This window comes from Arvicola amphibius, chromosome 4 (genome assembly GCF_903992535.2).
Source record: "Arvicola amphibius chromosome 4, mArvAmp1.2, whole genome shotgun sequence".
Taxonomy (NCBI): domain Eukaryota; kingdom Metazoa; phylum Chordata; class Mammalia; order Rodentia; family Cricetidae; genus Arvicola; species Arvicola amphibius.
The window spans coordinates 148,885,571-148,957,659 of NC_052050.1; the positions used below are offsets into that span (position 1 = coordinate 148,885,571).

Here is a 72,089-nt window from a genome sequence, read left to right on the forward strand (position 1 = left end):
GGCTGAGCTGAGTCTGAGATCTGAATGTCAGAGGGCCACCATAGCAAGGAGTCAGGCTATTCCAAAAGGAGATCAAAAATGGTCCCTCACAAGCCAAACTGGAATCTGAAAAGATCGGAGGCCATCTGCTGGGTATTTCAAGTCTCCTTCAATGGAAAATCCACTGTAGTTTGGGATTAGTCATAATCTTAGTAGATATCTATGCTAAGGAAATAAGGACATCATACTTGTCAAGAAATAGTGAAAAGACTGTATCCATTTACTTCTGAAATTTGAATATCAGTATTTGCTTGCACTTAAATATATCATTTTATGACTAAAAACATATTACAGAATCCCAAATGACAGAAAAATACTAAAAATGAGAGGTTAAATAAAAACCCACTTTGCTTCCTACTTTGCAAATATAACCATTATTTATGTGACCAATGCGGTGGCATAAAACCATTGGAAAACACATATATTGACATTAAATTCCATAACAGTAGCAAAATTACAGTTATGACATAGCAATGAAAATAATTTTATAGTTGGGTGTCACCACAACATGAAGAACTGTATTAAAGAGTCACAGTGTTAGGAAGGTTGAGAATCACTGGTTCTGAATGTTTTCATTATTTTCCTTTGCTAATAAAGTCATGCAAATATTGTTTTAAACTTAGACTATATGATCAAACTTCATAGCCAGATCACTTATATGTTTTCATTAAGATGTTATCTTAAAAAACCTTTAATAGTTGTTTAAATGTTTTCATCATACATGTGTGCGTATTTTTACAAGTTTATGTGACTATGACCTTGAATAAATTCTTAGAAATGGGATATTGAAGCAAAACTTATTTCAAGATTTATTACATACTGTCAATTACTTATTTGGAAACTGACATATATCTTATTCTATTACTAATATGTATGAAAGAATTTTAACTACTAATATTATTGCTAAGACTGATTATTAGGAATTATTTTGATCTTTGTCAATGAGATGAGTAATAATATTTCTGTTTATATTAGTATACATTTTAAATCTTTTTTCTAAGATTGAATTGTTTTTTCATATTCATTGATTATTTTTGTTGCTTCAAACTCATTTTTCTGCTATGCCGCTCATCTTTCTTAGTGATTTAAGAACTCCATGTATATTTAAGGTCACTAATCTTTGCCATATGTATCAAGAAATGGTTTCTGTTTATCATCCAGTAGCTGATATTCATGGCTGTGTTCAGTACTCTCCTGACGTTCATGTTCACTTTCTCTTACAGATGTTCATTTTATTTGTGTTTTTATCTAACCGATCTGCATTTCTGGTCAAGGCCATCCTTAGTTCTCTCAGCCCTGGATTGGAGGCAGTTCTGAAAGTCTGTGGCAGGCTTTCATTCACGGTATGAAGAGGTTTTTTCTTTTCTTTTTTCTTTTTCTTTTTTTGCCCCATTCAGAGATACGGACTTCCCAAGCCCACAGAAATCCTGTTACTGAGCGTGAAATCTCAGATAAAAAGCACAGGTATGGCCGGGCGGTGGTGGCGCACGCCTTTAATCCCAGCACTCGGGAGGCAGAGGCAGGCGGATCTCTGAGTTCGAGGCCAGCCTGGTCTACAAGAGCTAGTTCCAGGACAGGCTCTAGAAACTACAGGGAAACCCTCTCTCGAAAAACAAAAAACAAACAAACAAACAAACAAGCACAGGTATGGCTTAATGCTAGTTTTCTGAGGAACTGAGTCTGACAGATTTGGACAAATAAATTACAGTATTGTGAGGAATGAAGATGCTGGGGATGCAAACAGGTGGGGTGCAGCAGGGCACAGTAGAAGGATTCCTCTCATTCGTTGGCTACAAAATTTCAGAGCTCTTAATGCCAACCTTGCCAGGTGTGTGGTGCTTGGGGGCTCCATTGCCCTTATCCTTCAGGTCATCTTGCCCGTGCCAGCCCTGCATAGTTTAACTCAGATAGGGTGTGATGGGGACTATTGGAATTCAAGATCGCTGTCCATGATTCACCCTTGTAAAATAGCTTCTAAATTACCCTACCAAGGCTGAAGCCACGTTATTGCTTTGTTGACATGTTAAGTTGAAATTGTAGGTTTTGTTGAGGAAAAACAAACAAGTGAATAACTTGGTTGGCCTTTAAAGCATTTGTCTTATTTATGCACGTCTCTTTGGCTCCACGTGATATGAGTTTCCTACAGATTCAGAACGTTTTCACAACATGGTTCACAGTTTCTGTGCCTAATTCTTTTGTATAGCTCCTCTGCATGTGATTCGCAAAGGGGTTTTTGTTTCGTCTTTGTTTTGTTTGGTTTTCCATAGAGAAAGCTGTTGGTTTTGCTTTCTGATTTCCTCACTGTCTCACAGATGAACTCTTCACGTTTGTGACCTTTTTGTGGTTATTTCCCACGTGTTACTTTCAGCATTTACTGCGAGAATTCCTGGCTAAAGCAACTTAGGAAAGGAAGGACTTATTCTGGCTTATTCTTTGATGGCTATAGCAGAGAAGACATGGTCTATGCCATTCTTTGGTGGACATAAGACATTATAGCAGATAGGAGGCTCCTAGCAGCAGGTGCCTGGGACTACTCACCTTCTAACAGTTCCGTGCAACAAGAAGCCAAGAATTCACCAGAAGCAGGTCTGCCGTCCAAACATGCTATCCACCGGGGCATTTAAGCACTGGGTCCTAGAGGAGCATTGCCACTATAATGCTGCTCAGCAGTTTTTCAAACACAAACACATAACTATGTAAAGAATTGTCATTTTGCTTCCTCATCTAATAGCACAGCCTAAAAATTCCCAAAACCTTCAGAGACCATCCTCTTAACCTTAACCATCTTACCCATGGGAAACTCCAGTCAGATGAGAAAAAAAATCAAACAACAACAACAAAAGCTTCACCTTACCAAGCAACTTGTGATAGACACCCCGTAGCTCTGAGGAACTTTCTCTCAGTTAGCAGAACATGGTAAATGGCCTTATTTTTTCCCCGTTTTCTTCCTTGTCCTTTCTTTCTTGACCTTTGATACTTCACAGGAGAGGTAGCAACTTATTATATCTAAAAGCCAAATGAGATCAGATCTTTAAAAATAGATGTTTTGGAAGTTTTGGGACATGTGTGATACCTTCCGTAAAAACCTTTGATTTTTCTTCCAGAACGTGATTAAGAATTTCAACTCATGCATTAAGCACAGGTTGCAGTTTTTGCTCAGATGTCCTTAGAGATCAGAAATGAGTCTGTGTCTGGTAAAGAAACTGAAAGAATTTTAATGACTATGCAAAAACCTAATGCATCTGTGATCCTTCACCAGAGTATGCTCCTTTCAGGGTCCAAAACTGGTAAGATTCTGTTCAACTCAAGAATTGAATAAGGTAGAGGCACAGGGTGTTCGTCTAGGCATACTGTGTTTTATCACTATTTGAAGCCCTGAAAACAGTCCTTGAGAAGATAAAAAAATTGAGAAAAAAATTAAGCATAATTTGGGATTTTTAAAGAAGGCAAAGTGAGGAGGAAGAGAAGAAGATGAGGTAGGTAAAGAGAGAGGGAGAAGTAGAAGGAGGAAGGGAAGGAGGAGGGTGTGAGGAAGGACTTCATGAGAGTCTTTTGAAATTCTTCCAAGACTCCTGGCAGTGCCCTCCAGGAAAGCCAGCCTCTGAGCAGACAACTCAGATGTTAGAACACTGTCTGTTTCATCTCTTTCAGAAAAGAAAACAAAAAGCCTTGCTCTTCTCTTTTCACCCCAGAGCTCTGGCCTCTAAAATCCCAACCTCCTGAATCATCTCTGTTGGGTTCACTGAACCAACTTCCTCTCTCACTAGGAAATAGAACTGTTTCCCTGTCAATCAGAGCCATCCAATGATAACTGGCTTCCATGCTAAGCCATCCTTCCGAGGCTAGCTCTTACTACTCTTTGTCTTCTTGGCTTTGAACTACTGGGTATGAAGCACGTGGAGAGTGCTGTCTTTCTGTAACAATGAGACCACTTTCATAAAGATGCAGAATCCTTCAGCTCACTCCTCTCTTTATGCTGATCTCACAGATCTGGACATCGGTAATGTGCCCCTCAACTCCCCCTTCAGCTAACAGCATCTTTATCTACATTGGGGTGGCTCTCATTTGCCAATGCCATCCTGAGATAATGGGAGCCATCTGAGGGTTGTCAAGAGACTTGACTCTAGAGTGGTTCCCGGGTTTCCAGGAAGATGCCCCCAGCTCGTTCCTTGGGCAACTGAGGAGAGGGAGCCTGAAAAGGCCAGTTCCTATAGCCATACTGATGAATTTCTTGCATATCACCATAGAACCTCCACCTGGCGATAGATGAAGAAAATGACTGAGCCCCACATTGGAGCACCGGACTGAGCTCCCAAGGTCCTGATGAGGAGCAGTAGGAGGGAGAACAAGAGAAAGAAAGTCAGGACCGTGAGGGGTGCATTCATCCATGGAAACGGTGGGACAGAACTAACGGGAGATCACCAACTCCAGTTGGAATGGGACTGATGGAACATGAGACCAAACCGGACTCTCTGAATGTGGCCGACGGTGGAGGCTGACTGAGAAGCCAAGGACAAAGGTGCTGGGCTTTGATTTTTCTGCATGGACGGGCTCTGTGGGAGCCTGCTCAGCTTGGTTGATCACCTTCCTGGACCTGGGGGGAGTTGGGAGGACTTTGGTCTTAACATAGAGTAGGCAACACCAATGGCTCCTTGGCCTGGAAAGGGAGGGAGGGGGGTTTGGGTGGAGAGGAGGGGAGGGAAGTGGGAGGAGGAGAGGAGGAGATGGAAATTTTTAAATATAAAAAAATAAACCATATTAAAAAAACGGACAGCACATAAACATAACATGGAAAAAAAGAAACAAGGTGTATTATACTTTGTTCCTTAAAATAAAGTACGGCTTCTTCTCTGTTTGTATAAAGAGTTTCTGTCTTTGGAATAGCTGTAATTTTGCTGTGCCCAGTGATAAGTTCCTGGTCTTGACTCTGAAGTTGTAGTAACCAATGCATGTCATCTTTTCAGTTAATCCATCTTTAGGGGCGCTTCGAAGAGGGTCTGTTCCAGAGAGGAGAAAATAGGACCAGACAATGGTCAAGTGGAAATTCAGCTTAAATTTAAGTCAAACTCATGCTCAACAGCACCATACAGCTTTTCTTTTCTGTGCATTCAATTCTTCTGTGAAAATAGGTCTACGAATTGTAAGAACATTGAGCAGAAAATGTAAATATGAATGCATAAAGGTTTGGAGTTTGTAGGTCCTGATTGTCTGATTGTAGCTCTGCTTTGGTTAAGAGCTATTGAGAGAGAGAGAGAGAGAGAGAGAGAGAGAGAGAGAGAGAGACAGAGAGACAGAGAGAGAGAGAGAGACAGAGACACAGACAGAGAGACAGACAGAGACACAGAGAGAGGTGAGAGCGAATAAACATGTTCTTTTGGTCTAATTGGATCTTCTGGAAAGATGTAGTAACTATTTAGCAACTAAAACTAAGTTATTGGACCATACAGCCCAATCCTGAGTCCTTCCAGGTCTGACCCTGCTCCTGTGGGCAGCAGAGTACTTTATTTAGTCTCTTCCCTCTGGAGTGGTTGTTGCTGTGGGTTACACCGATGCTCTGACTGTGTTCTGAGCACACTGGTGCTAATCAGCTGAGGGAATCTTTGAGTCAATGATTTCCAGGCCATTAGCCTAGGCTCTAAGAGTCTTTAAAGATGTATTTCTTCCTGAAGCAGAATTGGATACTGAGATACTGAATCTTCACCGTCAATTTGGCAGGATTTACGAATGACCTAGAAGATAACATTTTTGGGTGTGCTGTGAGGTGTTCCACAAAGGTTGAACTGAGTAGGAACAACTCACCCTGAATGTGGGCTGCAGTATCCATCTACTGGAGACTGAATACAAAGAGAAAAGGGAGACAGCAGAATGAGCATCACCATTAACTACTCCGTTTCCTGACTGCTGACCAAGTTTGGTCAGTCTAAAAGCTCCACAACCACGGACATGGAGGGATCCCCTTGCCTGCTTTCTCCCCAGCTTGAAGTCTGTCGAGTGCCGAGTGCCCGTCATCTTCTCTGTTTCTCTTATTTTATTTTTCTCCACTGTCCTTAACAGCTCCTAAACAATTTGTGTTGCTTAGTTAAGTCTCCCATCACAAAACAATGCCTACCATTTGGGTAGTTGAAACTTTTTTTTTTTGCACACAGTTATGGAGGTAGGAAACCCAAGACCAAGGAGGTGACTAGGGTGTTTCATACTCAGGCCTCCTCCTCAATGCCCAAGATGGCTAATGCTTGCTATTTTATCAGATAACTTTTCTTCTGTGAGCACAGCCCTCTGCTGTCACTCCTTATGAGAGGACTCGCTCTCTTGGTTAAGATGTTCATCAAGTCCAAAGGTGCCGCGCACCGCGGCCCCGGTCTGCGCTCTATGCGCTAGACCCCAGTTCGCGAGCTTCGGGAAAGGGGCTGGAGGTTGAGAATACACACGCAGAGACAGACTGACTCGCAGACCTTCAAACACTGATACCAAAAAGCCCCACTTCGATAGCACCATGGAGGCTTAAATATACTGCAGTCAATGGCTAACAGGTGAAATCCCATCCTCTGATCCCCTAAGCTAGGCACAGCTTGTAGTAACTTTAATTAGAAGGTTCTAGCAGGGTAGAGCAGCTGAAGGCCAGGACTCATTAGTCCCAACACAAAGGAAACTCCATAAAGCCACTATTCCTCAGGAACTTGTGAAGCCAGTTCCCCTCTAATCAAGAAGCTATTTTCCGTTTCACTGGCAGAATGGACAAATGGCTATCTGTGGTGCCTAGTAACATACCAAAGTGCCTGCTGGCCTCCAGGCTCCCTCTGCATCACAAGTACCTGTTACATATATCAGAGTCCAACGCTGGCAGCCTAGATCACCTCCTCCCCTACCCTAAACTTCTCCAGCTCATGCGCTTCCTTCCCTACAGCTACTCCTTTTCCTTATAACCCTGCTATTTTGGCTATGATTCCGCGTTTGCTCTCTGTTTTGCCTGCACTTTCTTGGTCTTCACATCTCACTCCCCACACCTCTTCTGCTCCTCTATCCCCCGTGCTGGGACATATTTCTGAGGGTGAGTCGCATGTAAAGAACAGTAGAGTTGATAGACAGGAGAAGGAGCTAGAGCAGAATCACTGAGATGTGACTTTGAACCTACCCTCTGCTCACCCTTGATGTGAGTAATAACCCATAGCTACATAAAAGACTTCTTTTATAAGGGATGCATTGAAGATTCTGCTATGAAGACTGGCAGAGTCCTGACTAAGTCACATAGAAAGCATCAAAGAAACAGATTTGTTTTCTGTGAGGAAATTTATTGGAGGACAACCATTGAGGCTAATGACAGATGATGAGGTCTCAGAGCACATGATGATCTTGTCTCTGGTTTCAGCGGCAGCAGAATATGTAGAGCACTGGACCTTTGTTGCAAATCCCAGAGACTTGTTCAAAAAGGGTGCAGAATTTTCTTCTACAGGTGCATTTCACCCTTCTTGAGGCTGAGGAAACAGAGAACACCAGGCATTTAGTATGGGAACCAGCAGTGTGCAATAGTGTACAACACTATGAAGATGCATGATACACGGTACAGAGGAGGTCTGTTTGCAGTGGTGACATCACACCCAGCACCGTGACCAACTCCAAACACTGGGAAAGAATTTAACAAGTGCTGATCACGTGTCTACTTGACATCCATTTCGCAGTCCTTCAACTTTTAATGTCTTCCTGACCCAACACACGCATGCACTGGCATTTGGTTCCTAAATCTACTCATTTAAACAAAGAAAATTTTTCTTTCAATAGCAAAATAATCAATTGGATAGACAAAGGGCTAATCAATATGTTCTATATTTTAAAACAATCCCACAGATACATTTTTGATGAAAATAAACATAAAGAAAATCAACTATACTTTTTTGACGCTCACTGTGACGTCTATGAATAAGACAGTGAAGATCCTAGAGGACCAACAGAGAACCTGACCTGAATCACTCAGCTCTCAGTGGGGTTCCAGGGCACAACTTCAACCCACTCAAGAGAATCCAGCCCCCTCTGAAAATGGGCACCACCACTCACTTGCATCTTGAAGAGCAGAGCCTTCTGGGTCCCCAAAGGAGATGGTCACATCCTGGTCCTCTGCCCCTGGCTGCTCATCAGTTTTAGTCTCCTCAGCTGCTGCTGGGAGAGGATCAGCCTGGGCCTGGAAGGCCAGCAGGGCAAGGAGAGAGAGGAGAACAAGTGTCTTCATGGCTGAGAGTCACCTGGGGGGGGGGTGAGCAGGAGCCCAGTGTATAGGGTGAGGAGCCGCCTGCATTTATAGGGCTGTCATGAGAAGGTGCTGAGACAGGCCCTGTAGATAGAGAGGGCACACACTGATGGGAACTGGGAGAGACTGTTGTCCTCAAGATGTTGTCCTTTGATGTCCCTGTGTTCTCACAGCTGCCATCATGGTGTTGATCTGTATGTTTAGTGACAGCCCTCCTGTCCAGCTGCTGCTGATGAAAGGGCCTTATTATCTTCTCCTGTTTCCCATCTGCTTGAGTATTTGCCTTTCTGTGGTCAAGAAAGAAAAGAGGCAGGCATTTTCCAAGTTTGCAACCTTGCAGAACAAGGGGTTTTGTGTCCTGAGCCTGCAGGTTTCCAAAAGAGCAGACCCGTGGACCAGACCTGAATACCTGTGGACCAGACATTTGGTTCTTTGAATGATTCTGGGGTGTTAGTACTTTCATGAAGGAAGATTTGGTGAATCCCTTCTTTTGGGACTATTTTGGAGAAAGAAAGATGGCCCCGGTGAATCGAGCTCAAGAGGAGATGAGGGACAGAGTTGGGCCCCTGTGACCTGAGCACATCTGTGAGTGCATCCCAGGTGCCTCTTCGCACTTGGGGAGCCATCAAATGATGGGCTGTGCGTCTTGTCTCAGATCTCGGACCTGTACTTTCAGGAGATGAGCATGAAAGCACAGTAAACAAAACCACACAAGAAAGCGCGTTACCAGATGTTCCTCATCCTCAGCCATGCTGGGAAATGCTCCATTCCTGCCCAGATGTTCCCCATCCTCAGCCATGCTGGGAAATGCTCCATTCCTGCTTCTCCACGAAACCACCAGTATTCACGAGAACACTTTTCTGTACTGACCTGTCCCAGTAAGAGTCTTTTTATTCATGTTTGCATGAAAAAAATAAGCATATCAAATTGCTCTCTTGCCTTAAAGTTTATTTATGGTATATATTATCTCTGAACTTATTTTTAAAACTTGAGATTACTTTCCAATTTGTATTTATTTCTGTGTTTTTCTAACAAGTAGGAAAACATCAATGTATACCATTATATGGATAGATGTATATAATAAAAATGTATATAATAAAAATACATATAAATATACCATAAAACAACAATTGTTTAGGCTCCATATCTAGAAGCAGAAATGCTGACTTTATTCCTACACGGCCCCAGTGATACATACAAATTATATATGGTCCACTGTTACCATCCATAGTACACTTGTGGGAGCTGATCATGCTGCTGGCCATCATGAAGCCAATATGACAAATATTATGGATACCTTAAGCGTCTTTCCAAGATTGTGTGTCACTCATTGATAATTTCATCCATCAGTGCCTTATACAATCTCTGAAACTGCGGGTCTAACCAAGAAGACTTGTCCTGCCATGATGTGAGTAGTCTACAGTTTACTTGACTGATTCTGAATCTTTTGAATAAGCTGCTCATTCATGTGTCAAGAATGGAGAAAATTTGAAGTAGTGCTCATTTTGAGACCTGAAAATTACATGGTACTTATCCATGATGATGTGAGGCTTAGTCCAAAGTCTTTGGAATGTGTCTAACTTTTAAATGAAACTGTTTTAAACAAAACCCTGACTCCAGTTAGCAGCAATTGAAAAGAGGAACACAGATTCCAGACACAAAATGAGGAAAAAAAAAAAAAAGGTCAAATGGTTCTGCTAGCCCAGTTATAGACCTCTTCTCTCTTACTTTTGTCTTATTTTATATTGGACTCAATACCAAAGGCATCTCTCGTGTAATAGGCTCATATACTCCTCTGAAACAATCTCATTCTGAGAGAATGAATACAAGACACCCCAAGAAGGAATATCAATGACTTCATGTAGTGAGAACTATTTTCCTTCTTCCCACCATCCATATTTCTACTACACTTCACTTCTCGGCTTGTCTTCATCTCGTCCACCCTGAGGCGAGACGTGATGACTCACTCTTCTGTAGCGACACTTAACCTTTTTACTTTAACCTATAAAACTGCTTATTTTGTGTGATTTCTCTTTAACAATGACATTACTGATGCCATAAAATTATTGAGGTATTTGAAACTGTAAAATATGATCCTTGCTTGTTCAACAAATATAAATTATTAACTATTGCATAAAACCTTAAAGTGCTCTTGAACTTAACAACTTATTAAGTAATGTGAGAACAGTAAATTTTCATTTATTGTAGAGTCAGGACAGCTTTGGTTGACTTCACAGAAGTCATGATAATTTGATACTCATGATGCCGATTAGCATTCTTACAGTATATAATATATGCAGTATATTTATATGAGCTTATATTTATTGATTGCAAGGAGCTTTTTGTCTATTGCAATAAGAGTTTTTTTTTTTACAACAACCCAATAAAGTTGCTGCTTTTATTGACCAATACTTTGTGGCTTTGTAAAGTAACTTGGAAGAGGTTAATTGCCTTACTCAGGAACACTAAAGTTTAGGCAACAGGGCTGTGGCCAAATCCCCTGTACTTTACCACTACCCTATGTCCAACCTTAACTTCTGCATTTTAGAGTGCTAACTTCCATCATTTATTGGGATTATTGTTTTCCTTGTTTAGAACCAGACAGTGGCTCTAGTTTGGAAGGTTGGCAGATGGTCTCTCAAGAGCTCCTTGGTCTCTCCCTCTGCAAATTCACTCCTCTGGGATTTGACATGAACCCACCAGTGAATAACCTACACTCCTGAGAAATACCCAAAGAAAAGGTTTTTTATTTTATTTTTTTATTTTTTGCCAGTTATCACAAAAAAAAAATTCCAAGTATGATCCCTGCTAAGGAAATAGAGTTGATTATCAAGGTAACTGTGAGTTCTGTTGACATTTTGCACACTGGTTTCTGACACAAAGCAAGTGCAGGAGCGGTCACACCCCTCCCATCTTAGAGTACAGGAGATCTTAAGAAGAAACAAGTCCTCAGGGCTGTGACCCATCTTACCCAGCACCTCCTGCAGGTCAGTAGAGTGTGAGTGCCTGTAAGGGGGAAGAGGAGTGGGCCTCCCATGAGCACAGGTGGACCGGCAGCAATCTGAGGTTTCAGAGGCCATTGGAGGTAACTTCCGTTCTCTAGAAGCAATCTTGGAATACGTGATGGTGTTTGGACAAGATCTATACAGTGGAGCGTAGGAGAAGCAGCAGAGAGCTATGTAGACTTTCTTCCTTTCTCCACCATCACGTCAAGATCTCTGACCCATCAGCCCCATCCGTATCTCTGCTTTCTAACTGCTTGTTGGGCATCCACATGCGATACTAGATGCCAGAACATTAGTGATCCTGAAAACACTCTCTGGGAAGGTGGCACTTCCTCAGCTCTGGCACTGGGTTAAAAAAAAAAGCAACTCTGTCTCAATCACAGGATATGAGTGCAATTTTGCTAATGCCACCAAATCACTAAAACACCCAATTTTGAGTTTTCTAAATTTAAGTTGAAAGAAATAAAACTCAGAAATAGTATTAAATAAAATTAAAAACCAGGTTGTTTGGTATAGCAAACAAAGCAGGACAAAGAAAAATGATAATCTTTAAGATTTGTTACACGTTACAAGGAGAAATTTTCCAGAATTTATGAACAACAGCCAAAGGTTAATTAGAGAAAATTTGGGTCTAAATGGATGGCTCAGTGGTTAGGAACATTTGGTGTTCTGGCATAGGACCCAGGTTTGGTTCCAGAACCCACATGGTGAGTCATAGCTTTCTGTAACACCAGTTCAAGGGGATTGGACTGTCTATTCCAGTCTCCATAGGCAACAGAAACACACACGCACACATACACACACACACACACACACACACACATACACACATGTACATGCAGGCAAATTACTTATAAAAGTAAGCAAATATTTTTCTTTTAAAAACTAAAATGAATCTCTGAGTTTGAGGCCAGCCTGGTCTACAAGAGCTAGTTCCAGGACAGGCTCTAGAAACTACAGGGAAACCCTGTCTCGAAAAACAAAACAAAACAAAACAAAAACTAAAATGAATGTGCCAACCCCTCCCTCAATGAGCGTTTGCCCACACACACATGCGCACACTACTTAGGCGTGTGCACTTCTGTTATCAGTTCATGTAAACTAGTATGATGCTGAAATATTGATTTTTTTTTACCTATTAGGTTGGGACAAGGAAATATGAGAAAAGCATATGTATCTTAGTGCATGTATGAACCTGCACAAAGACCATAAAAAGTCCAGTAGACTGAAAACTCATAAAGACCTGCTTATTCCCCAAAGCTCAACAAACCCAAAAGGCAAGTGGTCACATTGACTTCACAGATGGAGGATTCTGGTCCCTGCCTTCTCTGGTGTCCACATGAGCAGATGTCTTTCTTCAAGCGATTTGGGGAGTAACAGAGGACGGAATGTGAAATAATAAAACATGTGAACTACAAAGCAAATTAAAAACTTGATTGCCTAGCCGGGCGGTGGTGGCACACGCCTTTAATCCCAGCACTCGGGAGGCAGAGGCAGGCGGATCTCTGTGAGTTCGAGGCCAGCCTGGTCTACAAGAGCTAGTTCCAGGACAGGCTCCAAAGCCACAGAGAAACCCTGTCTCGAAAAACCAAAAAAAAAAAAAAAAAAAAAAAAAAAAAAAAAAAAAAAAAAAAAAAAAAAAAAAAAAAAAAAACCCCAACAACAAAAAAACTTGATTGCCTTCTTCTTAAAGGTTGCCTTTCAGTGGCTTGAGTTACCTTGGGTCTCGAATGACCAGTTCTGTGCTGAACACTGCTGGGAAGGATGGAAAGTAAAAACACAATAGCATTAATCATTAAAATGAGCACGGTGGTCAACTGGCAATGAAAGTTTACTGAGTGCTACTGAGGCCAACTCTGTGAGGATCAGGAAGACAGTGAAGGATGTGTCTGAAATTTAAGATGTGCTTTTTGACTGATAGATCTAAGTATACAAAGGTATTGAAGAAGTATTGTGCCATTAGGCAATATGACTCTGTGTGTGTGTGTGTGTGTGTGCATGTAAAATAGTATTCTTACCTCTTTGCTAGTTATTGCACACAGCTGTAATAAAGCCATTTTAATAATTGAACAGTATTTATCAACATGTGAATAGGAGCTAGCACTAATAAAACTGGGACACCATATGCTGACTGAAATTAGTATAATGTTATGTATCTTTTTGCATACACATAGTGAGGAGAAATGGGTAAAAACACGTACAGAACAGTGTTCATATATGATCCGCACTGGCTTCTTAGAGTAGAAGAATCTCGGGATTGGAAAGAAGTGTATCGGTCGGGCGGTGGTGGCGCACACCTTTAATCCCAGCACTGGGAAACAGAGGCAGGCGGGTCTCTGTGAGTTCGAGGCCAGCCTGGTCTACAAGAGCTAGTTCCAGGACAGGCACCAAAGCGACAGAGAAACCCTGTCTCAGAAGAAAAAAAATAAGGAAAGAAGCACTCAGCCTCCCTACATTTTGAGTGCTATTTCTTGTATGTAAGTTCACATTTTCTAAAAGTTAGAAAATGCAGACTCTGAGACATGAGCCCAGCACATCATCTGGTGACTCCCAGGTTGTGCGGAGGCACCTGGACTGCTCTCATGAGATGTGCTCAGGGCACACTGGGTCATTCAGAACAGTGCTCTAGCTTCACTCTGACCAACTCTGTCCCTCGTCTCCTCTTGAGCTCGATTCACCAGGGCCATGTTACTTTCTCCATAATGACCGAAAGAAGCGATTCACAAACCCTTCCTTCATGAAGGTGATTGTGCCCCAGAATCACTCAAAGAACTGACTGTCCAATCCACAGGTATTTAAGTCTGGCCCAGGGTCCATACCTTCTCAAAACAGCAGGCTCCAGCTTCAGAACTCAAAAACCCCTTGTTCCCCGAGCATACTAAGTTGGTATGTGCCTGCCTCATTTCTTTCCTGACCACAGAAAGGCAAATACTCAAGCAGATGGGAAACAGGAGAAGATAATAAGGCCCTGGAATCATCAGCTAGAAGGGAGGAGAGTTACTGAACACACAGATCGACATCATGGTGGCAGCTGTAAGAACACAGGGACATCAAAGGACAACATCTTGAGGACGACAGTCTCTCCCAGTTCCCATCAGTGGGTGCCCTCTCTACAGGGCGTGTCTCGGCACCTTCTCATGACAGCCCTATAAATGCAGGCGGGCTCCTCATTCCCTACACACTGGGCTCCTGCTCACCCATCATCCAGGTGACTCTCAGCCATGAAGACACTTCTTCTCCTCTCTGTCCTTGCCCTGCTGGCCTTCCTGGCCCAGGCTGATCCTCTTCCAGCAGCAGCTGAGGAGACGAAAAATGAGGAGCAGCCAGGGGCAGAGGACCAGGATGTGACCATTTCTTTTGGGGACCCAGAAGGCTCTGCTCTTCAAGATGCAGGTGAGTGGTGATGCCCAGAATGATATGGGTTGGAGTCTCCTGAGAGAGGGTGGAAGATAGGCCCTGGAATCCCATCAAGATCAATCTGGCTTCCGTGATAACTCCGTCTTACTTCCTTCTATTTCTTATTCATAACAGTAATAGTGAGAGTGAAGTAAGTCAATTGATTTTCTTTCTCATAAGGCTTTTGCTCTGAAAATACACGTAGGAATTTTACCAGAATGTAGAGCGATATATTGAGGAGATCCTCATAGACAAGAGCAGTTGTAGGTATTTCTAGGTTTTCTTTGTCTACGGGAACTCAAATCATTGTAAAAGTACACTCAAGTATATGAATGGTGGGGGGGGGGATAAAAATTAACCCTTGAGAACGGACCTCAAGTCCTGCACGTTACCAAAACTCCTTAAGTACGTTGTTTCTTTTTGCATTGAGTTGATCATCTGCTGGCTGTAATGATTCCAATGAAACATACCCATGCTGTATCCCACACCTTCATAGGACTGAATGCAATCCAATCCTGCCAACCCGCAAACTCAGTTATTCTTTCTGTGTGTCTCCAGCCTCAAGAAAGTTCCCGACATGCTACTGTAGAAGACGGCACTGCAGATTACTAGAACGCGTCAGGGGACTCTGCACCAATGGCCGCTTGTTATGCTGCCGCTAAATATGGAGACCAGAAACAAGAAGATGACCATGCTCTCTGAGGACCAAGACAAGTCTCTGATTACCACACATATGTGTCTCTCTTTTATCTCCAATAAAGTGCTTCTGATACGCTCCCTGTGTGTTTGCATTCTTTCAGAATTTGCTATAAGGCTTAGTCTGGATTCTGGATATGAAGTACCGGAATCTTCAAGGAAACCTTTGCCAATGAATAAATAATTTAGTATTTTAAATTTTATTTATTATTATTATTATTATTATTATTATTATTATTATTATTTACAAAATAGTGACTTCAAATACCAACAATATTTAGGATGATCGCAGGGTTCATACACAAACTGTAAAGAAAGTTCAGTGCTGATGATCCTGCTACATTTTATACTTGAATTTTGCCTCTGCATTCTTGTAGATTCAACTCTCAAAAACATTGCCTACATGTGAAGAAAGACTACCACTTTTGGCTTCATGTTTTATAGTACTAATATCTTAATTTTTCAGAGAGCCACCATCTCCTTAAAAAGTGTTGAAGTTTCAGTGAGCAGGCCTGGATTATGCCTCTGCCTTCTAAGCCCTGAGTTGCTTTTGGCTCCACCTCCACAGAGACAACCTTACAATTGCGAGAAAAAAATCTGTACAGAGGCAGAACGGGCAGGAAGAAAAGCAAGGCACCCCACTCTCTGATGTGCACATTGTCTGCAGCACCTGTGTCTGTGTATGACAGGATGTGTTCTCTGCACAGAAGACTGTTCTTCACATACCAACAGTGATGTGCCCAATGCCCCCAGTGTGCTCAGCAAGGTACACTCAAGTGAGTTACTTTCTAGCTTTGGTGGAATTAATGCAGCTGGAAGTGGTTCCAAGAAAAATAAAGAAATCAACAGGTAGTTCTCCCTCTAGCCTGGAGTCTCCAGGGGTGCTACAGGGTGCTAAGACTCAGTCTTGAGGACATTGCACACTCCCTAAGGGAGTTATGTGTGTTATCTGATGGAAATACAGCAGCAGTGACCTCTTAGAATGCAGACTCCAGCAGCACAGACAATGTGGGTTCACAGCAGACATTCTTGTGGGCATTCAATAAGGAAGGAGACGTGATAGGAGAATAGAACACCCCATCGCTCCTTGAGGAAGAAAGGATGCTAGAAGCATTTCACTTGGTAGCTGCTATAACTGTCTGTGTTGGGCCATGGCAGGTACCAGCTGCACCAACTGAACTCACAGTAGAGAAAGTGTAACTCTAGCCAGTACTAACTCTTCTCACCTCAAATATCACAGAATACTGATCAGTGGATTGCACACATAATACGCAGTTGCCAAAGTCACATAAGTCATCTGTCTTAAATAAGTCACTCGTGTCCTGGGCCAAGTAAATTTAAAAGATTTAACAAAATGTGGTGTCATATTTTGAAATGTAATTATCTAGGACATAGGTTTGTTTTCAGGTACAGTTAGCATAACTCCAGTAAGTGTCAATCAGCAAACACATTGACATAATCATTGTTGTGTGGACCAACCTCCCCACTAGAGTTCTTCCAACCTCTCTCCCTATTGCAAATTCTTGACCCTGGATGCACTAATCTCATGTATTCTTCCTTCACACTTTTGAAGTTTGGGGTGAAATCTTCTTGTAAAATGAAAGAACTCATTGTTTTTAAACTGACCTATTGTAATGGGGGAAATGTAAGGTGCATAATGGGAAGGGCTGACACACACACACACACACACACACACACACGCAGACTGAGAAATGAATAAATTGTGGATTTAGCGTGTCTGTCACCTCACACACTTATAATTTCTTTATCTACTGTCCTAGCTATTTTGAAATTCGCAGTCCGTTACTACTCATAGTCATGTTATTGTGTAATAGTTGGCCAGAACTCATTGCTTCTCCCTAAAATGTAATTCTGTACCCATTGATCAACCTCTCCTCAGCATCTCCTGACCTTACCAGTCACCAATAGCAAGTATTCTATTCTCACTTTGCATGATGTTGGTTTTTATCTTGTATGTGAGAACACGTTGACTTTCTCTTTGTGCATCTGTAGTTCACACAGTAAGTGTCCTCCAGGATCATCTCAGTTATTGAAAATTCCACCTTTTTATGATTGAAGAGTGTTCCATGTGTACACATGTAAACACAAACAATACACTCATGCAATGTTTATGCAAACCACATTCTGTTTATCAATTCATTCGCTGCAGAACATGAAGGTCAATGCCATCTCTTGGCAATAATGTACAATAATGTACAAGATACAGAGAAATAACACACAAAGATATCTAAATCTCCAACTTAAGCTCAGTTTCATTTGAGAGTTTTGTTTTCTAAACTCTTTCTACATCCAGAAACAGAATATAAGGGATTGCGAAAATATAAATGTATTTTTCTGTGCTTTGGGAACTTTCTTTTGTAACTCAAAGCTCCACAGATCATTTTAGAAATTTACAGGTTAGAGGAAAATGTTCTCCAGTCTGATGTGGTCCAGATGTTCACCTTCCCAGTCTCTCTTAGTGCTTTGCCACCCCAGATGACAGTGTTCCTCTCTCTTCAACCCTCTAACCACACACTCGCTTTTGCCTAGATTCACTCTTGTTTGGGAGTCCCACCTAAGACTCCTGGTTTATACCCTGCCCCACTGCCTTCCAGTCTTCTGATGTGGGTGGCCATGGTTCTTTGGTAATTAGCCCCAGGAAAGTTGTGCTTTAGAATGACCCGAGGACTCTGATGCCCAGGTTATATCTAGAGCCGTTGTAACCAACCCTTCTGTACTGAATGCTCTGCATTGGGATTGGTCGTGTTTCCCATGTGTAATAACTGGAGTCTTGGATGCAGGGTTCAGGAACCACCTCAGGCTGAGGCAGCTTTCTCACTCAAGTCCTTGAGAACTGTAAGAAGGAATCCTGACTAGAGTAAGTGGTTGGTTCAGGGAACGAAAGTGCGGTTCTGGCCTTTCTTTCCTTTTCTCTTTCTTTCTTTATTTTTTTTTTTTATTTTCAAAACAATCTTAATTTGAATACCAATCCCCCAAAACTTTTACCAGGGAACTCCTACATCTGATAAACACCTTCAATAATGTGGCAGGATACAAGATTAACTCAAAAAAAATAGTAACCCTCCTATATACAGATGATAAATGGTGTAAGAAATCAGAGAAACATTACTCTTTACAATAGCCACAAACAACATAAAATATCTTGAGGTAACTCTGACCAAACAAGTAAAAGACTTGTATAACAAGAACTTTAAGTCTTTTTTTTTTTTTTTTGAGACAGGTTTTCTCTGTGGCTTTGGAGCCTGTCCTGGAACTAGCTCTTGTAGACCAGGCTGTCCTCGAACTCACAGAGATCCGTCTGCCTCTGCCTCCAGAGTGCTGGAATTAAAGGTGTGCACCACCACCGCCCAGCAAGAACTTTAAGTCTTTAAAGAAAGAAATTGAAGAAGATATCAGAAAGTGGAAAGGTTTCCCATGCTCTTGGTAGGATCTGCACAGTAAATAAAAATGGCAATCTTACCAAAATCAATCCACAGTTTTAATGCAATCCCCATCAAAATCCCAGCACAATTTTTCACAGACCTTGAAAGAACAATAGTCAACTTCATATGGAAAAACAAAAAACCCAGGACAGTCAAAACAATCCTGTACAACATAGAAACTTCTGGAGGCATCACCGTCCATCCCTGACTTCAAGCTCTACTATAGAGCTATAGTAATGAAGACAACAGACAGGTGGACCAATGGAATTGAATCAAAGACCCTGTTATTAATTCACACCTGATTTTTGACAAAGAAACTAAAATTATACAATGGAAAAAGAAGGCATCTTCAACAAAATTTCTCTGGTAGAAGTTTTTGGAGATTGGTATTCAAATTATGGTTCTGGCATAACTTGATGTTGACCTGTAAAAAATGCAAATAGAGTCATATCTGTCCCATGCACAAATCTCCAGTCCAAATGGATCAGAGACCTCAACATAAATCTAGCCATACTGGAACCTCATAATAGAGAAAGTGGGAAGTAGCTTTGAATGCATTGGCACAGGAGATCACTTCCTGAATATAACCCCAGTAGCACAGACACTGAGATCTCTTTCTTTTTCTGGTGGCTCTGATATGATGGCAGAGTGAATGAAGGCAGATAGATGGAATTTTACTAGCTTAAATTCATAGCAAAAAAATCACTTTCTGGTTGCCCTCATGTTCTAGCAATTGGCAAGGTCATACACCTCTCACTACATCTCTCCCCAAGGACAGAGACCTGAACCATACTTGGGTTATACACTAATCCTGCATCCCCATTGCAGAAATTCAGATGAAAAATAAATGAGAAACTGTTCACCAAAACATCCCAGTGAGTACAGGGTTTTTATGCCATTTAGTCGTTATATGTTCCCAGTTATTCCCGAGAAATTAAGTGAAATGATGAAGTCCCACTTCATAAATAATACATTGACCAAGCAAAAACTGACATCTAAAATAATTCATAGGTCACAGGTTCTCTCGCTATATACATGCCAATGTTCTGTTCTTCTACTGCTGTGTCAGAAATCATTACAGTAAGAAATGGATTCCGTACAGCGCATGCATGTGTTCTAACTCAAATTTACCACTTGGACATTGGTCAATGCCATGGGCAAAAGGAGAAGTGGTTCTCTCGGATTTGGAGAGTTTACTGCAGAAGAACTCTCCAGCTTGGTAAGCAAGAGGTACTGGTGTCAGGAGGAAGCTCAGCAGGACCGTGAGCTGAGACAAGACGTGCAGAATATCACTTTCCATCCTAGCTCAGGAGGAGGGAAGCATCAGACAGATGTCCCTGTCTGAAGCTGAGTGGGTTTTAATCATGGACATTTGTAAACATTATAAATCAAACCAGTGTGTCATGAGAAAGCTGGCTATAAGTATTTCTGTTCTACCACCAGAAGAGGCCTCGGTCCTTCCCCTGTGATCTCCTCCACAAGATTTAGAGTTTCTCAGAGTATGGCAGATGGGTTCCAGTGTGAACATCTGTCTTAGTTCATTTAGTCTGGCACAACACAACACCACATATCACGCCATTGATAATGTTACACACAGCAGATGGTATCAATTGCCTGCAGTTCTGTAGGCTGTGAAGTCCAAGATGAAAGTGTCAAAAGGTTTACTCTGTGGTGATGTCCCATTTCCTGATTGATAAGTGGCGGTTTCAGGAAATGTCCCCACCTGGTAAAAGGAACAAGGCAGTTCCTTCAGCCTCTTTTATGAAAGAATTACCCCATCCATGGGGGTTCTTCCCTTTTAACCCAATTCCCTGATAGAAGACCCCACTTGTGAATTTCATCAACTTTCGGAGAAAGATTTCCACACGCTAATTTTAGTGAGACTTAAGCATTCAGATAACAACATCATCCAATAAGAGGAAAATTAAAATATTAATATTTAAATCTTGGAGACAAAAATACAGCATGGTGACACGCATGAGATTTTTGTTACTGGTTAAGAAATTACCATATATATGCTCAAGAGGAGCTGGGAGAAGCCTGCATTCTGAGAGCAGGTGTCTCAGGATCTGAGGTCACTCTAAAACATTGTTTTCCCTCCTAGGAACTGTCTGGTGAGAAGCTGCTGCATCTCCAGCATGCAATGTCCATTCTGGTCATGCTGGTTCTAACACAACCTTATAGAGGACCAGTATTGGTTTACACATAATGCCTCTGAACACATATCACTCGGCTAGACCATCGACTGCCAATCTCTCTGCTATCAGTCCAGTCTGTGGGATATCCAGAAGGCATTATGTCTCCAGGAACAATCTCATGAGTGTTCTGCCCATGTTGTTCTAGATAACTGTTTGTCCTCGTCTAGTGGCCAAGAAGGGTTGCATCTGGTTCCTCCACAGAACGACATGATGTAGACATATCGATCACACTGGAGACTCCATCAGTAACTACAGCCACACTGCGAATCTGATGTACAATCTTATCATAGTGCAACATCCCTGCTCCACTGGATGGCTTAATTAGCTCTAATGGGGAGGCTTAACTATTTCTAATAGTTGTGACCTAGGTCCTAGAGAGGCTCACTGAGAATTAGCTTTCAAATTCTTCTCCACAAATTCATTGACTGTTTATTCCAGTCATTTTCACCAAGTATAAAGCATGATTCGTAAGCCACGCATTTCCTTCGAGCTCTTTCATATTGTCTGACATCAGTGACCTCACACGCCCGTGCAGCACCGGCTCAACTGTGTAAGCAGTGATAGGCAAGCAAGTGCTGTCTAGTTCTGAAAAAGACAGATAAGGGGTCCCTCTGGGAAGTCCTGCCTTGGCCCAGCTTTTCCAAATTGTGTAACCATCCTTGCACCACAGATGCTGGAAGCACCCAACAGAAATTAACCACAAAAAAAAAGGACATCCCAACTGGCTATTAAATAGGGCAAGTCTGCTCCATGAGGGCACAGTTGCTGTTGCCCCCAAGATCTGAACAGAGGAGTGCCATCTCTCCTGCTCTGCTCTCTGCACAGCCCAAGGATCTGTGAGTATCAAAATTCCCTTAATTTTCAAAGTATGGGTATGTCATTGAGGCCCAGCTGCAACTGATTTCCTAAAGGCAAGTTTGCCTTGGGATGCCCACATATGCAGAGACACTTCTCAGGCTCTCCTATGTGGGCTTCTGGTGGCTTCTAAGGACAGTGGTTACTGGTTAAGGGGAAATTCACAAAGCTTTCTTCAAAACACAGATGTCTTCCTTGTCATTCAGGTAGGGAGAATAATATAATCTGTAAAACGTCTTTCTATTTTAAGGAATATCTCTTTGGGTCATTTGCTGTTTATCGTCTGACTTGGTTTTGGCTTCTGAGTTGCACACATTACCTATATATGGATAATAGTTTCTTATTAGGTGTATGCTTTGCCAACCTTTCCCGCCATGCTCGAGTTGGCCATTTCACTCCCATGCGCATTCCCTCTCCTATGTAGAAGCTGTACAGTCCAGTACAATTCCATTTGCCTGTCTTTGCTTTGTTCTTATACAAGAAATATCTGTTCAATTCTTGCTCTGAACTTTCTTCTCATAGTTTTATACTTTCAAGTTTTGTGTCCAGACCTTTAATTCATTTTATTGGAAATCAACATCCAATTGTGCATCAAGTCATTGGGTTGTGTGCTTTAACACTGATCGTCTTAATTGACACTCATGGATGCGGAGAGGTGGAAAGAATAAACATTCCTCTTTTTCGGATCAATGTCTTACCTAGCGTCACAGGAGTTCATTTCATCCATAGTTTGATAAGGTCAACGTGTTATCAGAACCAACCCTAAAAAGCCTTGATTAACACGCATCATCATGATCCATGTCTGACCCCAGAGTCGACAACTTCAGACCACCTCAGAGTCCATCTTCAGAGAGGTAGAGTCTTTGCGCCCTTGAACTTACCGCATGAGAATGCCGCTTCTTTTCATCTATTTTAACGTTAAAAAGTAAACACTCATTTAAGTACTAAGTACAAAAATCCAAAACAGTAGCGGAGTCCTCCTCATCCTCACCAGCTCCAACCAAAGGCAGTCACCAGATACACAGGTGGAGGCGTTTGAGATGGAAGCCGTGAGAACAAGAACATCAGGACAACCTTAAGGACAGGTCTGCTTCCTCATCACTGCCGACCTTGCCCAACTGCAGGGCCTGTCCCGGACCCTTCTCTTCACACACCCCCCGACATGGTTACTGATTTCCTCTCACTGCCGACCTTGCCCAACTGCAGGGCCTGTCCTGAACCCTTCTCTTCACATACCCCCACCCCCATGGTTACTGATTACTTCATCCCCTAGGAAACCCACGGCCATGAGGACACTCGTTCTACTCATCGCCCTTCTCCTGCTGGCCCTGCATTCCCAGGCAGAACCTCTCCTAGGAAGAGCTGAGGAGGTTCTAGACCAGGATCAGCCGGGAGAGGATGAGCAGGCTATATCCATATCCCTAGGAAGGGATGACAGCTCTGCTCTCCAAGCTGCAGGTGAGCCATGTCAGCATGTTAGAGACATGGAGCCGGGAGAAGGGGTGGAGATAAGCTTTGAAATCAGGTCACCCAGGACTTAATTACTTCTTTATTTTTCACATTCGACAGCACGAGCCCAATAAATCAATTTCTTTCTGCAAAGAGTATTGTTCCAAGATAATTTTATGACTATCACTGGGTTAAATACATAAAACGATTAGTAACATTGTTTTTTTTTTTTTTCTATATCTATCTTGGTAGACTTGGCCAGATGGAGAATATTTTATTGTGTCGACTATATTTTAATATCTGGAGGTTTGTGTTTAGATTTTTATATAATAGTCGGATGCACAAAATATGTGTGATGGAAGGAGAACAAAAATGAAAAGAAACAGAATTAAGACAAATTGTTGCTGGTCTTGAGTTTTGTGCAGGTCCGATGTTTAATACGCATATTTATTCATATTGATTGTGAATGCTCAGGCTGTTGTCAGCAATGATGAATGTGGGGGACCCACTTCACCTAGCACATGTCTTACCCAGGGTCTCTTCCGTCCTGCTGACTTGGGCACTGAGTGCTTCCTGTGGTTTTTGTATCCCCAGGTGTGAGGTCAGGCGTGACCTGCTATTGCAGAAGAGGAGGCTGTCATTTTCCAGAACGACTTGTTGGCGCCTGCAGGTACCGTAACATCGTCTACCGACTCTGCTGCCGCCGATGACTAAGAACAAGAAGATTAGGTTTTTCATAGTAGTTGAAAACCTGAAGGATGCTCTTTGTCCCATGCTGTTTCCTTGAGTTTCTTCCTATTTTCTATCTAAATAAAGTCCTTGCAGCAAGCTCTTTTTCTCTGTGTGCTTATGTTTGTCTGTTGTCTCCAAGGAAGACTCTGAGAATCAAGTACCAAAATACTATAAAGAAATCCTGGACTGCAGATCACAGGAAGATCAAAGCTGTCACACAGGCTTCTGGTGATTAATAAGAGAGGTCGATTCTATTGTAATAATTTCCATCTCTTATCTTATTACTCTGCCTCATTTAGATGAGGACCACATTCAAAGCCATTGGCAATGGGGAGGCAGAAAACATCATGATTATCTTCAAGTTTTCATAGTCCCGATGACCTGACTTCTCAAAGATGCCAGCATCCTCATCTTAAATGTTAGGATTTAGCTGAATATGCTGAGATCATATATCTGCCCATAAAGCCCTACATTTGTATCACCTTCACAGACACAACTTTAAGTAGCATTAAGAAAGGTTAGCACATGCTACATTCCACAGTCCTAGAGAGGCGAGGTAACAAGGAGAAATTAAAGAGGGACTCATGGATTTCCCTGGGAAGAGAAGGTAGAAGAGATTTCCTGGGTGAACTGGGGGCAGGTGACCATGGGAGCATAAGGGATCAGGGGCAGAATAGAAGGAGAGAGTAATCAGAGAGATATCTTGATGGGACAGGGGACAATTTGGGGGCCATGTAGAAACCTGGTGCAATGGCCACAAATCTACAAGAATGACCCTAGCTAAGACTCCTAGTAATAGCAGAGAGGTGGTCTGAACTGGCCGTCTTCTGTAATCAGATTGGTGACAACCCTAATTGTCACCAGAGAGCCTCTGATGGAAGCAGATCCAGAGGTCCACAGACAAGCACTGGGCTGAACTCCATAAATCCTGTTGAAGAGAAGGAGAAAGGATTGTAAGAGCCAGGGTGTCAAGGTTATCACAGAGACAACTAACCTGGGCTCATAGGAGCTCAAAGACACTGGACCGACAGTTAAGAAGTCCACATGGAACTGATCTAGGCCTTTTACATATGTGCAACAAAAGTTTAGCTTGTTCTACTTGTGGAACCCCTAGCAGTGGGACCTCAGCCTTCTCGGAGGCTTTAACAGGCTTTTGGGAACATATTCCAAATATTGGGTTGACTTACCGAGACTTAACAGAATAGAGCTCAGTTTTACCTTAACTTAATATGCCTTGCTTTGTTGGCACCTATAGGAGACCTGCCCCTTTCAGAACAGAAACAGAGGAGGAGTAGATTGAGGTGAGGCAGAAGGGAGGAACAGGGAAGGAATGGGAGGAGAAGAGGGGGAGGAAACTGCGGTCAGTATGTAAAATAAATGAATAAATTCAATTAATAAAATACTTCTGGAAAAGAAAGGTTAACAGCAAAGATACAAAGTAGGAATCAAAGCAGGAAATCCCACCCAGATATGGTCATCGCCAGACTATATCTGCCCACATCCAGTGAAGATGGAATTGATATAAGTAGCCCAGGCTTTTAGAAACACGAAATCCATGTGCTCATGTCTTTATCTATACCTTAAGATAACTAGGTGTAGGTGTCTTAAGATACCTTTATCTATACTTCTCAATTAGTGCTAAGCAGTTGGAAAATGTGACTGACATCTCTCACATAACAAGATGTGCCAGGACACAGGAAGGTACAGCAGGAGGGAACAGGTGCCAGAGAACAGGGTCCTCAGCCTCCTCGCCAGCTCATGCCTCTTGTACAGGTGCCTGGGTACCGAACTGAGCAAGGTGGACTACAGAGGGAACCGGAGGCCTTGAGCTTCCAAACTTTAACAACCATCCACAAATTCATCAGACATATTTAAATATGGACATGTGAGATGCATGGAAGTTACTAGTTTAACTCTAGCAAAATAAATTCCCAGGCCTTCCAAAATCAGAAGGGATAAGAAGGAGTCATGGGTGTTTTTGTGAACTCTACCTTCACTGATGTTCAGAAGATCTCCTAATTCCTAGATTCCAGCCTCTTTTATGGAATCTGTTTTGTTCTTCTTGGAGTGCTTGCTTTGGACCTAATTTGGTCACTGTGAAGAGTTCAGAAGCCTGGTACTTAATGCCTACTGCTCTGAGAGGCCTCTGAAGACTCTGGGGAAAGAAGAGCCTTTAGGACAGGAGTGCCACCTGCCATGCCATCTGTCCTCTTCTGATGGAGCTGGTCTTTCTTTTTTTTTTTTTCTTTTTTCTTTTTTTGGTTTTTCGAGACAGGGTTTCTCTGCAGCTTTTTTAGAGCCTGTCCTGGAGCTAGCTCTTGTAGACCAGGCTGGCCTCGAACTCACAGAGATCCGCCTGCCTCTGCCTCCCGAGTGCTGGGATTAAAGGCGTGCGCCACCACCGCCCGGCTGAGCTGGTCTTTCTTTACTGCGAATTCTTGTTCAATGTCTCATGCAGAAAGACATTTCAGTATGGAAGCTCCCTGGAGCAGCTGAGCATAGGCAAACGGATCTGGGACGCAACAGACTCTGTTTCAGTGCGGACTCCTCGATGACTGGCGGTTAAACCGGCTTAACTGTGAGAGTGGAGTGAAGAGTCGAACACAGAGCAGAGCTGAGACCTCCCTGACTGTCATCCTAGAGGCTCCTCTACAGTCTACTGACATCTGATGGGCAGGGTGGGGGATGCTTATCTTGTTTGTATTTGGTCACTAAAAGGTGGACCACAGAAAACTGGGTCCTTCAGAAAAGGGTTAGAGTTTAGTGTTTGCCTATGTGTAAGGAAAGGCATGGAAATGTGGACGGGAACCACACAAGGCTCCCTTATTCTCCTTCAACCCTTTGATGATCCAGGATTTCTGCTTACACCACATGTTGCATCTCTTTGATGGCTGACTATGATTACTGGATGAGCAATGAAAAAATAATGATAAGCTTCCTTGATCTCCAGCTGCTTAAATATTTATCAGCTGCCATGTTATTGCTCTCTGCTGTAATCTACCGCTTTTAGAACAGGCCAGAAACATTCATTAATCCTCAAAATCATATCCTGCACTTCCATTAATATATATCCCTGCAGTTTAATGGAACTCATCCAAGAAGGGCTAGAGAGTGTCTAAATGTTGTGACTCTGCAGTAATGTCAGGGATGGCCTTTGAGGAACAGTCTCTATATCCAATGGGGAAGCTTCAGTCCTGACTCCTCGTGACCTAGGTATCTAGTGTTTTCTAAAACCAAGTTTCAAACACAATTGAGGTTGGGCCTCATGGCACAGGCTTATGACTCCAGCACCAGGGTGAAGCAGGCAGGAAAACAGCAATGGCCATGCCAGACTGGGCTGTCTAGTAAGACCCTGGCACACATAAGCAATCACGCCTACCACAGTGGCTGTGATCACTCTACTGACTTTCCTAAATGTGTCCTTCACAGCTAAAGACACTAATTATGATGATGAACACGTTTCCTTTGTTCACTGCTAATCGTAAGACACGAGCACTCACCTGTCTTCTCGGTCTTTAATATTCAGATGTCAGCTCACAGACTCTGGTTCCCTCTTGGTTGAGATTTATACTTAGTATGTGGTAGAACTCCATTGCATTTTACTGCTTGTGACTATCTAGTTGCTCTGACAACTTTTGACTAAAGTGACTTCTGTCGTCCCCACTTAAAGAACCATGGTGTCCTTGAAGGATGTCAGTTACTGGTATGTGTATAAAAGTGCCATTTTTGTATGCTTACTAAAAATAAAACAGAGTACCATAAGCCCATTAAATATCTGGATTTATCTTTAAGCAACACTGTCCACTGTATACACCAGTGCCTTAGACTACTAAAATAGCAGTCTGTTGCTGTTGTCCTTGGTTGCCCTCTAGTGGAGAAAGATAAGTTCCTTATTACTGACGACACCATGTATTTCAGATAACGCCTCAGATACCTGACCTAGAACTGACCAGAAAGTCTCCTCCCTGAGGACTAGCTTTCATGGTGCCTTCTGGTACCACGTAAGCTTCCAGAGGAGAGAAACAACCAACCGTCCTGTCCATCTATGAAGTCTATGAATCACAAAACAACCCTCATGGTGCAATATTGGCATGTATATCTTGCCAATAACCAAAAATTTTCTAACTAGTTGGACTTGAGGACTGCTCAGCAAGACACAACAATGCCTGGTTCTGGAAACCTAGCCAATTACCCATGGATCTTAAAGGAAAACCTACAACCATCATTTTACAAAGCCTGCACAACGCCTAACTCCACTCTAAATATCTGTTCTTATATGCACAGATAAATGTAGTCCTTTCCTCTCATCAAGGAAACAGTTTTTTGCAACCAAGGGAGATCATTACAGAAAACCATAACCAAGCAATATGTAGAGTTCAGTCCCAACGGATACATCTACAAAACATCTGGCTCACCTAAGGCTCAAGGGCAGGAAGACTGGGAGAGACAGATGATCAGGCAGTTTGCTGTATATACTGTGTCTCCAAAGAATGTCGGAAGTTACACCCTTCAAGTCTCTCCAGAATGATTTCCTAAGCATGAGATGAAGAAGGACAACAATAGATATGCTGAAGTGGCTGGGCGGAAACCAGGAGGCATCAGCCCTGCACAAAAACTACAGGCAAGCCGGGCGGTGGTGGCGCACGCCTTTAATCCCAGCACTCGGGAGGCAGAGGCAGGCGGATCTCTGTGAGTTCGAGGCCAGCCTGGTCTACAAGAGCTAGTTCCAGGACAGGCTCTAAAAAAAAAAAAAGCTGCAGAGAAACCCTGTCTCGAAAGCAAGCAAACAAACAAACAAACAAAAAAACTACAGGCAACGAAAAATACACAGTGGTAGAAATAGTCTTTTCCAAAGGAAAAGAGTTCACTTCTCGGAGTCTACAGTTGACTGGTGAGCTTACTTAAAACTGATTTCTTTACTACCATCCCCCTAGACACTCTTGCTGCTTACAGGAAGGGCTGAGCAAGACATCTCTCATTTCATTCTACCTATTAAAAAAGATTACACAAATTGAAGATGTGTGAGAATGCATATAAGCATATGGACTGGGGGTCCCAGAAACACCACAAGGAAAGGCAATAAGAAAATTTCTTACATCCCGGTAAGAACAACAGCTCCTCTGGATATCAATTCCTACCAGAAGAGCTGTTCAAGCTGCTTGCTGTGATGTAACCAGCATCACAAACCCACCCAGCTCAGCATGGGTCTTCTCTCAGATTCTCCACTGTTGTGTAGTAGACCTATTTTTAGTGCCTAATGTTCTCCATGTCTCTAGATTCAACACTAGAACTTATTTTTTCTTTCTTCTAGATAGGTGTGTGTGTGTGTGTGTGTGTGTGTGTGTGTGTGTGTGTGTGTAGCCCTGGCTGTCCTAGAACTTATTCTGTACACGGGAATGGCCTGAAGCTTGGAGATCCATTTATCTCTGTATCTCAAATGCTAGGATTAAAGGCGTGTGCCAGCACTGCCTGGCTAAAGAACACTGATTCATAAAAACATACATACTAGAAGAATACAGACCTGTATGGGTCACAGGATGAAACTCTTTTCTGTATTGTGTATAGAAAGCAGAAAAACCGTAAAGTCATAAATTGCTTTGTTATTTCAAGGGAATCGACTTCAATTTACTTTCATCTAAGAGCCCCCTTTAGAAAATCCTTACTATTTCATTGATATTTGATTTGCATCTTTCTAAAGAATGTTGGATTACTGCATCAGAATCTTATTTCTCACAGCCTCTCCTTAGGATGCCTCTGTAAATTCCTTCCTTTGGGTATCACAGCCTCTTCTTAGGGTGTATCTGCAATTCCCTCTCCTGGAGTTTGATGTGAAGCTGGTGGAAACTGACTTTTTGTGTGCACTCTAGAAATAGTTAAAAACATAATTATCACATGGCATCCCACCCATAACCGAAATGTCCTATGGTAGTTGAGTAAAGAAAATAATTCCTTTAAAAATGTTGACGTGAATCAACTCCAAGGTGTTTTGGAGGTATTTTTGTCTCCTATCACTTTGTTAGGGCTTTTAAAAATTCATTTTTTTTTATCTTACTGGACTTTTGCTTGTATGTTATGGTTTTCAGTGCTGTGATGTTTTAATGTGCTTTCTTTGCGTTTATGTTTGTCTCCATATGTCTTGAGTGTCTCATACTTTTTCTTTGTTTGTTTGTTTATTTCATTCTTCTTTTCATTTGTTTTATTTGCCTGTTTGTTTTCAAAACACACAGAGAGAGAAGGCAATAAGTTGGAGTGGAGGAGAAAATATGGGAGGAGATCCGAGAGGGAAAACTGTGATCAGAATATACTGCCAAAAAGAACAATTTTAATAAATGTCAGAAATAAAGCCAAAAATGTTGGTGTTATGTGTACAAGGCGACCATAAGAAGAAACACATTCTGCGGCAGAGGCCCATCCTGGGGTTCTGCACTGCAGTGGACACCAGTCTGAATGAGTGTCTTTGAAGCAGAGGGGGAAAACTAGCATCCTACGTGCAGAAATTGGTCAGGTCAAGATTAGAGATAATAGCCCAGGATCAAAAAGTTTATGTGCTTGCTGAGGATGGAAAGAAGTCTGTGCACAGAAGAGGAGAGAAGAAACAGGAATATCCCAGGAAGATGTCCTTGGTGTCACCAAAGTCACTTGGCAATCTCTGACTCAGCGCCACCTCCTGTCCTGATTCCTGTGCTCTCACTGGGCAAATGCACATGCTGTTTATGTCAGAACAGCAAAGTTCATGAACCGCTGCTTGGAGAGAGTGATCTTGACTCAGGATGTGATGCAGAAGGCCTGTGTTTATGCCAGGAAATCACTAATACAGAGCGTCCTAGGTTTACAAAGTCAGTGGGAATGATAGAGGACTTATGAACTGTGGAATCAAAAAGCCAGAGAAATCTGTAAGGTTTCAAAAATTTTGTAAAACCTAGGAAACAGTGCTAATTTATTAAATTTATGAATAGTTATTAACACTAATCTTAATCAAAATGCAAAATGAGCGATAACAAGAGTATACCTCTTCATCACTACCCTTATGAGGGATTTTGTATTGCTGCTCAGAATTCTGTTTACTGTTGATTCTAAGCAGATCTTCAGGCTATCAGGCATCACAGGTGGCCATTACTGCACTAAACACAGGCTGGAGGAAAAGACAGTGGACAGGGCTAATGCCAAGGCTTCTGGAGGACATTCTATTGGGCACAGCATCTATTAGACATGTGGAATTTTATCAAGTCTCTAACAAAACCCATGTAGGTATGGTGTTTTAAATTTCAGTTTCATTGTAAACATTTTCCTAAGTACCACGTATATGAACAACACAGTACCTGCTCCTCTTTGGCCTTCATTCGCCCTCCCACCTGCTTTCATATCCCCATCCCAAATTTACTATCACTTCTTTAATGTAATTATTACATGCATATATTTATACACATGAGAATAAATTTTAAATGCATACATATACACACATGTATGTATAACAGAATCCTTTTTAGACTGCTTGTATCTCCTTGTGTGTAGAATTAACCTCTTAGATTTAAGGCCAAGTGAAAATAGGACCTTGTAAAACTGAAAACCCCTCCCTATAGCAAATAAAAATAGTAAAAATCAGTAAAGAGGAAACTCCCAGTGAAGACTCTTAGCAAGCTATACATCTGATCAGGATTATTATTCAGCATATACAAAGAACTAAAAAGATAAAACAGTTAAGTAAATAATACAATTGAAAATGAACTATGGATCTGAACAGAGAGTTCAGAAAAAAAGAAACAAAAATGTCTAAAATGAGATTAGGAATATTTAAGGTGGTGTGCCTGTACTACGCAAGCCCAAGTCTGACCAACTTCCAGCATGGAGATGGGAGCTGGGTACAAAAACCCCAGCACTAGCAGGGGTTGTGCTGTCAGTTGTTGGCTAGAGAGGGGATTTCTGAGTGCATCCCCTGGTAAATTGGCCATGTGAAGAACCTCACATCTAAAAACATATGGACAGCAGAAATTGGTCCAGATGGATTTAAAAAAGAAAAAGGGGACCCAAACTTGGGTAGGTAGGGAAAGGGGTAGACCTGGGAAGAGTTTGGGGAGACATAAATACTCTGCCAACAGGTTAACAGGTTTTTAGAAACTTTCAAAGAACTAATAAAAATAGCTAAGATGTATATTTAAACGTGTTCATGAAGGTCAACAGTTAGAGAAATGTAAATTAAAAGTTCTCAAAAGTTTTATCTAACCCCAGTCAGAGCAGCTAGGATCAAGAAAACAACTGATAACAAATGTGGGTGAGGGTGTAGGGAAAGGGAGCCCTCATTCACTGTGGTGGGATGCACATTTGTGCAGGAACCATGGAAACCAGAGCGGAGACTTCTCAGAGACCATGAGGAAATCTCCATAGGGCACAGCTGCACCGTTCCGCTCCTTGGCAAACGCCCAATGACCCAGCATCCTGCTTCACAGATACTTGTCAGTCATGTGCATTGCTGCTGTGCTCACAATAGCTGGAGAATGGAAACAGCTAAATGTCCTTCAATAGAAGAAGGGATCGTGGAAATGTGGGACATGTTTCTGAGGGTGAGTCCCATGTAAAGGACAGCAGAGTTGAAAGACAGGAGAAGGAGGTAGAGCAGAGTCACTGAGATGTGATTTTTTTTAAATCTAACCTCCTGTTCACCCCTGAAATGACTACTAAAATGTAGCCAAGACTTCCTTTATAAGGGATTCATTGAAGATTCTGCTACCTAGCTCAGCAGAGTCCTGACTAAGTCACATAGAATGCATCAAAGAAACATAAAAACAGACTCTTTTTCCCCGAAAGGAAATCTATTGGAGGGGAACAATAAGTGAGGCTAAGTACAAGGGTAATGAGGTCTGAGGTCTCAGAGCACATGGCGGTCTTCTCTCTGGTCCTAGCGGCAGCAGAACGTGTAGCGCACTGGACCTTTGTTGCAGAATCCAGAGACTTGTTCAAAACTTTTGCAGGACTTTTTTCTACAGTAGCAGCTTACACTTCTTGAGGCTGAGGAAACAGAGAACACCAGGCATTAAGTAAGGTAGCCAGCAGTGTGCAATAGTGTACAACACTATGAAGATGCATGATACACGGTACAGAGCAGGTCTGTTTGCAGTGGTGACATCACACCCAGCACCGTGACCAACTCCAAACACTGGGAAAGAATTTAACAAGTGCTGATCACGTGTCTACTTGACATCCATTTCGCAGTCCTTCAACTTTTAATGTCTTCCTGACCCAACACACGCATACACTGGCATTTGGTTCCTAAATCTATTCTTTAAAACAAAATAGATTTTTATTTCTATAACAAAGTTGTCAATTGTATAGTGCTAATCAATGTGTTCTATATTTTAAAACTATTTCACAGATAAATGTTTAGATTCAAAAACCTAAAGAAAATCAATTTTACATTTTCTTATGTCTCTTACTCCTCCAAATAAGACAGTGACGATCCTAGAGGACCAACAGAGATTCCGACCTGAATCACACAGCTCTCAGTGGGGTTCCAGGGCCCATCTCCCACCCTCACTCAGGAGACCCCAACCCACTATCACACTGGGCACCAGCACTCACCTCCATCTTGAAGAGCAGAGCCTTCTGGGTCCCCAAAGGAGATGGTCACAGCCTGGTCCTCTGCCCCTGGCTGCTCCTCATTTTTAGTCTCCTCAGCTGCTGCTGGGAGAGGATCAGCCTGGGCCTGGAAGGCCAGCAGGGCAAGGAGAGAGAGGAGGGCAAGTGTCTTCATGGCTGAGAGTCACCTGGAGGAAGCACCAGCAGGAGTAAACCTTGGGGGATGTGAGGAGTCAGCTTGCATTTATAGGGCTGCCATGAGAAGGTGCCGAGACAGGCCCTGTAGATAGAGATGACACGCACTGATAGGAGCTGGGGGAGACTGTCATCCTCAAGATTCCGTGGTTGTTCCTGTGTTCTCACAGCTGCCATCACGGTGTTGGCCCGTGCTCAGTGGCAGCCCTCCCTTCCAGCTAATAATGATGCTTACTATCGTCTCCTGTTTCCCATCTGCTTGAGTATTTACCTTTCTGAGGCCAGGAAAGAAAAGAGGCGGGCATTTTACAAGTTAGTAACCTCATAGAACAAAGGGTTGTGTGTTCTGAACTTGGAGCCTGCTGTTTTCAGAAAGTGTGTACCCTGGACCAGACTGTAATTAATAAAAACCCAGAGACAGATATTGAAGTTCAACCTGAATGTCAGAAAAGCAAAACCACCAGTCTTTGGCTCTTAACCTCTAACTCAACTCGAAGTAGCAATGCTGCCTCCAGGAATCCTCAGAATGAGACTGTCTCCCAGATGCCTTCTCTTGGCTTATATTCCTCTCTAGGGCTGGTATTAAGGGAGTGCACCACTACTCCCTGGTTTCTACGTCAAACTAACGTGGCTTCTGGGATTAAAGGTGTGTGTCACCACTGCCTGGTCTGTATGGCTGATCAGTGCAGCTGCTTTACTCTCTGGTCTTCAGGCAAGCGTTATTTATTAAAATACAAGTGAAATATCACTACAAATAAGGCAATCAAGTTTTGATGTGCACCATAGTTTTCATTCTCTTGTTATTTCAAGTTCTCTTGTCTGTCTCTTCCCACATCCTGGCAGCAGCAGCTCTCTCACTTGAAGGAAGACATCTGCTCATGTGGACACCAGAGAGGTGGAGACCAGAATCCTCCATCTGTGAAGTCAGTGTGGCCACTTAGCTACTTCTGGGTTTGTTGAGCCTTGAGGGGAAAAAGAGATCTTTACTTTGTGAGTTTACAGACTGCTGGAGTTTTTACAGTCTTTGTTCATGCATGCACTATGATGCTTTCCTCATATTTCCTAGTCCCAATCTAACAGGGAAAAAAAAAAAACGATATTTCAGTATTTTACTAGTTTACATTTTCTCATGAATTGGCAGCAGAAGAGCACACGCCTAAGAAGTGTGCGCATGTGTGTGTGGGCAAATGTTCATTGAGGGAGGGGTTGGCACATTCATTTCACTTTCATTAAGAAAAATATTTTCTTATTTTCATTTTATAATATAAGTAATTTGCTTGCATGCATGTATGTGTTGCCTGCTGCCTGTGGAGACCAGACTAGACAGTCAGAACCCCTAGAACTACAGATACTGAAAGCTCTGAACTGTCATGCGGGTTCTGGGAGTAAACCTGGGTCCTCTGCAAGAGCAGCAAATGCTCCTAACCACTGAGCCATCCCTACAGACCCACATATTTCAAATAATCTTTAGCTGTTGTTTGTAAATTCTGAAAACTTTCACCTTGTAACATGTTACAATTTTTTTAAATTATCATTTTTCTTTGTCCTTCTCTGTTTGCTATACCAAACAAACTGTTTTAAAAATTTTAATATTATTTCTGAGTTTTCTTTCTTTCAAGTTAAATTTATAAAATTCAAACTTGTGTATTTGAGTGATTATTTGAGCTAGCGAATTTCCTCTCATATCCTGTGATGAAGAGAGCTGTCTTTCTTACCCAGTGCCAGAGCTGAGGAAGTGCCACCTTCCCAGGGAGGGTTTTCAGGATCACTAATGTTCTGGCATCTAGTATCGCATGTGGATGCCCAACAAGCAGTTAGAAAGCAGAGATACGGATGGGGCTGATGGGTCAGAGATCTTGACGTGATGGTGGAGAAAGGAAGAAAGTCTACATAGCTCTCTGCTGCTTCTCCTACGCTCCACTGTATAGATCTTGTCCAAACACCATTACGTATTCCAAGATTGCTTCTAGAGAACAGAAGTTACCTCCAATGGCCTCTGAAACCTCAGATTGCAGCCGGTCTACCTGTGCTCATGGGAGGCCCACTCCTCTTCCCCCTAACAGGCACCCACACTCTACTGACCCGCAGGAGGTGCTGGGTAAGATGGGTCACAGCCCTGAGGATTTATTTCTTCTTAAGATCTCCTGTACTCTAAGATGGGAGGGGTGTGACCACACCTGCACTTTTTTTAAAAAAATAATATTTTATTTGTATTTTATGTACATGGTGTTTTTTGCCTGCATGTAGTCTGTGTGAGGGTGTCGGATCCCTAGAACAGGAGTTATAGACAGTTCTGAGCTGCCATGTGGGTGCTGGGAATTGAACTCAGGTCTCCTCTGGAAGAGCAGCCAGTGCTCTTAACCCCTGAGCCATCTCTCCAGCCCCTCCTGCACTTGTTTTGTGTCAGAAACCAGTGTGCAAAATGTCAACAGAACTCGAAGTTATCTTAATAATCAACTTTATTTCCTCAGCAGTGATCATACCTGGGATGTTTTTGATTTGTGATAACTGGCAAAAAAAAAAACAAAACCCTTTTCTTAGATGTTTCTAGGGAGTGTAGGTAATTCCCTGTGGGTTCACGCCAAATCCCGGAGGAGGAAATTTGCAGAGGGAGAGACCAAGGAGAGGTAGAGACTGTGGAGGTAGCAGCTGCCAACAGATGTCTTCCAATCTCGAGCCACTGTCGGGTTCTAAGCAAGATAAGCAATAATCTCAATAAATGATGGAAGTTAGCACTCTAAGATGCAGAAGTTAAGGTGAATCAGAGCAGTGATGGAGGTCAAGGCATCTGGCCACACCCTGTTGCCTAATCTTCAGTGTCCCTGAGTAAGGCGATTAGTCTCTTCCAAGTTCCTTTACAAAGATACAAAATATTGGTTCATAAAAGCAGTAACTTTATTGGGCTATTGTAAAAACCTCTTATTGGGATAGATAAAAAGTTCTTAGCAATCAAAAAGATAATAAAAACATACTGCATATATTATAGACTTTGAGAATGCTTCCTGACCCTTTTAAGTTTCAAATTATCATGTTTTCTATGAAGTCACACAAAGCTGTCCGGACTCCACAAAAAATGAAAATTTAGTATTCTCACCTTACCAAGTAGTTAAGTTCAATAGCATTTAAATAAGTTTATCTAATAGTTAATGATTCATATTAGTTAAACTAGTGAAGATCGTATTTTCTAGTTTAAAATACCTCAATAATTTTATGGCATTAGTCATCTCACTGTTAAAGAGAAATCGCAGAATGTAGGAAGTTTTCCAAGGTCAAGTAAAAAGGTTAAGTGTAGCTATAGAGGAGCGAGTCCCCTCAGGGGGGACGAGACGGGGACTAGCTCAGAAGTGAAGTGTAGCAGAAATACGGATGCTGGGAAGATGGAAACTAGGAAAAGCCCAGCAGAGTAACACGCAAATATTTCTGACCAGAAGACTAGGATGTTAGGATATACTTGACGGAAAGGAAGTTGAATTTCATATTCGGCTGAGGAGTTTCCTCAGACCATGGAGACAAACCTCCCTCTGTTAAAGTTAAGTGTTTAGGAACCAGTGAAGTCTAGAGGAATTTTATTTTGAAGTCAGCACAGGGCTTCTGATTCCAGCACAGTTTACACACAGTTCTCTGTGTTTCCATGATCTAATAGGAAACCAGCGTCATAGTAAGAAACCATAATGTGGGCCTGCCATAGAGTTGGCTGCTATGAGCCAATGTGTGATGTTCATTTGAAATTTCTGTGATGAATGGGATATTTAAAAAAAAATAGGTGTTTTTTTTTGTTTTTTTTTGTTTGTTTGTTTTTTTGTTTTTTTTTTTTTTTTGCTGCACACCTCGCCCCCATGTCTGCGTTCGGTGTGCTGGCACCCAGTTTGCGAGATTCAGGCAAGGGGCTGGAGGTTAAAATATACAAAGACTCACACAGACAGAGAGACAACGACACGGGTCATCCTTGAATTCCCCACTAATGCCCCCTTTATTGTGTTCAGGGGCAGATTATATAGAGATAGCCATGCCCCAGCCAAACCCACCAGAAGCCACTCTCCTGCCATCAGGAACTCCTGAAGGTCTCGTGCTCAGAGCAGCTGTAGGCACTCAGATCAGGGGATTACAAGAAACTCAGGATCTGGGGTCTCACTGCTCCCAACATCTCCCTCCTAAATTTTTTATAAAACAGAAGACTTTCCTGGCCACACAGCCTTTTGGTCACTTTGGTTGAACCTGTACTCAGGAGAGAGTGACAGCATCTCCTCAGGAGAATACTGGCTTTTAGGGAACACAAGAGAGCAATTTAAGCCTGTAAGACAGGTAGATTAAAGTATCCCAGAGACTGTTGGTTCCTCATACTATTTCCCACACACCCTCTTCCCCTCAAGTGAACAGATGTGTGCGACCATATCAGACTAGGGACTTTAGGAGTGGCTTTGCCATGACCCCAGGAGCAGTCAGAAACCACTGCTCCTTCAGCAGTCCCCTAAATAACATACCCCAGCTGCCATACCTCCGTGGCACATTTATTCTTGTCAGCTGAGTGCATGGAAGACACCTTCTCGCTCGTGCACCTCTTTGGCTTCCCTAGCAACCCAGCTGATCCTGCTTCTGCTAAGGGACCATATGCTGCATTCTCATGGGTTGTCTGATCTTACACAGGATTTAAAGATGAATGCCCATGGCAACAGGTGTTAAGATTGCCAGCAGTAGGGTCCCCAGTCACCACTGGACCCAGCCTCCCATTTGAGCTATGGTATTCAACCATCCCTTTGGCTAAACGGTACAATCTGGTGTGCTAATTGTAACATTTCAACGGTTATTCAAGTAACCATTGAGTTGTTTACCACATAAGAGGCATTAGCAATATTAGCAGATGTCACACAAATGGAATAATGAACAAGACATTTGTTGTACTAGCCATAAGTCCACCTGCTCCTACAATAGGGCAGTCTCTTGATTTAAATTCGCTCTGCTGTAGACTCTTGGGCGTGCAGATCCTAGAACTGCCACTGCCTTTTCCTGGTCCCACTGCTGCGTTCTTGGGCAGCCCAGTGGGGTCTGTGCTCCAGCTTGTCTCAGCTCCAGCACTTGTTGCGTTTGCTGATACTTCTGGCACTGCTGTGGCATCCGCCAGGCTAGGCACCAACTGAGCGGAAGCAATGTGCCTTCCACCACAGCCACCTAGCAAAGCTCTGCTCCAGCTGCCTTCTATCCCCAGCCGCATTCGTTCTGGGTCCAAACTGGTGCATGGAGTGGAGCGGAACTCAGGAAAGCAGGCTTGCTGCTCTGCAACCACTGAAGGGGCCCCACTTAAATAATCTTTTAGGGAATTTGGGCGTTGTCAGTCTGTCTGGCTACTTCCTGCTGAGCAGGGACGCTGCATTCTTAGTGGTATTTATTGCAATTCACTGCCATTTTCCAGTCGTGCTCAGATGCGGGTTGCGGTCGTGCTGCGTTTCTTTGCCCTGAAACCCACACTGGAAGCGGGCCTAGCGTTCTTGCCTCGTTGGTCCTCGAGGCAGGTCCTGGTGTTTGCATGCATTGCAGCCCCTCAGGTCCCTCGCCTGGAGCCGCTTGGACTTGGAGCCGCCTCTGCTTACACTCCACTGCAACATTTCAGGAGGTCTCGTGGATTCAAACCACATGAATATCAAATAAATCCTTAGGCTCTCATTGTCTGTGGAGACAAAAACAGAAAAACAGAACCTCCTTTCCAAAACATCAAATTCTTTTTTTTTTTTTTTTTTTTTTTTTTTTTTTTGGTTTTTCGAGACAGGGTTTCTCTGTAGCTTTGGAGCCTGTCCTGGAACTAGCTCTTGTAGACCAGGCTGGTCTCGAACTCACAGAGATCCGCCTGCCTCTGCCTCCCGAAAAACATCAAATTCTTAAGCCCATATTTTAAAGTCAAGATACCTTTCTTAGAAGTTCCTAGAATCAAATGTCTTTCTCCAGTCCAGAGCACAAAAGACAACACAGTCAACATATCATACATCTGTATATATTTCTCTCATATATATATATATATACATATATATATATGTGTGTGTATATATATATATATATATATATAATGTATACAATATTCTTTCTGCGTGTATGCCTGAAGGCCAGAAGAGGGCACCAGACCTCATTACAGATGGTTGTGAGCCACCATGTGGTTGCTGGGAATTGAACTCAGGACCTTTGGAAGAGTAGGCAATGCTCTTAACCGCTGAGCCATCTCTCCAGCCCCACATTTCTCTTTTTTTAAAGCCATATACATTCTATCTTTTCCCAATATATACATCCCCTCCAGCCGGGGACAACCCTGTTCATTTACCCTTCTTTCTTGTTGGAGTTCCACTTGCTGCCAAACCGAGCGAAGGACGTCAGGATTAACACATATAACCCAATCCACCCTCACCTTCTGAGGGTGACCTCTCAGCGTTCCCTAGTTCCCGATATCTCGGTGGAGACCTCCGATTGCCAATATCTCAGTGGGGAACCTCCAATTGCCACACACCGCGCCCCCATGTCTGCGCTCAGTGTGCTTTTACCCAGTTACTGAGCTTTAGGCAAGGGGGCTGGAGGTTAAAAAACACAGACACACACAGACAGAGAGACAGCGACACGGGTCATCCTTGAATTCCCCAGAATGCCCCCTTTATTGTGTTCAGGGGCAGATTATATAGAGATAGCCACGCCCTAGCCAAACCCACCAGAAATCACTCTCTTGCCATCAGGAACTCCTGAAGGTCTTGTTCTCAGAGCAGGCACTCAGATCAGGGGATTACAAGAAACTCAGGATCTGGGGTTTCACTGCTCCCAACATTTTTTCATGATACTGTCAGTTGTTTACTGAAAATTTTTTCAGAGATTTGTTGTAGTGATAAGCGATGTCATCTGGCCCAGTTGGTGGACATGTTGACCATGCCGTGTTGATGGAGAAGATGTGACTTCAATATGGATATGTCTTCTGAGCATCACAAACTAGAGTAATTCTCAGTTGGTATATAAATTGGCAGTTCTTCAATGTTTGTCCAAAGCCAAATGAAGTTAACTGTTTAAGACTCCTTGGGATTAGGCTAAACTAGAGACCCATCTGTGGGACAAAAAGCACATATTCTATAACTGACCCTGAGGTTGTACCAGTCTTTTTCTTTTTGATCACCAACCAGCTCACAAATCAAGACACAGAGACTTATGAGTTATGAATGCTTAGCCTAGGCTATGCTCGTTTCTGGCTAGTTCCTTTCTCTTTTTTATTTTTTATTTTTTTATTTTTCGTTTCTCGAGACAGGGTTTCCCTGTAGTTCCCTGTAGTGCAGGAACCATGGAAACCAGAGCGGAGACTTCTCAGAGACCATGAGGAAATCTCCATAGGGCACAGCTGCACCGTTCCGCTCCTTGGCAAACGCCTAATGACCCAACACCCTGCTCCACAGATACTTGTCAGTCATGTGCATTGCTGCTGTGCTCACAATAGCTGGAGAATGGAAACAGCTAAATGTCCTTCAGTAGAAGAGATCATGGAAATGTGGGACATGTTTCTGAGGGTGAGTCGCATGTAAAGAACAGTAGAGTTGAAAGACAGAAGGAGGTAGAGCAGAGTCACTGAGATGTAAATTTGAACCTGCCCTCTGCTCACCAAAGATTTGACTACTAACCTGTAACCAAGACTTCCTGTTTTTTGGTATTTTTCAAGACAGGGTTTCTCTGTAGCTTTGGTGCCTGTCCTAGAACTAGCTCTTGTAGACCAGGCTGGCCTCGAACTCAGAGATCCGCCTGCCTCTGCCTCCCGAGTGCTGGGATTAAAGGCGTGCGCCACCACCGCCTGGCAAGACTTCCTTTATAAGGGATTCTTGGAAGATTCTGCTACTTAGCTTGGCAGAGTCCTGACTAAGTCACATAGAAAGCATCAAAGAAACATAAAAACAAATTCTTTTTCTGCAAGGAAATTTATTGGAGAAAGAAAAATCATTGAGGCTAAGTATAAGATAATGGCAGATGACCAAGTCTCAGAGCGCACAGTGATCCTGTCTCTGGTCTCAGCTACAGCAGAATAGATAACGTATAAGACCTTTGCTCCAGCGACATTTTCATAAAAATTACAGGATTTTTTACAGGAGCACGAGAAGTCCCGATTCAAGGCTGAGGGAACAGAGAACATCAGGCATTAAGTATGGTAGCCAGCAGTGTGCAATCACATACAGTACAATGAAGATGCATGATGCATGGTACAGGGGAGGTTTGTTTGTGTTTGTGACATCACATCCAGCACCGTGATTAACTCCAACCACTAGGAAATCATACATTTAACAAGCATTGATCAATTATACTTTTTGACTCTCACTGTTATTCCTCCATATATGACAGTGAAGATCCTAGAGGACCAACAGAAGTACCTACCTGAATCACACAGCTCTCAGCAGGATTTCAGGGTACATCTTCCACCCTCACTCAGGAGGCTACAACCCAACCCATTATCACCTGGGCATCTCCACTCACCTGCATCTTGAAGAGCAGAGCCTTCTGGGCCCCCAAAGGAGATGGATAAACCCTGGTCCTCGGCCCCTGGCTGCTCCTTGTTTTTAGCCTCTTCATTTGGTTCTGGGAGAGGATTAGCCTGGGCCTGAAAGGCCAGAAGGATAAGGGCAGAGAAGAGGACAAGCGTCTTCATGACTGAGAGACACCTGGAGGAAGGGTGAACAGGAGCCCAGTGTGTGGTGACTGAGGAGCCAGCCTGCATTTATAGGGCTGTCGTAGAAGGTGCAGAGACAGGCCCTGTAGATAGAGAGGACATGCACTGATGGAAACTGGGAGAGACTGTTGTCGTCAAGATGTTATCTTTTGATGTTCCTCTGTTCTCACAGCTGCCATCATGGTGTTGGTCTGTGTGCTCAGTGACAGCCCTCCCTTCCAGCTAACAATGATAAAAATGGCCTTGCTATCTTCTCCTGTTTCCCATCTGCTTCAGTATTTACTTTCCTGTGGTCAGGAAGGAAAAGAGGTGGGCATTTTACAGGCTTGTAACCTCATAGAACATGGGAATTTTGTGTTCTGAGACCTGAATACCTGTGGATTGGAAAGCCAGTTCTTTGACTGATTCTGGGATATTATCACCCTCATGAAGGAAGAGTTTGTGAATCGCTTCCTTTGGGCCCACTATGGAGAAAGAAAGATGGCCCTGGTGAATCCAGGTGCCTCCTCACACTTTGGAGCCATCAAATGATGTGCTATGACTCATGTTTCAGATCTTGGACTTGTACTTTTAGGGGATGAGAATTAAGGCACAATAAATACCACACACTAAAAAGTGTTGAAAGCTGCTTCTCATCCTCAGCCACGCTAGGAAATGCTCTGGTCCTAGAGCCCCATGCAACCACCAGTATTCACCAGGACACTGTTAAGCACTCCCCGGGAAGACTATTTTACTCATGGTGAGCATGCAAATTTTTTTTCTCCTGCCTTCAATTAGTCACAGTATATGCTGCCTCTGAAATCATTTTTAAAGATTGAGATCCTTTTGTAATGAGTAGAATTTAGTTGTTTCTATGCTTTTCTAATTAGCAGGAAAATGTTGGAGGGAGTGAGCCACTTGTTGGTTCCCAGCCACCCGGCTAGCTTAGAACCGAAATAATCATACAGAAACCATATTAATTAAATCACTGGTTGGCCCATTAACTCTAGCTTCTTACTGGCTAACTCTTATATAGTAATTTAATCCATTTCTATTAATCTGTGTATGACCATGTGGCTGTGACTTACCCACTAAAGTTCTGGTGTCTGTCTCCAGTGGGGCTACATGGCGTCTTTCTGACTCCACCCTTCTTTCTCCCAGCATTCAGCCTAGCTTTCTCTGCCTACCTAAGTTCTGCCTTGCTAGATGTCCAAAGCAGTTTCTTTATTGATTAATGGTAATTACAGCACACAGAGGGGACTCCCACATCAGGAAAATATATATGAGTATATGGATACATGAACATTAAAAAATACATATAAAGCCGGGCAGTGGTGGCTCACGCCTTTAATCCCAGCACTCGGAAGGCAGAGGCAGGCGGATCTCTGTGAGTTCGAGACCAGCCTGGTCTACAAGAGCTAGTTCCAGGACAGGCTCCAAAGCTACAGAGAAACCCTGTCTCGAAAAACCAAAAAAAAAAATACATATAAATATACCATATAGCCTAAAACAACAATTGTTTAGACTTTATATCTAGAAGCGGAAATGCTGGTTTTATTACTTCACTATCCCAGTGATACATACAAAATCATATATGCTCCACTGTTCCCATCCATAATACACTTGTGAGAGCTGATCATGCTGCTGACCATCATGAAGCCAATATGACAAACATTATGGCTACCTCAAGTATCTTTCTAAGATTGTATGTCACTCACTGGTAATCTTATTAATCAGTTACTTATATTCTCTCTGAGTCTCCAGGCCTAATCAAGATTGTCCTGCCCTTATGGGAGTATTCTACAGTCTACTTGACTGATTCTGAATCTTTATGGTGAATATAAGGGATGATCCATGCTGTTCATTCTGTGTACCAAGCATGGAAAAAAGTAAAGCACTGTTCTCTTTGAGACCTGAAAATTAGATGGCACTTACCCATGATGCTTGAGGCTTAGTCAAAGGTCTTTGAATTATATGTGTCTGACCCTTAAATGAAATTGTTTTAAACAAAACCCTGACTCCAGTTAGTAGCAGTTGAAAAGAAGAGCATAAATTCCAGACACAAACTGAGGAAAAGAAGCTCAAATGATTCTGACCCAGTTATTCTTGTCTTAATTTACACTGGACTCAACCACAAAACTATCTCTCATGCAATAGGCTCACATATTCTTCTGAAACAATCTCATTCTGATAGAACAAATACAGGACACCTCAAGAAGGAATATCAATGACATCATGCGGTGAGAACTGGAGTGAGAAACAAAGAGATCAAATGTCAGCCGGGCAGTGGTGGCGCACACCATTAATCATGTACATTGCTGCTGTGTTCACTATAGCTGGAGAATGGAAACAGCTAAATGTCCTCCAATAGAAGAATGGATCATGGGAATGTGGGACATGTTTCTGAGGGTGAGTCCCATGTAAAGGACAGCAGAGTTGATAGACAGGAGAAGGAGGTAGAGCAGAATCACTGAGATGTAAATTTGAACCTAACCTCTGTTCACCCTTGATGTGACTACCAAAATGTAGCCAAGACTTTCTTCATATCGGATTCAATGAAGATTCTGCTACCTGGCTCAGAAGATTCCTGACTTAACCACATAGAAAGCATCAAAGAAACATAAAACAATTTCTTTTTCTGCAAGAAAATTTATTGGAGAAGGAAAAACAATTTAGGCTAAGTACAAGGGTAATGACAGATCATGAGGTCTCAGAACACATGGTGATCGTGTCTCTGGTCTCAGCGACAACAGAATCGGTATCTTCTATTGCAGGTTCCATAGACACGTTCAGGAAATTTGCAGAGATTTCTACAATAGCATGTCAAGACGCCTCCTTTGACTGAAGAAATAAAAACATCAGGCATTAAGTAAGGTAGCCAGAAGTGTACAATAGTGTACAACACTATGAAGATGCATTATACATGGTACAGAGTAGGTTTGTTTGCATTGGTGACATCACACCCAGCAATGGGATGGGACCAACTCCAAACACTGGGAAAGAATACATTTAACAAGTGTTGACCACATGCACAACTTGACATCCACTTCGCAGTCCTTCAACTTTTAGTGTCTTCTTGACCCAACACATTCATACACTGGCATTTGGTTCCTAAATCTATTCTTTCAAACAAAAGAGTTTTTCCTTTCTATAACAAAATTATCAGTTGAATAGACAAAGGACTAATCAATATGGTCTATATTTTAAAACTATTCCACAGATAAATTTTTAGATCAAAAAAACTTAAAAGAAAGAAAATTGATTATAATCTTTTGACTCTCACTGTTACTTCAGGGAATAAGACAGTGAAGATCCTAGAGGACCAACAGAGATTCCGACCTGAATCACACAGCTCTTAGTGGGATTCCAGGCACATCTCCCACCCTCTCTCAGGAGACCCCAACCCACTATCACACTGGGCACCAGCACTCACCTCCATCTTGAAGAGCAGAGCCTTCTGGGTCCCCAAAGGAGATGGTCACAGCCTGGTCCTCTGCCCCTGGCTGCTCATCAGTTTTCGTCTCCTCAGCTGCTACTGGGAGAGGATCAGCCTGGGCCTGGAAGGCCAGCAGGGCAAGGACAGAGAGGAGAACAAGTGTCTTCATGGCTGAGAGTCACCTGGAGGATGGGTGAGCAAGAGCCAGTGTGTGGTGACTGGGGAGTCAGCCTGCATTTATAGGGCTGTCATAGAAGGTTCAGAGACACGCCCTGTAGGTAGAGAGGGCACCCACTAGTGGGAACTGGGAGAGACTGTTGTCCTTTGATGTTCCTGTGTCTCACAGGTATCATCATGGTGTTGGTCTGTGTATTCAGTGACAGCCCTCCCTTGCAGCTAATAACGATGAAAGGGGCTTCCTATCTTCTCCTGTTTCCCATCTGCTTGAGTATTTACCTTCCTGTGATCAATAAAGAAAAGAGGAGTGCAATTTTCAACTTTGCAAGGTTAATAAGGAGTTTTAGTATTCTGAAGTTGGAGCCTGCTGTTCTTAGAAAGTGTGGACCCTGGACCAGACCCGAATACCTGTAGATTTGACAGTCAGTTCTTTGAGTGACTCTCAGATATTACTACCCTTGTGAAGAAATACTTTGTGAATTCTTTTCTTTGGGGCATTATGGACAAAGTAAGATGGCCCCGGTGAATGAAGCTCAAGAGGAAACAAGGGACACATTTGTGGTCAGAGTGAAGCTAGAGCAGGTTGTTCTGAAGAAGCTGGTGTGAGCTGAGCACATCTCATAGTGTATTCCAGAGACCTCCTCACAATCAAATCAATGATGTGATGTAGCTCATGTCTGAGATCTTGGACTTTTTACTTTTAGGAGATTAGAATTAAAGCAAATAAAACCACACAATAAAATGTGTTACCCGCTGTTTCTCATCCTCAGCCATGCTAGGAAAAGCTCCATGAAGCCACCAGTATTCAACAGGACAATTTTATGTACTGAACTGTTACCTCTATCCTACTACTCATGTTGTGCAAGAAAAAAAAGAAGCATATTGTACTGCCCACCTATACTATGTGACAGTACGGTACTACTGCATTGCACTACAGGGGAGATTTAACCCCACAAAGACACAAAGACAGAGACACGGGTCATCCTTGAAACAGAAATGCTCCCTTTATTGTATCCAGGGGCAGCTTATATAGGGATCCTTAACTGATAGTTCTGCCCCAGCCAAATCCACCAGAAACCACTCCCCTGCCATCAGGAACTCCTGAGGGTCTCGAGTTTAGAGCAGCTGCAAGCATAACACATTGTTTACAAGAAATTCAGAATCTGGGGGTTCATAGCTCCCAACAGCATATCAAAGTTTTATCTTGCCTAAATGATTCATGGTATATGCTATATCTGAATTAATTTTTACAAATTGAGATCCTTTTCCAATAGGTAGAATTTTGTTATTTCTGTGCTTTTTCCAAAAACGAGGAAACATCAGTGTACATCATTATATGGACACATGTATAACAAAAACACGTATAACTATATTATACAGCCTAAAAGTAACAATAGTTTGACAACATATCTAGAAGGAGATACTACATTTCACCAGTGATACATATAAAATCATATATGCTCTGCTATTCCCATCAATAGTACACTTAAGATAGCTGATCATGCTGTTGACCATCATGAAGCCAATTTGACAAACATTCTGGATACCTCAAGTGGTCTTTTAAAGACAGTGTGTCACTCACTGGTAATTACTTTGATCATTGTCTTATATTCTTTCTGCATCTTCAGGCCTAACCAAGATCGTTTTGCTGTTATGGGAATAGTCTACAGTTTACTTGACTGATTCTGAATCATTGGGGTACATATAAGGAGTGATTCATGCTTCTCATTCTGTGCACCATGGATGGAGAAAACGTACTGCTCACTTTGAGACCTGGAAATTATATTGTACTTAGCCATGATGCTGTGGGGTTAGGTCAAGAGTCTTTGGAATGTAAGTGTTTGACTCTTAAATGAAACTGTTTTAAACAAAACCCTGACTCCAGTGAGTGACAGTTTCAAAGAAGGGCACAGATTCCAGATACAATGTTCAAAAAGAAGCTCAAGGATACTGCTGGCCTAGTTATATGCCTTCTCTCTCTTATGTCTGCCTTATTATTTTTTTACAAAAAGAATCAGTGTGTATTCTTTAATTGTATTGTAGAGTTTAAACAGATTTAATTTAAAAAACAAATAAAACAAAATAATACCACACAATAATTTTTAATTATTACAAAGTCAGATTTGTGTGACTTCAGAGGAAACATGATAATTTGAAATTTAAGATGTCGGGTAGCATTCTCAAATTATATAACATATGCAGTATATTTGTATTAGTTTATATTTATTGATTACTATGTGCTTTTTATCTATTCCAATAAGAGGTTTGCACAACAACCCAATAAAGTTGCTACTTTTATTGGCCAATACTCTGTGGCTTTGTAAAGGAACTTTGAAGAGGTTAATTGCCTTACTCAGGTTAATTGCCTAAAGATTAGGCAACAGAGCTGTGTCCTGATCCCTTGCACTTAACCACTACCCTATGTTCCACCTTAACGTCTGCATTTTAGAGAGTTAACTTCTGTTACTTATTGAGATTATTTGCAATCTGCTACAGCCCCTTTGGATGTCAGTGTGGCGATTTCTCAGAAAATTGGGAAACAACCTTCCTCAAGACCCAGCAATACCACTTTTGGGTATATATCCAAAGGATGCTCAACCGTGCCACAAGGACATGTGCTCAACTATGTTCATAGCAGCATTGTTTGTCATAGCCAGAACTTGGAAACAACCTAAATGTCCCTCAGCTGAAAAATGGATAAGGAAAATGTGGTACATTTACACAATGGAGTACTACACGGCAGAAAAAAATAACGACAGCTTGAATTTTGCAGGAAAATGGATGGAGCTAGAAAATATTATTTTGAGTGAGGTAACCCAGACCCAGAAAGACAATTATCACATGTATTCACTCATAAGTGGTTTTTAAACATAAAGCAAAGAAAACCAGCCTACAAACACAATCTCAGAGAACTTAGACAACAATGAGGACACTAAGAGAGACTTACATAGATCTAATCTACACGGGAAGTAGAAAAAAGACAAGATCTCCTGAGTAAATTGGGAGCATGGGGACCTTGAGGGGAGGGTGATAGGGGGAGGGGAGAGGCAAGGAGGGGAACAGAGAAAAATGTAGAGCTCAATAAAAATCAATTTAAAAAAAAAGCATTTGGTATTTTTGCATAGGACCCAGGTTCTGTTCTGGAACAACATGGCAGCTCATAGCTCTCTGTAACTCAAGTTCTAGGGTATTTGACTGTCTTCAGGTTTCCACAGGCAACAGAAACACACACACATGCACACACACACACACACACACACACACACACATATGCAGGCAGGCAAGTTACTTATAAAATAAAAATAAGCATATATTTTTCTTTCAAAAAGTAAAATGAATGTGCCAACCCCTCCCTCAATAGAGCATTTGACCACACACACATGCGCACACTACTTAGGCGTGTGCAGTTCTGCCATCAATCCATGAGAAAATGTAAACAAGTATGATACTGAAATACCAATTTGGTCCTGTTAAATTGGGACTAGGAAATATGAGGAAAGCATCATAGTGCTCGCATGAGCCTGCAAAAAGACCGAAAACCTCCAGCAGTCTGTAAACTCATAAAATAAAGATGTGTTTTCCCCCCAAGACTCAACAAACCCAGAAGAAGCTAAGTGGCCACATTGACTTCACAGATGGAGGATTCTGGTCTCTATCTCTCTGGTGTGAAATTGAGCAGATGTCTTCCTTCAAGTGAGAGAGCTGCTGCTACCAGGATGTGGGAGGAGACAGAGGAGAGAACGTGAAATAACAAGAGAATGAAAACTATGGTGCACACCAAAACTGATTTTCTTACTCAACAAGGATATTCTCCCAAAGGTGACATTTTAATGGCTCGAAAACCTCTGGGACTTCAATGACCAGTTCTGTGCTGAACACTGGCAGGAAGAATGGAAAGTGAAAACACAAGAGAAATCATTCATATGAGTGTGGTGGTCTTTTGGGTATGCAAATTTAGTAAGGGCTACCGAGGCCAACTCTGTAAAGATCAGAAAGACAGTGAGGGATGTGACGGAAATATAAGATGTGCTTGTTGACCGATAAATTTAAGTTTACAAAGGTATTGAGAAGGTCTGTCCCATTAGGCAATATGACATATATATGTTTAAATATATGCATGTAAATAGTAGTCTTTCCTCTTTGCTAGTTATTGCATACAGCGGTAATAAAGACATTTTAATAACCGAACAGTATTTATCAACATGTAAATAGGAGCTAGCACTAATAACACTGGGATGCCATATGCTGACTGAAATTAGCAGAATGTTATATATCTTTTGGCCTATACATAGTGAGGAGAAATGGGTAAAAACATGATAGAGCAGTGTTCACATATGATCCACACTGGCTTCATAACATACAAGCCCTTCTTGGGATGGGGGAGAAACACACCAACCTCCCTACATTTTGAATGCTGTCTCTTGGAGGTAAGTTCACATTTTCTAAAAGTTAAAAAAAAAATGCTGAATCTGAGACATGAGCCACGCACATCATTTGATGACTCCCAAAATGTGAAGAGATTTTTTTTTATCATAACGCTTTTGCTTTAAAATATGCTTCGGAATTTCACCAGAATATAGAGCAATATCCTGAGAGATACAGAACAAAATAACTTAGGTATAAGGAGAAAATTTTGTTTGTCTATGTGAACTTCAAATCAGTGTGAGATGCACTCAAATATGTGAATGGTTAAAAAAGGGGCATTAAAATTAAAGACACATCTGAATGTATCCCAAGTCCTGCTTATTACCAATACTCCTCAAGTACATTATTTCATCCGCGATGTTGACCATGCTGCTGGCTGTAATGTTGTCAACAAAACATGCCCATGCTGTATCAAACATCTTCACAGACTGTATACTCTCCCATCCTGCTGACCTCCAAATTCCATTCTTGATTCTCTCTGTGTGTCTCCAGCCTCAGGAAAACACAGGATATGCTACTGGAGAAGCCGATCCTGTACAATACTGGAACGCATCAGTGGGATATGCACCAATGACGGCAAAAACTCTGCGTTCTGTTGCAGCTGAGCCTGGAGACCTGAAATGAGATGAACAGGTCCAAATGAGGCCCCTGATCACCACTGCGTGTGTGTTTTTCCTTTCTTTCCAATAAATTGCTTGCAATTCGCTCCCTGTGTGTTTGCATTCTTTCAGAATTTGCTATAAGGCTCCGTCAGGACTCTGGATATCAAGTACCGGAATCTTCAAGGAAACTTTTGCAAATGAACAAATAGTTTAGTTTTCACTTATAAAATGCTGCCTCCAAATACTAACAATATTAATGATAACCCCATGGTGCAGACACAAAGTGCTCAAAATTGAAAGCTCAGAGTGCTGATGGTCCTGCCACATTTCTCTCTTGACTTTTGACTCTGCCTTTAGGTAGATTCAAAACTACCACTCTCAGCTTTATACAGTTGTAATATCTTAACTTTCATATAGCCTCTGTCTCCTTAAAAAGTGTTGAAGTTTCAATAAGCAGGCCTGGATTATACCTCTGCCTTCCAAGCCCTGGGTTGTTTACAGCTCCAGAGAGAAAATTTTGATCAATATTAGAAAAGGTTCGTACAGAGGCCGAATGGGCAGGAAGAAAAACAAGGCATCCCACACTCTGGCGTGCACATTATCTGCAGCACCTGTGCTGTGTATGACAGCATGTGTTTTGTACACAGAAAACTGATCTTCACATACAGAAAGTGCATGTGCCCAATGACACCAGTGTGCTCTGCAATATACCCTCAAGTGAATTGCCTTATAGCTTTGCTAGGTTATTTGCAGCCGGAAAGTGATTCCAAGGAAAATAAAGACATCAGCAGACAGTACTCCCTTCAGCCCGCAGGCTCCAAGGGTGCTACATGGTGCAAGTACAATATTTAACATGTATATTTATGCATATTGGTTGTGAATTCTCAGGCTGTTGTCAGTAATGATGAATATGGGGGATACACATCATCTAGCATATGTCTTTAACCCAGGATCTTTTCCATCCTGCTGACTCGAGCATTGAGTGCTTCCTATGATCTCTGTATCTCCAGATGTGAGGTCAGTCTTGACTTGCTTTGCAGAAAAAAAGGGGCTGTGGTTTTTGAGAACACCTTGTTGGGGCCTGCAGGTCCTGTAACATTATCTACAGACTCTGTTGCAGCTGATCACTATGAACAAAAAGAATAGGTTGATCCACATGAGATGAGAACCTGAAGGATACTGTTGTCCTATACTGTGTCCTTGAGTTTCCTCTACTTTATATCTAAATAAAGTCCTTGTAGCCTGTTCTCTCTCTCTCTCTCTCTCTCTCTCTCTCTCTCTCTCTCCCTCTCTCTCTCCCTCTCTCTCTCTGTGTGTGTGTGTGTGTGTGTGTGTGTGTGTGCTTGTGGCTGTTGTCTCCAAGAAAGGCTCTGAGAATCAAGTACCAGATTGCTATAAAGAAATTCTTTTTTTTTTTTTTTTTTTTTTTTTGGTTTTTCGAGACAGGGTTTCCCTGTAGTTTCTAGAGCCTGTCCTGGAACTAGCTCTTGTAGACCAGGCTGGCCTCGAACTCAGAGATCTGCCTGCCTCTGCCTCCCAAGTGCTGGGATTAAAGGCGTGTGCCACCACCGCCTGGCTATAAAGAAATTCTTGACTGCAGTTTGTAGGCACATCAAGGCTATCACACAGGCTTCTGTTGAGTAATAAGAACGTTCAATGTGGTTGTAATCATTCTCATCTCTCACCCCATAACTCTGCCTCATTTAGATGAGAACCACACTCAAAGCCATTGGCAATGGAGAAGTTTCTTCAAGTTTATCTTCAAGTTTCCATAGTCCCAATGACCTTCTCAAAGAAGTCAACACCCTCATTCTAAATGTTAGGATTTGACTAGACAGGCCGAGATCAGTTATCTGCTCATAAAACCCTAGATTTGTACCAGCTCCACACACACAACTTTAAGCAGCATTCAGAATTGTTCAGAATTGTTAGCACATGCTACTGTCCACAGCCCCAGAGAGGTTAGGTAACAAGGGACTCATGGATTTCCCTGGGAGGGAGAATTAAAGAGAGCTCCTGGGTAAACTGGGGGTGTGTAGGAATGGGAGCAAACATAAGGCATCAGTGGCAGAAGAGGTGAAAATAATGAAATAGATATCTTGATGGGAAGGGGGCATTTTGGGACCAGGTAGAAACGTAGTACAAGGGAAATGCCCACATCTGCAAGGATGACCCTAGCTGACTCGTAGCAATAGGGGACAGGTGGTCTGAACTGGTTATCTGCTGTAATCAGATTGGTGACAACCCTAATTGTAATCAGAAAGCCTTCATCCAGGAACTGATAAAAGTTGATGAAGAATTAATGTGCTAATGTTGAGTTCAGCAGACTGGCGTTTGATGCCTACTGCTCTGGGAGGCCTCTAAAGACTTTCTGGGAAAACAAGAGACTTTAGGACAGCTGTGCCACCTACTGGCCATTGTAATACTATCTGTCCTCTTCTCTATGGGAGCTGGTCCTCCTTCACTAGAAGAGTGTGGATCCTTGGTCAGTGTCTCATGTAGAAAGACATTTCAATATGGAAGCACCCTGGAGCAGCTGAGCACAGACAGGCAGACCTGGGATTCAATAGACTGTATTTCAGTGCACACTTCTAAATGAATGGCTATTGAACTGGCTTAGCTGTGGCTGTAAGGGTGGGGTGAAGAGTCAAGCACACATCAGAGATAAGACTCAGATCAGAAACAAGTCATCCTAGAGGATCCTCTTCAACCTGGTTACTTATGAAGGAAAAGGGGTTGCTTATCTTGTTTGTATTTGGTCACTAAAAGTTGGATCACAGAAAACGGGATTCTTCAAAAGGTTAGATTTTAGGGTTTGCATATGTATAAGGGGAAGGCATGGAAATGTGGATGGGAAGCACACAAAGCTCCCTTGTTCCCCATGAACCCTTTGATGATCCTCTGATCTGGGATTTCTGCTTATATCACATGTTGCATCTATTTGATGGCTGACAATGGTTATTTGATGAGCAATGAAAAAATAATGATAAACTTTACTGATCTCCAGCAGCTTAAATATTTATCAATTGCCATGTTATTGCTCTCTGTTGCAACCTATTGCTTTTAGGACAGGCCAGAAACATTTTAATCCTCAAAGTACATCCCACAGTTCATTAACATATATCCATACAATTTAAAGATACTCATCCAAGAATGGCTAACGAGTCTCTAAATGTCTTGACTCTGCAGCAATGTCAGGGATGGCCTTGGAGGGACAGTTCTATACCCAGTGGAGAAGCTCCAGTCCTGACTCTTCGTGACCCAAGTATCTAGTGTTTTCTCAAAAGAAGTTTCCTTCAAGCACAACTGGGGTCAGGCCTGGTGGCACAGGCTTGTGACTCCAGCACCAGGGTGAAGCAGGCAGGAAGACAGCAATGCCCATGCCAGACTGAGCTGTCTGACGTGAACAAACATGCCCACTGCAGGGGCTGTGATCACTCTACTGACTTTCCTGGACAAGTCCTTCACAGCTTAAGACAGCTTAATTCTGATAAAAGAACACATGTTTCTTTTCTTCACTGCTAATCATAAAACACGAGCACTCACCCGTCTTCTCTGGGCTTTAATATTCAGGCGTCAGCTCAAAGACTCCGGTTCACTTTGTGTTGAATTTAATAGCTGGCATGAGGGAGAATTCCACTGCATTTTTACTGATTTTTGACTCTAGTTGCTCTGACAACTTTTCACTAATGCAGCTTCCCCAGGCACCACTTAAATGACCATTGTGTGCCACAATCTGCAACATTATACAGTTATTACAGCCCATCTTTTTCATGAGGTCAACCCACCAGAGTCAGGATTAGGCCAGGAAGCAACACATGCTGGCATTAATGCTTTATGAATAAAGTGGCTGTTTCTAGCTGTAAGATTTTTTGCTATATCTGACTCCCCTTCTATTACAAATTTGGGATTTATCTTACACAATTCAGCACTATTTGAGCTCTGTGTGAAGACGGTCACACAGTCAAAAAACCTGCTTCCCACTACTAGGTCTTTGCTGCTTTTTCCTACGTAAACTTGGAGTTCTGCCTTTTTCCAGTTATCTTTTTTGACAGGAATTTGGTCAGCATTTAGGTTCCAGCTAAAAGCATTTCATTTAAAACATTTCTAGTTATCCAAAAACATAAGATTACTACATGCCCAAAGCTGTTAATTCATAGCAGATCACATAGATTAAAAAAGAAAAACAAGCACGCATTGGTTTTACCCCACTTAAAGATAAGAAAAATGATGACCTAAAACTAACGTTGCATTAAAAGATTCCTAACTCCTCACTGCACCTTCACCTCAGTTTACTGATGACTTTAGTCCAGGAGATTTACTGCTTGTGCCTTACTCTCAGGAAAAAATAATTAACCATCTACCCACTACACAGAGGAAGACAAACCTTCACTGGTGTCTCTGATAAGCAACAAACTTACCAGCTTGCTAACATTGAAGCTTATTAACATTTGACAAAAATGCTAATTTATCAAGGGCCATAGGCTTCACCTGTCTGTTTATGTAGGCTGCCTGGTTACCTATGGCTGCAAAGTTTTGTGGGTCTTTATAGCTGGGTAAGAAAAAAGAGAAGAAGAAGTGGCAACAGACAGAAGTGGAGACAGAAGCAAAAGTGTCCCAGAAGTAAGCAAAGATAGGGAAATGACAAAGAAGAAAAGGAATATAGCAAAGAACTAGAATTGAAGTTAGGATTGAGAGAGAGAATTATAGCTAAGACAGGGCAGAAGGATTAGAAGAGTACAAGGAAGAGAGAACAATAAAGAGACGTGGATAAAAAGATCACGTTATGAGTAGACTTCTAAACCGTTGGATTTTAGTTCCTTTTGCTTGTTGTATCTTTATTTTGAATCCTGAGAGAAAATCTTAAACACTGGACCTTTAAGGTTTCCGTTAGTGTTGTCCTTGAAGAATGTCAGTTATTGGTGTGTATAAGAAAATGCCATAATAAGACCAATTACTTTGTATGCTTACTAATATAAAACAGAACACCGTAAGTCCATTCCCTTCAAAGGCCTGGACTTATCTTTAAGCTGCATTATCCACAGTACACACCAGTGCTTTAGAAGGGCTTTGAAAACAGGCCCCTGTGTCTAGATCAAGTCTATTTTTTTCCATTCTGGACTTCTAACAATCATATGTAACTTTGAGGATGCTCAGGGAGCTCCAAAAGGAGAGTCCCAGGGAAGGATGGTTTCACTTGCCAAACTCTTCCAGAAGTTTGTAAAAGAATCAATACCAGCCGGGCGGTGGTGGCGCACGCCTTTAATCCCAGCACTCGGGAGGCAGAGGCAGGTGGATCTCTGAGTTCGAGGCCAGCCTGGTCTACAAGAGCTAGTTTCAGGACAGGCTCTAGAAACTACAGAGAAACCCTGTCTCGAAAAAAAAGAAAAAAAAAGAAAAAAAAAAGAATCAATACCATTTTTCCCCAAATTGTTCAAAAATATTGAAAAGACAGGATAATTTTGTGGCTTTCTTTTCCTTTTTCCAATATTAGTGAGAAAATATTGACTCATACAATATGAAATGATTATGATATCCTTATCATCACGCTGTACCACAAGCAGACACTAAGCACAGAACCATTGCTGGAAGCTTTGAGAACAGAGAAACATCAATGGGGCTTGAGGAGGAAGCTCCCCCTTTCCTCATCAATGCCGCCTTTCCCTATCAGCAAACCCTGTCCCTGCGCTTTCTTCTAGCAGAACTATAAATACAGGACGAATCCTCATGCCACACACACTTGGTTCCTGCTCATGCATCCGCCAGGTGACTCTCAGCCATGAAGACGCTTGTCCTCATCACCACCCTTCTCCAAGCCCAGGCTGAGTCTTTTCTGGGTACGACTGAGGAATCCCCTGACCAGATGCAGCCATCAGAAGAGGACCACGCCATGTCCGTCTCCTATAAAGGGCTTGAAAGCTCTGGTCTCCAAAAAGCAGATGAACACATCTGCATGATAGAGGGCTAGAGTGTAGAAAGAACGGCGGGCTGTGTCCCGCCACCTGGCTAGCTTTATCCAAAATAATTATATGGAAACTATATTCATTTAAACATTGCTTGGCCCATTAGTTTTTGCCTCTTATTGACTAACTTCTCACATCTTGCTTTAACCCATATTTAGTAATCTGTGTAGCACCACGAGGTGGTCGCTTACCAGGAGAGATCTTAACTTGCGTCCATCTCGGAGAGAAGAAGCATGGCGACTGCATATGGCGATTGCCTGAAGTGTCCCCCTTCTCTTTCCCAGAATTCTGTTCTGTTTACTCTGCCCACCTAATTTTCTGTTCTATTAAAGGGCCAAGGCAGTTTCTTTATAAACCAATGAAATTAACACATAGACACTCCTCCATCACTAGAGTTAGAAGAGAAGATTGGCCAAAGGCTGTGGTCGGGAAAGGTCCATCTTGCTTGCAACCTTCTTTAATTAACTTGTCTGGGCTTTAACTTTCTCATTGAATGTTAACTGAATTAAAAGTAAATTAAAAATTCAAACGCTGGAGGCCATTGCATTTAAGAGATGCTCTACCTCTGAAGACTTGGTTCTAAGATTTCCCTCCAACATACGAAGCTTAAGTTATGGACAGACATAAATAATTTCTGAATCAAAATAGGTCAAGTTAGCTAAAGAGAGCACATTTTACTATAGGGGATAATATTGAATCTGAGGCTGGGATGATAATATATTCAACGTGTGCATGGAGGGCCCGAAGTACACAGATGTGAAGGCTGTTGAACAAAGTCTTGTGTACTGGCTTCTGTTGACAGACTTGTAGATACAGCTGGATCTAAGGAAGTCACGTGTCATAGCCATTTGATTCAACACAAGACACCTCAGTTCTCTTTACCATTCCTGTCTGACCCAGCACTCATTGCCTCGGGTTCGCTGTTCACTAGGTCGAGGAACCAGAGGTGCTCCTGCCAAACCCGCTGTGCTCGTTCTGAATGTGTAAAAGGCACCTGTTCACGACCACCTAGAACATTCCTACTATGCTGCCGCTGAGCGTCAGGAGCAGAGATAAAACGAGGATACCATACTCTTTAAGAACCAGGAACCAAATATTAATGTCCTTGTACTTGTTCTTGATTTTCTTTACTTGAAATAAATTCACTGCAGCCAGTTCTCTGTGTTATTCTTCTTGGGTACCTGCTACTAGACTCAATGAGACTTCCTTGGGAAATCAGCACTAGAATATTTAATGACAACCCTTTAAACAAAATTCTGCCACCCAATATCTAGAAATTCAAGATATTACACAGGCTTGAGAAGTAAAGTGTTAGGGAAATTTAAGAACATTTCTGATAATTGTGTGTGTGTGTGTGTGTGTGTGTATGTGTATGTTTTTGTGTTTCTTGTCTCCCAACTCTGCCTTCCCTTACATTTTTATCATTCACAAAGTCAGTTCTCAGCCAACCACATTTAAGCAGTCAAAGCTTCTAATTTCTCAGGAACACCACCAACTATTTCCCTAAAATGATGCCTTTAAAAAAAAGACCCAATGAAAACATCTGTTTTTCAAAACTTCTAATTGTATTTGGTCCATTTAAGACAGCATGAGCAATCATACTGTTAAAGATCCTCAAAAAGAATGCAAACAAAAAATATAACACACATAAATCTCTATATAAATATGTGCATATATGTTTGATGAATTTTCCTTTTCTGGGCTCACAATTCTTGCTCCAAGAGCCAAAAACCATCTAACAAAAAATCCAACACCAGGCATGGAAAGCCCTCCTTTGAGTTGGGGATCATGGTTGTCCAAGATACTACTACAGCACAGTCTACTGTTAAGTTGCTTGGTTGCCCCCTAGAGGTGGAAAGTATTACTGGAGATACCTTATGCTTCAGACTCATGGTTCAGAGGTACCTGACCTAGGTAGAACTGGCCTGACAGTTTCCTCCTTGGGACCAGCCTTCATGGTGCCTTCTGGTACCATGTAAACTTCTAGAAGAGGGAAATATCCAACAGTTCTACCCAGCTGTGATATCTGTGAACCACTACAACAACCCTCATGGTGCAGTAGTGGCATGCATATCTTTGCAATAAACAACAGCTCTGTAATCAATACACTTGAGGACTTCTCACCAAGACAGAAATAACATGTGGTACTAGAAACCTAGCTAACTATTCAGGGCTAGAGAAGCCATGGATCTTAGAGGAAAACCTATAACCACCGATTTACTAAGCCAGCACAATCCCTAACTGCACCCTAAATATCCGTCTTTATACCCACAGATATTTGTAGGCATTTCCTCATCAAGGAAAGAACTTTTGCATCCAAGGGAGACTATTACAGAAAACCACAAGCAATAAAAATGTAGAGTTTGGTCCCAACGGATACATCTACAAAACATCTGGCTCACCTAAGGCTCAAGGGAAGAAAGACTGGGAGAGACAGATGATCAGGCAGTTTGCTATATATATTGTGTCTCCAAAATATGTCAGAGGTTACACCCTTAAAGTCTCTTCAAAATGATTTCCTAAGCATGAGATGAAGAGGGACAATAACAATAAATATGCTGAAGTGGATGGGGAAAACCCAGGAGGCATCAGCCCTGCACAAAAACTACAGGCAACTAAAAATACATACTGGTAGAAATAGTCTTCACCAGGGAGAGCACACCAATTACTTAACCAATACTGAATGATCATCACTGAAAACATCATGCAAGTCACACACTCACAGAAAAAGTATATTTATGTATTTATGAATATATATGCATGAACATATGTGTATGTGATAACAATTAACAAAAATGGAGGCCATAAATTTGATAGAGAGATGAGGGGTATTATTGGAAGGTTTGGAGGGAGAAAAGAAAGGAAAACATGACATAATTATATTTTAATATCAAAAAAATAAAAGAACGACATTTGAAGTGATTATTTAAGAGATGATAGTTGTGTAAATTGTGCTGGTTGTAGTGATCAGTTCACAGTGTATACATGTACCAAGTCATCACATTGTATACATTACATATCATTTTTGTCAATTATATGTCAAAAAAGCTAGGAGAAAAATAAATTAAGGAGTATGTTATATGATAGGTGCATTGATATTTTTCCATGTAAAGTATAAAATATTCAACATAAGATATATCAAAATCAAATTGGCATTGAATAATCTATGGTGCTGATTAAATGTATAAATATTCAATTAGCAAAGATCTGACATGACAATAAAGGAGAATGAAATGGGTCATTAATAATAGTATAATGAATATGATGAAAGTCATAAGACTTCCTACCCTATGGTATAAATATCATAGGCTATATTTATATGATATGTATCATATATATATATATGTGTGTACGAATTCTTCATAAGCAACATCCTCTAAAACTCAATTTCACATAGGTACAATATGTTTTCAACAGCCTTGTGTGAGAAAGAAGCAACATAGGAATATGATATTTCTGAAGATTTAACGGCTTGTTTTGGTCCCAAATGTTCTTCTATCTGCACTTCCTCAACTGCATACTACTGGTAATGTATTAAGCAAAATCTTATAAGCATGGTGTAATGACTATGTAGGATCTTTGCATATAGTAGCTCTTAAGACAAGCTCAGCACAAGAAGTTCTGTGGGTCTCTAGCCTCCCCTGGTGAAAATTCATGTTGTAGATTGGACCCTGCTCTAGCTTCACTCTGACCAAATCTGTCCCTCGTCTCTTCTTGACCTCAATTCACCAGGACCATCCTACTCTCTCCGTAATGGTCCCAAGGAAGGGATTCACCAAGAAGTCTTCTTTCATGAAAGGGATAATACCCCATAATCACTCAAAGAACTGACTGCAACCCATGGGTGTTCAAGTTTGGTCCAGGGTTCATACTTTCTGAGAACAGCAGGCTCCACCTTCAGAACACGACCCCCATGCTGCCCCCATTCTATGAGCATACTAGCTTGGAAAATGTCTGCTTCTTTTCTTTCCTGACTATAGAAAGGTAAACACTCAAGCAGATGGGGAACAGAAGAAAATAGCAAGGCCCTTTCATCATTATCAGCTGGAAGGGAGGGCCGTCACTGAGCACACAGACCAACACCATGATGGCAGCTGTGAAAACACAGGAACATCAAAGGGATCTTGAAGGCAACAGTCTCTCCCAGTTCCCATCAGTGCATGCCCTCTCTATCTACAGGGCCTGTCTCGGCACCTTCTCATGGCAGCCCTATAAACGCAGGTGGGCTCCTCATTCCCTATACACTGGTATCCTGCTCCTGCTTCCTCCAGATGATTCTCAGCCATGAAGACACTTGCCCTCATCTCTCTCCTTGCCCTGCTGGCCTTCCAGGCCCAGGCTGATCCTCTCCCAGCAGCAGGTGAGGAGACTAAAACTGACGAGCAGCCAGGGGCAGAGGACCAGGATGTGACCATCTCCTTTGGGGACCCAGAAGGCTCTGCTCTTCAAGATGGAGGTGAGTGCTGGGGCCCAGTGTGATAGTGGGTTGGGGTCTCCTGAGAGAGGGTGGGAGATGTGCCTGGAATCCTGTCCAGGGCTGTGTGATGCAGGTCGGGGTCTCTGTTGGTCCTCTAGGATCTTCACTGTCTCATGTGTAGAAGTAACAGTGAGAGTCAGAAGAGTGTAACTGATTTTCTTTCTTTTGAGTTTTTTGATATAAACTTTATTTGTGCAATAGTTCTAAAATACGGAACATATTGAGTAGCACTTTGTCTATCCAATTGATAACTTTGTTATTAGAAGAAATATCTGCTTTGCTTAAAAGAATAGATTTAGGAACCAAATGCCAGTGCATGTGTGTGTTGGGTCAGGAAGACACTAAAAGTTGAAGGATTGTGAAATGGGTGTCAAGTCATGCATGCGATCAACACTTGTTAAATGTGTTTTTTTCCCAGTGTTTGGAGTTGATCATGGTGCTGGGTGTGATGTCACCAATGCAAACAAACCTGCTCTGTACCGTGTATCATGCATCTTCATAGTGTTGTACACTATTGCACACTGCTGGCTACCTTACTTAATGCCTGTTCTCTGTTTCTTCAGCCTCAAGAAAGATCCCATTGTGCACCTGTAGAAAGGCATGCAGATTTCATGAACGTGCCTATGCAATCTGCCTAGGCAAGAAACTACTCTGCTGCAGATGAGATGAGAGACAAGATCACCATGTTTTCTGAGACCTCATGATCAGCCATTGCCCTTGTACTCAGTCTCAATTGCTTTCTTCTCAAATAAACTTTCTTGCAGACAAACAACCTGGTTTTATGTTTCTTTGATGCTTTCTATGTTACTTAGCCAGGACTCTTCCAAGCTATGTAGCTTCTCTGAGAAGTTAATTTCCTATTTCCTTGCCTCCCATTGCACTCCTAGTTCAACAAATGGACAACCATCCGTTTCCGTTGTTATTGTAAGTATTTTCTCTCCATTCTCTTAGAATTAGAAGGCCCAGAAGATACGCATACATAGTAGTAGTGTTTTTTTGAAAATTGAAGTTGTCCCCTCCCTAATGTCTAATAAATAATTTATATTTTTAATGCACAGCTTATTTGTCATTTAAGACCTTTTGTTTCTCCTTCAAGAAAGTTTCTTGCTTAACCCCTTCTGTGAGTAGTAGGGACTGAGTGTCTGTGAGGGGGTAAAGAAATTGGTCTCAAGTAAGCTCATCAGTCAACTGTAGGCTCAGAGGTAATGGCTTGTTGGACATGGATGGGCATTTGAACTTTCACTGCATACACAGAACTGAACCGTGAAATGGGTCACAGCTTTGAGAGCGTTTTTTTCTTATGACTCTCTGCAACAGAGCCTTTGATGGACAATTGTTCCTGTCCTTGTTTGTAACATAGACCAGTGTGGAAAATGAATAGAACTCCATCCATCCACCCATCCATCCATCCATCCATCCATCCATCCATCCATCCATCCATCCATCCACCATATCCTAGACAGACCATGTCCATTTATTAAATAATGGTCATATATGTAAATTATGACTTGTGATGCCTGATAATTAGCTTGTCTTCAATATTTATAGATAAAAGAGTAAGTCTTCTCATTGTATCAAAGGTAGGGATGTGGCAAGCACAAACCTAAATGAGGTGATCAGTGAACTGTTGGGTTCTGGACACAGAACACAAATGTTCCCAACATTGGGAATAGCTAATTCTGTAACAGATTGAACAGTTAATAGAGAATATAGAGTAGTAGTTAAATACATGGGGCTATGAGACAGCCACGTTACTTAATCTTCAATGACTTTCAGTGAGAAGTGTAAACTCTCCAACTTGCTATCGAAACTCAGATAGGAAACTGCTCAATGAAATCTTTTCCTTGGCAGGGTCACAACAGACCTATACACTGTCAGCCTTCTCTCTGCACACACACTTAGCTGATGCTCTCTAGTCCTTCAGGTAACTCTCACTGACTTCCCTGCCATTCCCCTGCTAGTCCTCTGGGGCCCAAAATGGACCTCTCTGAGAAAAACCTGAGGAGTCTCTATGCCAGGAATATCTTGGCTAGAGAACCATGACAATAATCAATGAGCAGGTGAATGGCCAAAACAGGATAGGGACAGACAGGGATAATAGAGAGTAGAGTCTAGATACAGACTGCATAAATAATTCTGGAAAGTTTATAACTATATCTATATATCAATATCACCTACGCACATATAAATCTATATATTCTATGTCCATATATCTTTGTGTTTTTTTTAGTTTATTTTACCTCATCCATATGTTCAAGCATGAGAACCAAATAAGTATAGGAGATTTTTCTTCTGCCACAAACTTCTGATATGTTTGAAATTTGCTAACTATAAGTTAGAAAAAGTAAACTATGAGTAGTTGATATTATATTTAAGTATCAAGTTTTATTACACAGTCTATTTCTCTCTAACTAAAAGAAAGATTATAAAAATTGGAAATGTGTGAGTGTGTATAAGCATATGGGCTGGAAGGCTCCAGAAACACCTACAAGGAAAGGGTAAGAAAACCTCTCACATTCTGGAAGGAACAACAGCTCATATGGATGTCAGTTCCTACCATCAGAGTTGTTCAAGTTGCTTGCATAACAAACCCACCCAACTCAGCATGGGAGTTCTTTCAGATTCCTCACTATTGTATAGTAGACCTGTTTTTGGTGTCCTATGTTCTCCATGTCGTAGATCCTTCACTGAAATTTCTTTTTTCTTTTTTTTCAAAACTTGGTATTTTGGTGTAGCCATGATATCCTGGAATTTGTTCCATAGAATGGACTAGCCTCAAACTCAGAGATCCATTGGCCTCTGACTCTCAAATGCTGGGATTAAAGGCATGTGCCACCACTCCCTGGCTAGGGAACATTTCTTCATAAAGAGGAACCCACCAGAAGAAAACAGACCTGTATGGGTCACAGGATGATACTAATTTTTATATTGTGTAATAAAAACAGAAAAACAGCAAATTCCTAATATGTTTGGTTATTACAGGGGAACTGTTAACAGTGTCTTCTATTTACATTCACCTCAAACTCCTCTCTTGAAAATTCTTACTATTTCACTGATATTTACTTCCTACTATTTTATTGATATTTACTTCCTACTATTTCATTGATATTTACTTTGTACTATTTCATTGAATTTATTTCTTGCTATTTCAATGATATTTGGTTTGTGTCTTTGTAACGACTCTTGGGTTCAAGCATCAGAATCTTATTTCAAAGTCTTTTTAGAAAAAAAAATATCCTAGTTCCAAGTGTTATAGATTCAGAAAACAATGAGAGACCATAAACTCGGGTTAAATTGAAAATAGTTAAATTTTTATTTGAGCTGCAGCTGTTTTCAGTTCTCAAGGTTAAATTTGGAGCTGAGACCCAGATAATGAGGGAGGGCTGCTTTTAAAGGCAAAGACCGCAATGTTCTTGTGGAGTGAGTTTTCTCAGGTGTGAGAGAATTTCTTGGATACCTAGGATTCCTGGTATTGTCTTCGCAGCCTCAGAATTCTCTCAGTGCTGGCCTCTAGATAGTTTCTCTACCCATCACATTCCCCACTAGATCATATGAATAAAATCATTGATTCATGTTGAGGTACGGACTAAGGACTAATACTGAGCCTGTAGGGCTAATATTTTAACAGAGTTGACTTTATTATGAGATGACAATAATAAGAGAGAGAAGATAAACATCTGCGTTACCCAGGTAACGTATCTGGTAACCATGGAGGAAACCATTTACTCAGATCACATCCCCATCTTGAGAAGCCCCTTTTCAAGGCTTTTCTTTATTTCAATATGCACTTGTGATAATGAAGAAGTCTGTAAGCCAGCATGGGCCTTGGTGTGTCAATAGGTGCCACAGGTAGCCATTTGTCACTTTGTCAGAGAAAAGGAAAGTGACAGCTCTTAATAGAAGTGAACTAGTTTATTTTGACCTTACATTTTAGGCTTTTGTTGAGGACTAGGGGTGAAGCAATCTCTTTAGTAATTTATTCTCTGCTGAAAGGAGGACATCATTCTCAGGGACAAAGAAGGCTGGAATGCTGGTCAAGGCTAGGAGGGGCTTTAGGCAAGGGGGGGCCTGGAGATGCAGAAAGAATATAAGACATTGATCGATGAAATTAGCAATGAATGGCTCACTATCTTGGAAAGACACTTGAGGTATCCATAATGTTTGTCATATTGGCTTCATGGTCAGCAGCATGATCAGCTCTCACAAGTGTACTATGGATGGTAACAGTGGAGCCTATGTGATTTTGTGTGTATCACTAGGATAGTGTAGCAAAATACCCAGTATTTCTGCTTCTAGATATGCAGTCAAAACAATTGTTTCTTTTAGGCTACATGGTATATTTATATTTATTTTTATTATAAATGTATCAATATACTGATAAACATTGATGTTTTCCAACTTATTAGAAAAACAAAGAAATAACTAATACTTTTTTATTTAAAAGGTTTTTTTTTCATTTTACATATCAACAACAGTTGTTTCTCACCCCTTTCTTCTCTTTCTCCCCACATCCCCTCTATCTCATCCTCCATCCACACCTTAGAGATGGTAAGGCCTCCCACGGGGCATCAATAAAGTCTACCATACAGGTGGGCACACAGACTGCCCAAGCCACACAACTGTCACCCACAATTAGAGGTCCTAGTTTGGTCCTATGCAGGTTCCCCAGCTGTCAGTTGAGAGTCAGTGAGGTACCACAAACTTGGGTCTGCTGTCTCTGTGAGTTTGCCCATCACAATCCTGACCCCTTTGCTTATATAATCCCTCCTACCTCTCTTCAACTAGACTGGAGCTTGGCCCAGTGCTTAGCTATGGATCTCTGCATCTGCTTCCACTAGGTGCTGGATGAAGGTTTTATGATGATGATTAGGGTAGTCATCAATCTGATTACAGAGAAAGGCCAGTTCAGGCTCCCTCTCCACTTTTGTGTGGAGTCTTAGCTGGGGTCATCCTTGCAGATTCCTGGGAATTTCCCTATAAGGTTTCTCCATAATCATAATGGCTCCCTCTATCGAGATCTCTCTTTCCTTGCTCTCCATCTCTGTCCCTCCCCTAACTCAACCCTCCTGTCCCCTCATGTTCTCCTCCTTCACCCCCACCACTACACTCACTATTTCCTCAGGAGATCTTATCGATTTCCCCTTTCTAAGATTCTCCTTGTTACTTAGCTTCTCTGGGGTTGTGGACTGTAGCCTGGTCCCTTACTATGCATCTAATATCCACTTATGTGTCAGTATATATCGTGTTTGTCTTTCTGGGTCTGGGATGCCTCGCTTGGGATGGCTTTTCCAAGTTCCATTAATTTACCTGCTAATTTGAAAATGTCACTTTTTTTTTTGCCTTGAATAAAACTCCATTTTGTAAATGTACCACATTTTCTTCATCCACTTTTTTGGTTGAGTGGCATCTCATCTGTTTCCAGGCTGTGGTTGCTATGAAGATAGTTGAGCACATGTCCCTGTGGTGTGACTGTGCATCCTTTAGGTATATGCCCAAGAGTGGTATTCCTGGGTCTTGAGGTAGGCTGATTCTCAAATTTCTGAGAAGCTGCCATACTACTGTCCAAAGTGATTATACAAGTTTGCATTCCCACCAGCAATGCAGGAGCGCTCCCCTTACTCCACATCCTCTCCAGCACAAGTGTGCATTCCCACCAGCAATGCGGGAGCGCTCCCCTTACTCCACATCCTCTCCAGCACAAGTGTGCATTCCCACCAGCAATGCAGGAGCGCTCCCCTTACTCCACATCCTCTCCAGCACAAGTGTGCATTCCCACCAGCAATGCGGGAGCGCTCCCCTTACTCCACATCCTCTCCAGCACAAGTGTGCATTCCCACCAGCAATGCGGGAGCGCTCCCCTTCCTCCACATCCTCTCCAGCACAAGTGTGCATTCCCACCAGCAATGCGGGAGCGCTCCCCTTACTCCACATCCTCTCCAGCACAAGTGTGCATTCCCACCAGCAATGCGGGAGCGCTCCCCTTACTCCACATCCTCTCCAGCACAAGTGTGCATTCCCACCAGCAATGCGGGAGCGCTCCCCTTACTCCACATCCTCTCCAGCACAAGTGTGCATTCCCACCAGCAATGCGGGAGCGCTCCCCTTACTCCACATCCTCTCCAGCACAAGTGTGCATTCCCACCAGCAATGCGGGAGTGCTCCCCTTACTCCACATCCTCTCCAGCACAAGTGTGCATTCCCACCAGCAATGCGGGAGTGCTCCCCTTACTCCACATCCTCTCCAGCACAAGCGGTCATCAGTGTTTTGATCTTATTCGTTCTGACAGGTGTAAGGAGGGAGGTCAGAGTCATTTGGATCTGCATTTCCCTGATGATTAAGAATGTTGAGCGATTCCTAAAATGTCTTTCAGTCATTCGAAATTCTTCTCTTGAGATTTCTGTTTTGATCTGTACCTAGAGGAAGAATTGGGGGAGAAAGTAAGAGGTACTCAGAATGCTTGGTCACTGTCTCCAAGGACGCAGTGGTGGGGCTCACCCACAGGCTGAATAACTCTGTAGAGCTCTTCACCTTCTGAATGCTCCATCCTGTGAAGTAGTCCACGAAATTCTCCGAACTTCCCACATCCACTCCCTTTCCAGAGACTTAATCAATCTGTAATTAAAGTTTGGGGAAAACAACACCGTAGTGTGAATTCTAATTATTCTTAATAATAAAGTCCTGGAGTCAGATGTAGGAGTAAATGTTGAAATATGAGAGAGACAAAGGAGCAAACCACAGTCACTTCTTACCTCGCCAACTCCTCAGCCTGAAAAGAGGCAGAGCTCCTGTCTCCTCCCACCTTGTATTCCTCTCTCCAGGGCTGTATCACTTTCTGTCTCCTCCTCCCCACACCTGGAATTTAGGCATGAGATCCAAATGCTGAGATCCAAGGTGTAAGCTCTGTTTCTCTTTTAGACTGGTTAAATCTCACATAGCCCAGTGTGGCTTAAACTCCTGGCCTTCCTGCTTCCTCCTCCCAAGTGCTGGGATTAAAAGGTCTGCCTGGCGTCTATGGTTAACTAGTGCTGTCTCTGTACTCTGATCTTCAGGCAAGCTTTATTAGTTAGAGCACAAACAAAATATCAACACACAACATGGATCACACAGGCCTGTATTTCACTACAGACTTACGTAGTGACAAACTGGACCAAGAATGGACAAAAGCTGACGTGCACATGAAAAAAATCCAAGTACCAGGTCCCTGATGCTCTGAGTATTGGGAAGGAGGGCTGTAGTTGGGAGCAGAGAGATGGGAGAGTCTTGGGAGGCGGTGAACTGTGAGAATTGTAGACTGACTTGGGATGAGCCCCTGATAACATTTCTGAAGAATCCTAGAATGAAATGACGAGTGTCAGAATATCCCTGAAGCCTCGACTGGCCAATGACTGGGTGGTCACCCTTGCCTCCATCCCAAGATGCCCTCCATTACATGAGTTTTCCCATGTGGAGTGGACACGCATCTCGTGACATAGCACTGACCTCCCATCCGAGACTGAGGATGAAATCAACAGAACGATGGGTGAAACTCTGATGGGGCGTGGCTCTACACGCTCTGATGGGGCGTGGCTCTACACGCTCTGATGGGGCGTGGCTCTACACGCTCTGATGGGGCGTGGCTCTACACGGCTCTGATGGGGCGTGGCTCTACACGCTCAGTGTTGCTTCATCGTTATTCTTAGCGGAAGGAGATGAGACACCAGCAAGAAATAGAGAGGGGAGCAGGGAGGGTTGAGAATTGAGAAGTAATGGATGTTTGTGAAATGGATACCCATGTCCCAGAAGCCCAGGTCACTGCCTTTTTTTATCAAATTGGGCTTCTAATTAAAATAATGAGAAAAATGCATGTCCCTGTGGTCTTTAACATGGAATAAAACAATGAGTCATAGCCAGGAATGTGAGCGCTACTCTAGGTGAGTTACAAGGGTAAAGGAAATGCTTATTTAAGCTTAGTGAAGTCAAATATATGTCAAATGGATGTAGGTGGGAGGATATTAGCTGTATTACACAAGCTTCAAGAAAAGCTTGGCCAGATTTTACCTGATAAAATTGTGCATCAAATTCAATAATTCCCAGACAGGAACCTCAAAGGGTATCTAGGTATTAGAGAGAGGCATAAAGGAGGAGCACCTTTTGTGTTAATCCAAAGGGACGGGGTGAGTTTGAAGAATAAAGAGGAAGGAGACCTTAGAGGCTATGCTTTGTTCTGCCAGTAGGGGGAGACAAAATACATCAGCATGTTCATTGGGAAAGCCAGGACTGTCTCTTGAAATGGCTTTTCTATATACTATACAAGTCTTTTACCCAAATATCACAGACTTCACTGAAGACCAGATACTTTTAGAGAAAACAGTGGGATTCAAGTCTCAAGGAACCACTTGGCCTTGGGAGTACCTACTAGTCCTTGTTGCTACCAGGCCCCCCTGCAACCCACCTCTGCGCTAATGCTGTATTCTCTGAGCAGTGCTGCTTACTACTTCTGGGCAGATTCCTTTTTCTTATTTATTCCCCTCCCTTTATTTGTTAAGACATAAATTTTATCTAAATACACACAAATACTCTGTTTTATTGTTCCATCAATAAACATAAGTTTATAAGTTTATAGTTCAATATTATGGTCAAAATATAGCAGAGAGAACGGCAAAATAGTATCTGCATATTTCTATTTTTCTTTTTTGAACTTTTTATTCATTATTAGTGCTGGAGGGGGAATAACATGGAGGTCAAAGGACAACTTTGTGGAGTCAACTTTCACCTTCCATTTTGTTTACATTTTGGGACTCAAAACTGAATCACTAGAATTGCTTGGTAAGTACCTCTACCCACTTTAAACAGAGAATTACCATACTGTATGCTTCCTTGCTTAATTGAAACTAAAGAGTTCCCATCATTGCTCAAAAACTTCTGACAAGATTTATCTCTTGACTAATCACTCAGTAGAATTATCTTACTATCTTTATGTTGGATTAAAAATAAATATACAACTCTTACTTCACTGACTCAATGTTAAATTATTCAGTTTTGGGGAATTGTTTGATAAACCTTAAAATTATAAACTAGTTCTTTAAAAAATAGATTCTTACATTATAAATGCCGTTTGACAAACTAACTCCAGTGCCATACCACCTATGACCTATAAACAGCTTGTGCCGTGTGTGACTCAACAGCTCTGCAATTAGTCATAATGAATTCACACATTACACAGACAAGAGGCAAAGAGTTCACAAATCAGCTGTGGCCCACATCCCAATGCTGGGTGTCATTGCTTCCAAGGATGACCCCTGAGGGTCTAGTCACTGAACTGGCTCTCCTGCGATACCCCACGTGAACCACTTTCTCCTTCAACTTGGGTTTGTAACAGTAAGCTTGAGCGGCTGTAACAAAACATACTTTTATAATGAGTGTTTTAACAGGATTTATTTCTCACAGTTCTGAAGGCGGAGGACGTCTAAGATCCAAGGAACTTTCAAGGCTGATTCTCCCAAAAGGGCTGACTCCTGACTTGAAATTGGGATCCATACCTTATATCCTCATTTGGTAAAAGAGGGACCAGATCTCTTGTGTCTTTTTCTTCATCATGCTGCTCTACCATCAGGACCTCCTCTAATCACCTCCCAAAGATCCTACTTCCAATACCATCACTTTTGGAGTGAGGGCTTCAACATTTGAAGTGAAGAAAAGACAACCCATCCACAGCAGCATCCCTCAAGATTCCTTCACAGAAACTTAGAAAAAGCACCATCTGCAGACAGACATTGAAAGCATCTGGAGAAGAGACAACCAATAAAGTTTATCCTGAGGGCAAAGCTGTTGTTCCATCAAGAGGATAGGAACTCCCCTAGAACTCACAGCACAGAGAGGAGTGTTGCCTATGTCTACTATCACCTTTGGCTCAGGAAGCATCCTGGGGTGGTTTCTTCTCTCTCCTCCCATCTGAGCCAAGGTTGTATTGCAAACACATGGAGGTTCCATTTTAGAAGTTGGAGCGTCTCTCAGAATTTCCCCTAATTGCTATTTCCTGTCATCTCATTTAGAAAATAAAGATTAGTGATCCTCGAACGTCCTTAGTTTATTTATTGATATGCCCAAGATACCCAGAGTCCTTGTGTCACCCAGCTTTTTGATCCCTCAGAAAGGGAAATGAGAGAAAAGATTTTAACCTATAGATTTATCAGAATCTCCACAACAGGAAAGGAACTATCAAGCTTTTTGGCAACTCTGTGGCTGCAGACAGTGAGTTTCCTTCTTGATCATGCTCTATTCCAGAGTAGAACCCAGTTTCCCTCCTCCTGAGCAGTCAGCACTCTCAATGGGTGACCTCTGTGTTGCCCTGATGTCACTCAGACAGCAGGCAGAGATGGAGGCACTGATCCCAAAGAATGCATTCACTGTAACTATATTCCATTATAATGGAAGAAATGTCTCATTGTCACTCACATGTCACCCATGAGAACCAACTGCACAGACAATGTGGAAACTGTGGTGAAGGAAGTATGCTTGGTGCTAAAGAATGGGAAGCCTGGCTGTAGGACCAGGTGCTTGAGCCAATC

The 72,089-nt window shown here is 42.2% G+C and overlaps 4 protein-coding genes across 4 annotated transcripts; 2 read left to right on the plus strand and 2 right to left on the minus strand.

Moving 5' to 3' along the window:
- Positions 1-7,401: 7,401 nt before the first annotated feature.
- On the minus strand, positions 7,402-8,260 carry LOC119812499 (alpha-defensin 9-like). Its single transcript, XM_038327207.1, has 2 exons — positions 8,089-8,260; positions 7,402-7,511 (listed from the first exon to the last, which is right to left on the minus strand). Exons 1-2 carry the CDS (start codon positions 8,258-8,260, stop codon positions 7,402-7,404), a joined length of 282 nt encoding a protein of 93 aa, XP_038183135.1.
- Positions 8,261-14,504: 6,244 nt separating this feature from the next.
- Positions 14,505-15,341, plus strand: LOC119811644 (alpha-defensin 3-like). The gene is made up of 2 exons (XM_038325539.1): positions 14,505-14,676; positions 15,238-15,341. The coding sequence occupies exons 1-2, from the start codon at positions 14,505-14,507 to the stop codon at positions 15,339-15,341; spliced, it is 276 nt and encodes a 91-aa protein (XP_038181467.1).
- A 7,816-nt stretch (positions 15,342-23,157) lies between these two features.
- Positions 23,158-24,030, plus strand: Defa5 (defensin alpha 5). The gene is made up of 2 exons (XM_038325540.1): positions 23,158-23,329; positions 23,915-24,030. Exons 1-2 carry the CDS (start codon positions 23,158-23,160, stop codon positions 24,028-24,030), a joined length of 288 nt encoding a protein of 95 aa, XP_038181468.1.
- Positions 24,031-32,945: 8,915 nt separating this feature from the next.
- On the minus strand, positions 32,946-33,797 carry LOC119812548 (alpha-defensin 3-like). The gene is made up of 2 exons (XM_038327287.1): positions 33,626-33,797; positions 32,946-33,055 (listed from the first exon to the last, which is right to left on the minus strand). The coding sequence occupies exons 1-2, from the start codon at positions 33,795-33,797 to the stop codon at positions 32,946-32,948; spliced, it is 282 nt and encodes a 93-aa protein (XP_038183215.1).
- Between the last annotated feature and the right edge of the window lie 38,292 nt (positions 33,798-72,089).

Coding starts and splice junctions, on each gene's coding strand:
- Defa5 (XM_038325540.1), top strand. CDS start 23,158: ATGAGGACACTCGTTCTACTCATCGCCCTTCTCCTGCTGGCCCTGCAT. Junction 23,330..23,914: donor CTCTGCTCTCCAAGCTGCAG/GTGAGCCATGTC, acceptor TTGTATCCCCAG/GTGTGAGGTCAGGCGTGACC.
- LOC119811644 (XM_038325539.1), top strand. CDS start 14,505: ATGAAGACACTTCTTCTCCTCTCTGTCCTTGCCCTGCTGGCCTTCCTG. Junction 14,677..15,237: donor CTCTGCTCTTCAAGATGCAG/GTGAGTGGTGAT, acceptor GTGTGTCTCCAG/CCTCAAGAAAGTTCCCGACA.
- LOC119812548 (XM_038327287.1), bottom strand. CDS start 33,797: ATGAAGACACTTGCCCTCCTCTCTCTCCTTGCCCTGCTGGCCTTCCAG. Junction 33,056..33,625: donor CTCTGCTCTTCAAGATGGAG/GTGAGTGCTGGT, acceptor CTGTTTCCTCAG/CCTCAAGAAGTGTAAGCTGC.
- LOC119812499 (XM_038327207.1), bottom strand. CDS start 8,260: ATGAAGACACTTGTTCTCCTCTCTCTCCTTGCCCTGCTGGCCTTCCAG. Junction 7,512..8,088: donor CTCTGCTCTTCAAGATGCAA/GTGAGTGGTGGT, acceptor CTGTTTCCTCAG/CCTCAAGAAGGGTGAAATGC.